Raw genomic sequence first — 72,089 nt, 5'->3', positions numbered from 1 at the left:
CCCTACAACTATCCACCAGGTAGGTACGAGTGTTAGGCACCCACTTACCTTTAAAAATATTAGATTTAGCCAATGGGTAAGTTGTGAGCCAATTAATTGCTTCAGTTAATATTGTTCTATGCTATAACGAGCCATTTTACCTAACAATTGCCTTCAAATTTGACTGGAATTTTCTCATCTTCCATGTTTAACATGAGGCCTTCTCTAGAAGAGTTGCTCTAGTATAGCAAAATAAAAATTATTGAGTTTATTGGTCATCTAATAATAAGAGAGGCATTTGACCATTTTCTTAACTATCCCTATAGAGAAAGCTTCATTTTTACCTGTTAAGCAAAGATCTTATCCCTTAGATTTTTTTTTTTTTTTTTAAGTTTGATGAGTGTTTTCCTGGATCCTGGATGAAAGCAAAAAAACACTGAAATATCAAAATGCAATGTATGAGTCAATTTCCTTTTAAGGAACAGTTTTCCTCAGAAAAGTTTTCCTCAGAAAAGTTTTCCTTAAGAAGACTTTTTCTGCTTATACATAATGTAACATGTTGTTACACACATCTATGAATAATAAAAATTTCTTATATTTTACAAGCTTTTATCAGCAAATACTAATTAATCAGCCAAATGGCAGCTACATATTCTGTTTAGCATGTTATCATGATATTGTAATACACCTGGCAGCTGATTGGAGAGACAGACAGCATATTTAAGTGGGACGTCAATGCCATCTCTTCAGCCTAGTCAGAAAAGATGTTGTGTAAGTACAAGAAGCATTTCCCAGGCTTGAAGCACTAGTCAAATGATGCCAGGCAAGTTTGCTAAATGCTTGTCAGGCAGTAAGTTGTTTATTTAGACTCAATATGACCAAATATCATCACAGTACTAATCCAGAATGACAAAGTTACAGCAAATTGTTCCAGTGAACAATCCAAACTAAAACTTATTCTAGTACATAATTTCTTGGAGAAAGCTTGCTGCACATATGTATTTGCCACTCTACTGGAAGGAGCATAAGGCACAGTGACATCAAATACTTACAAGAAGACTTGCTTTTTTCTGAGTTTCTTGGGCTTCTACTTTCTTCTTTTTTTTTTCTTTTTTTTTCCAGAAACCTCAAAATACAGGTGGAAGAATTCATCAGGCAAATTGGGAAGACAGAATGAGATGGGCAGAGCAGAAGTCTAGAAACAAAGGAGAATGAGAAGAATACAGAAATACATGATTTAAGCTTTACAATGAAAGAGAAGGAAAAAAGTGCAAAATGAAATAAAATGTGCTATAAAAAAAAAAAAAGTAATGTGGTAAATCTTCACTCCCTGTGCCCAGGGATATATTTTTTTTCTCCAAGTCCTTCTTAGCTTGTGGTTTAAATCAATAAGAAATGAGATTCCCATTTCCTTTCATGTTGTCCAGTCGTTATATCCTGCAGAGATGAAAAAGAATAACACTGCTGAGAAAGAGTAAGGAGAATTGGGACTGGCAGCATCTCTCTAAAACTGAACCTGACACAACACGTCCATCCTCTCAAAGTAGTTATTCCTATTCTTAATAGTGAGCATGCATGTACTGCTGCTGACTTCAGGTTAAAGTATTTTACCTCAGTTGCGCGCTTATAGGTGAATTTTTTAAATACATCTTGGTACCTAGTTGCTTCTTTGGCCAGAATGTAAATAACTAAAAAAAAACCAAAAAGTAGTCATCTGAGCAGCAGAAACACTGAAGCTTGATTTCCAGTACATTTCAGAAGGATTTTCTGTTTGACAATAAAAGGACAAGTTTTTAGCCTTTTCCTTTGGAAGAAGAGTTGGGAAAGAGGGGATTACTAACTGGTTCTCCCTATTCTGCCCAGTCACATGTTTTCACGTATCTTAAAGGAACCAATATCTTTGAGGCTTCTCTCTCTCTTGGATTGGATTGACATTGGATGATAATGGCAAAAGTTAATGGGAAGGGGCAAGAGAAGAGGGTGCAGATATACACAGAGGCAGAACGGTTGAATATGTCCAATTTCCCCAGGAAAACCCTCAAAAATAACTATGTGAAGCTTAAGCATTACTTAAAATTTTTCTATCCTTATCTCTGCCCTTGCTCTTCTTTGTAGAGGAAAGTAAAGGCCAAAAGCTATTAAATGGCTATATTTGTCTATAAGGATCACAACCTTCTTTCTTTTCTCCCTCTGTGCATGATGCAAAGATCCTTTCACAGGGAACCAGTGTCCGCTCTGTTTCCATCCTACTGTGGCCCAGGACATCAGAGCACATAAAATGCAAAGCATCAACTTATGGCAAGAATATTTTGTTTGCTTTCTTTCCAATTCCTTACTGACTTACAGAAGTAACTAAATAGGAATTTCCCCTAACAAGAATATCAGCTGAAAAATAGATCAGACATTCTGGCCAAAGTAGCTAGACATATTAGCTGTGTATTCTAGTTTGGTGCTTGTTTTTTTTCCTTCCATAGCCATTGTTTTCTGCGTCTTTGTTATGGTTTGAGAAAGCCATAACAATTTATTGTCCTTCAGACATTCTATCACCTGATGACCCCTCCCCACCCGGCAAAGGGAATCGGGAAAAACAAGGAAACCCAGATTTGATAGAGTAAGATTAGATCATTAACATTAATAGCACTAAAGAATCAATATTGATCCCCATGCCAATACAGAATATGCACAGATTACACTCAGACAATTCTATCAGGAGGAGCTGTGCACTCCCAGCAGTGGACGGTACATGTCAGACACTGCGAGCGTTGCAGCTTCGGGAGGAAGGGAAGGGCTCAGGGGTCTGGCACTGGGGCAAGAAGTTCTCAGGATGGCAGCCATCAAGGGAGGGAGCGACCTTCACAGCAAACATTCTAATTTATAGTGAATGTGACGTTCATGGTATGAAATGAACCTCTTGGCCAGCCTGGGTCAAGTGCCCAGGTCTCACTCCTCCTTGTCCCCACACTGGGCGAGCTTGAAAACACTGAGACCTTGAAACCCACACACCACAGATGGCTGCAAAGTAAGTATTTTCACAAATTCAGACACTAGAGGCTTCTAAAAGTGCAATCTTCCCAAATATTAGAAGAGAAATCAGTCCTGTGTCACTCAAACCAGGACGTCTTATATAAAAAGCTATCATCGTGAGGCTAACTTCGCTCAAAAGTCTATGACACAGCTGTTAACAATATGAAAATAAAGGAGCACTTACTGCTGCTTTTCAGACGGGTTTGAAGTTATTCTGTTCCTGCTGAGTCAGTAGCTCTTTGCCAAGACGTTTTGAAATCCTCCACTTCTTTCCTGCCATTTTTTTAAGCTAGTGCCTTTTTCACAATAGCAAGCAGCACAGACCATCAGCGTGTACACCCCCACAGGGTAGCAGTGTCCTGCCTGCTCCCACATCAGTTTAGATTTATTTTGTTATTCTGCCAATCTTTCTTTATTCTCCCAGTCAACCTTCTTTTCCACAATTCAGATGAGTCATGGGATCATGTAATCTGCTGTAGTGTAAGTAGTTTTCCTACAAACTTATTGAAAATATTTTCCTTAGAGCCCCACCAAATGCAGTGATTTTAAGTACTTTATAAATAGGGCATTGAGAATTACTTCTATGAAGTCTGAAGAATGAAGATGTCTCTTCATTTAGCAGCTGAAGTACCCCAGCCCCGTAATGCATCCTCCAGCACCATTTTTCTCTTTCAGCTTTTACCTAAATCCATAAAATGTGGTATATCCCATTTCAGGACTGCCAAGAAACGCTCTTCAACCATGTGGTCTCTCAGACTGTACAGTGCTTAATTTTGCACAAATCCATTCACAGGTCTGCTGCGTACATCCGTACTGCCCACAGTATGTCACTACAGAGGGTTGTTTCCTCTAGCCCTCTGCTTTTTCTTCATGGCAGGACTATCAACACTTGAAGCTTCTTTATGGCTGCAGGGTTTTACACTGCTAACAGCTTTTGACAGTTTGCTAAAGCTTGTTAAACTCATATGATTTTGATAATGCATTATAGCAACAAGGCAAATCAGTTACCACAGCATAACCCTTCCCTTTTCTTCATCCAAAGTTTTATATTAATTGCTTAGAAAACGATGATGATCTTGTTAAATAAATCTACTCTTATTAAACCAGAAACCAGAAAAAAAAGACATTTTTAGCAGCACAGTAGTGATTCCACAAGGCTCACAAACCTGGTCATCATACAGTTCATGATACCCATGTGGTTTTTTAGGCTCCTAAAACTATTCCCATTTCGTTTAATTGAGGCTTATTAATACCAGAGACAATCATGGTCTTCTGCTGCTTTCCTTCTGCTTTTCCAGTTATTTGAGAATTCTCTGAAGCCATTGAAATTTAAATCTCTTCTTATGCACTGTCCTAAGGAAAGCTGGGGAAGCTTTGGCAAAGTCATTTTCTTAAGCAGGGAGGGGTGCAGGTGGAGCTGTTAGAAGGGTGGAAGGACGAGTGCACAGCAGCATCAGGGTGAATTCTTAATGTAAATGAGTTCAAAACTAGGATTTGGACCACTACAACTCATCATTGCTTGAGGAAGCTTGTTGGCTGTAACTTAGTCAGCCTCAGTGGAAGAAGTATGGGATTGGGAGTCGGGACACCTGGGTTCTGTTTCTGTGTTTTCATTGCCCAAGTAGCTTCAGTTGCTTTTGTTTCTGTCTCATTGTCCTCTCTGCCTGTTTGGATCTGTGTAAACAGAAAGCTCTTTGGAGCAGCTTTGGAAAGCACCACCCTCACAATTAATAGCACTTTTGCTTGTATACACTAAAGATTTTTCCTTGCAAAGCTACACTGGTGGCTACAGCCAGGCATAGTTTCAGAAGAGAGACACCCTGCACAATAATACTCTTGTTAATCATGTTCCAGTTATTACAGCAGCTAAAAAGAAAAACAGCAGCAAAGGACGTTGATCCCAGGAACTGTGATTTTTACCTTATAGCTCTCTCTTAAACTTTGCTCAAAGTCAAATAGTGGAAATTAGGCAGACTTTTCCTCACAAACAAAATTTCAGCTTCTGAAAACTCCTTCTGTCACATGACCATCTGACAGAGATTCGCTGTCCCAATCAAGGAGTTGGTTTCCTTGTGCCTGAGTCTGGCTGAGACTCAGACGCCTGGGCAGTGATGTCTCAGGACGCACCTCTGTGTTCACTTGAGACCCAGAGAGTTCTCCTGGAAAAGGCTTTTGGGGAAATTCTTTCTCTTCTCTATGCAGATATGACCATGGCAGAATTACTCACTATGATTGCACTGCCTTCCTGCTCGAGTTTGCCAAAACACGCAACCTGTAGCAGAGACAACACAGAATTTACTCAAGGAGATCTGGGTGATGTCTGTCTTGAGATTTGCGATACTGTGATCTCATTATGAGGTGCGCAGCTCTCCCCATTAACTGATCACCTACACAGAGACCTGAGCACTAGCTGAGGTCTTCAGTATTTCAACACTCTGACCTCTTTCTTTACTAAGACTTTAGCCTATCATCTGTAAGTAGCTTTCCCGTCTCATTTGGGTGTTGTTAAGAGAAACACTTTTAAAATACTGCATGTTTCTCAACTGCAATAAGATGAATGCCATACACATAATGGATACCAGCAGACATGAACAAAGCATTTTCCCTTTACTAAGCTGGAAAGAAATATGTCCTTTGATTTAGGGGTTTTATTTTACTCCTCTTACTACGTTGTGTCAGTCACCCTCTTTAGCTTCACTACGAATATTTTACAATAGTTACTGAATTAAACTCTTTTTTCAGTTGTCACCTTCTCGGCTGAAGCCTCTTTTATTATTTTGGAAGATGGCAATATAAAGAAGACATATAGAACTCCTCTTTTGCAGGTAACATGCATGGATCTAATTTTTAAATGCTATTTAAAGCTGGATGATGAGCTAGAAGTGTTGCCACACAGACTACATTAGCGAAGAAGCCGCTTATACAAGGAAAAGGAGCTATTCCGCTGCTAGAGCTAAATCACATTGCTGAAGGACATAAGTTGTACCTGTAATGGACTCACATGAAAGAGGGATGTGGGGTTTATTTGGCACAGCATAGCCAGATTTGGCTAGAAACATCAGCAAACCTCAGAATGAAGCATTAAATGCCCATGGACCCATTCACATGCAAAGAGGACCTGCTAGACCAGGGGTCTAACCTTAGCGAAACGGGACTGTGAGCCCACTTAATGGGAGCAGGCAGAGGCACGAACGAGATGATCTGGCCACACTCCTGCTACTCACCATCCACGGCAATGCTGCGTGGGATTGGGCATGTAATAGCTGGAGGATGCTTTAGGCCAGCGGTGAGTACCTGCACGCCTGGAGGGAACGGGGAGGCACCTCTGAGTCACCGTGCCTCCCGGGCCAGTCCCCTGGGGCGCACATTACAATTACCAGGACCTAACTTTTAGTCATCAAAGTCATAGAGAAGTGATGCCTGAGCAGAGCCAAGGAAGGCACCTGAAGTCAAGACGCAGTCAAAGTGGAGCTATGGGTAAGCAAAATCCAGCCAGTGTTCGAATAACTACACTTCATCATAAACCAATGGAAAATTTGTGCCAGTCTTTTTCATTCTTCCCCTTTTAATTATTCATGTGATGGATGTGGAGCTAATCTGATGTGTATGTTAAAAAAATGCTGGAAATGGAAGCATGTAGATGAGCAAGTTCCAGCAGAGCCACATGTGGAGGCAGCTCATACTGTAGCTACCTAGATTAATTTTATAAGCACTTCTATGCAGAGGTGATGTGCTCATGTACTTCATGCACAAAAACTAATTAACTGGTACAGGGGCAGTATTAGGGAGAAGCACACACCTCTAATTTTAGCAGGCCAGTGTAGCTATTAATTGAAATGCTCATCTTCTGTAATTATTTCCTACACAATCTGGGGTTCCTTTTTCTTTCTGGCATCTGGGACTTTGAGGCCATATGCTACAGCTGGGAAGAAAAGCATGACTGCTTAATTGAAGTAAGGATTTTATTTTCTGAAGTAACTTGTGTCAGTAACATGAAATGTCAAGTTTCTGGACTTGACTATCTTATCTTGTAGTAGATTTTATATACCTGATCTCACAGAGTGTGTGTTTCTTTGCATGGAAGCTTTCCAAAATACTACCTCAGTAAATTACCCATAAGCTGAAAATTCTCCTCCTTTCACCCGCAATTGGCAGAGTTGCTCTGTCTGTGGACTATGCAATCTTCACCTCATCAAGGAGCACATCACAGCTTTGAAGCTAATGAGGTCAGCTTCTTGATGGTTCCTCCTTGAAAAAAATATTGCTAGGGAAGGGATTTTCTGGTACTTCTGTGGTGCTAAAATGGTCCCTTGAGGATACTTCCACTTGGTGCAAATGAGGGAGAAGCCAACTGTTCATTTACATTTGAGCAATGTAAGGTGTTACAGTCCCATAGCAGTGTGAATGTAAAGACAGCCACCTTCACTTCAGCTATTGGTAAAAGGTTGCTTGAACTTCCTTTAGGTTAGCACTTTGCTGGTCTTTTGAGAGTTCACAGGCTTTTCTGCTCCACAAGACAGCTGTAGAAACAATACACTCTAGGTAGTGGATCATAATAAACAGCTGAAAATGTAGGTTTTCAAATATTCCTGAACACAATGCTGGGACGCTTCCAGACAGTAGCCTTGAAGTTAATTTATGCTTAAAATTTATTTGTCCTAACACCAAACACGGACATTCATTTTTCTTTGAAGTCACTTGAAATCTTAAATTATTACAAATACTTTCCAGTATACAGGAGAAAACACAAAATTTACATGGAATGTGCAAGAGAAAGCTTGTTTCACAGTAAGAGCATATGGTTAATATGGACTTCCTTTTTTAGTCAAGCTTTGGCTGATGTAGGACACAGAGGATCATCTTTTAACGTGTGCAATAATCCATCACTATTGAAATAAATTTTGTGAATTTTTTAGGACAGAAATTACAAAGTCTACAAGCAGTAGAGCATAATGGGAACTCTTGACACTGAGATGTGCACAAATGATGCAGAAGGTAAACTTGACTTGACTGAGCTTTTATTTTCCCCTCTCTTCAATGCGAATGTTGTTTCTTTGAAGTAACATTAGCAAAAGCAATTCAAAGCTCAGATATGTCTACACAGCACTGTTATTTCTTTAGAGCAACTTTTGTTGTAATAAAAAAATAAGACCTTTTACCTTGATACAGTGCTTTTCATCTTCAAAGCATTTTCACAAATACACTCTAGCTAATATGAACATCCCTTTAATGTAGTTAAGGTTGATTATCATCATGATTATGACTTTACAGGAGGAACAAAGTTTAAATTACTTAAACGCACAAAAGTATTTGATGTCAGAAGAGGGATTAAAACTCAAGGGTCACTATGTGCTAATTATCTGCCCACAAGATAAGACCCTCTTCTCCCAACCTTGATTTGTACTGTGAAGAATTATCTTCTTATACATAGGCTGTTTTCTATATTTAACTAAATAGTATACTACTTATGTAATTAAAGTGCCTCTTACACAAACAAGAATGCTTCAGTTCATTTGGCCAAGATTTCGCAACTCTGTCAGGCATACGGCCAGAACTGTTAGCTAGTTGCAGGAACCTTAAATTGTCAGACCTTGCTATCAGCACTTCTAAGAAGGACAGGGTCTTCAGGTACTGACTGCATGTGGACTTTCACCACAATTCTCTCAAATAATGAAAAATGACACTTCACATTTAAGTTTGAAAGGCTTTAATCTGGTGTGTAAATTACTTACTCTCATCTAAGGTTCTTTCGTATTTTTGAGTGGCGTAAGGTGTAAATGACACTTAGTTGTTAACGCATTATTTTAACTTAAGCCAAGGAAACACGGTCCAGGGGACACAGCCACCTGAAATACTGAGAAATCAAAGCAGAGAGACTCCAAGTCATTGTGCATTTATTTTATTTTCGAAAAAGTTAAATGAAATTACTAATTTTTATTCAGATAAATGGATTTACATTCCATCATTTAGAATATGAACTACAAAGCACACCCTCTTAGAAAACAGGAAGCTATCATTTTATTTCAAAGCTTTTTGTAATGTCATAAGTGGAATTGTGAACTGAAATTGCTACCTCTCTAGTAAACCTATAACCAGGATCTCTTTAATAGTGTATGTTCATCCTGAACACCCATGTTCACAATGTTTTCTTGAATATTATGGTGGTGTTTTCGGTGGGGTGGTGTTTTTGGTGGGGTGGTGTTTGGTTACCTGCTTCCAGTTTCAAGTGGCTGCTGTCAAAAGCTGACTACTCACAATGATAAATGCTGTGTTAAGAATTTCTAGATAACAGTTTACCGACAAACGCTCGCAGAACTGGATTCCAGCTCTCAGTCCTATAACAGGATTTTAATTTTAAGCTATTCAAAACTGAGTTACCAAAAGCATATTGTCTACAGAAATGAAAGCATTTAAAAATGTTTATTTCACAAAGCACTATTTCTTACCTGTTATTGAACACTTAAATCATTTTGAAGACTTAAATGCATGTATGGCTTGACCTAGGTTATAAGCTGGTGTAAGTAATGGGAATTAACTAGCTGTGGATAGTGAGCTCACTTGAAGAAGTGCAAAATTTCATATTGATACAGGTTTTCCTTACTAGTTAATTGATAAATTGAAATTAGCATGGTATTAGTACCCACTACTGATATTTCAGGTAGGTGGTGATGAGGTAGGTACCAGAAGTCTAAGGGCAATGAAGAATGACTTCAGGGCCCTGGGACGGCTGGTTAAGGGATCGGGAGCACAAATAGTGTTCTCCTCTATCCCACCATTTGCAGGGGTTGACCAGGGGATAAATAGGAGGAGTCAGGAAATTAACTCCTGGCTCCGAGACTGGTGTATCCGGCAGAACTTTGGCTTTTTTGATCATGGGCTCATCTACAGGAAACCAGGCATGCTGGCAACAGGTGGGGGAAGCCTAACCCGAAGGGGAAGAAAGATCCTGGGACAAGAGCTAGCAGGGCTCATCTACAGGGCTTTAAACTAGGTTTGAAGGGGGACGGGGATGAGACCAGGATTACAAAAGTGGTGCCTGGGAGAAGCGTACCAGTGCTTCTGGGTAAAAGTGTTAGCAAGGTCTTGCAGCCTGTCCCAGTGGTGGTGGGGGATGGTGAATTGTGTGACAGCCAAGGCACGAGGGGTAGTGATAATTTGGTAGCTACAGTAGTGCCTGAGTATGATCAGATGCGAATTAGGGCTTGTCCCCCCAAGAAAGTGGCAGGGCAATCAGCCCAGCTGAAGTGCATCTATACTAATGCACGCAGCATGGGAAATAAACAGGAGGAGCTGGAGGCCATTGTACAGCAAGGAAACTATGATATAGTCGCCATCACAGAAACGTGGTGGGAGGACACACACAAGTGGAGTGCTGTAATGGATGGCTACCAACTCTTCAAAAAGGATAGGCAAGGAAGAAGAGGTGGTGGGGTGGCCCTCTATGTTAGGGGCAGTTTTGAATGCCAGGAACTTAACAGTGTGGATGACAACACTGAGTGTGTATGGATAAAAATTAAGGGGAAGGCCAATAAGGCAGACATCGTGATGGGAGTTTGTTATAGACCTCCTAATCAGGATGTAGAAGCCGATGAAGTATTCTACAAGCAGCTGGCAGAGGTCTCACAATCATCTGCCCTTGTTCTTGTGGGGGACTTCAACTTCCCAGACATCTGCTGGAAATACAATGCAGCAGAGAGGGAACAGTCATGGAGGTTCCTGGAGTGTGTGGAAGACAACTTCCTAACACAGCTGGTGAAGGAACCAACTAGGGGAAGTGCCCTACTGGACCTACTGTTTGTTAACAGAGTAGGTCTTGTGGGGGATGTAAAGGTTGGAGGTCGCCTTGGGCACAGTGATCACGAAATGATAGAATTTTCAATTCTTGATCACGTAAGGCGGGGAGCCAGCAGAACTGCCACCTTGGATTTCCGAAGGGCAGACTTTAGCCTGTTTAGGAGCATGGTCGAGAGTGTCCCTTGGGAGGCAGTTTTGAAGAGCAAAGGTGCCCAGGAAGGCTGGGCATACTTCAAGCAGGTGCTCTTAAAAGCGCAGGAGAAGGCCATCCCCTTGTCTCGAAAAACGAGCAGACGGGGAAGACGACCAGCCTGGCTAAATAGAGAACTTTGGCTGGACCTCAGGAAAAAAAGAAAAGTTTACATTCTCTGGAAAAGGGGGTTGGCAACTTATGAGGATTATCAAGATATAACAAAGCTATGTAGGGGGAAAATGAGAAGGGCCAAAGCTCAATCAGAACTCAGCTTGGCCACTGCAGTCAAAGACAATAAGAAAAGGTTCTTTGAATATATCAATAGAAAAAGGAAGACTAGGGAAAATGTAGGCCCGCTGGTGAATGAGACAGGTGCCCTAGTGGTGGAGGACGCAGAGAAGGCAGAGTTACTGAATGCCTTCTTTTCTTCGGTCTTCACTGCTAAAGCTGTCCCTCATGAATCCCACCCTCTGAAGGCAAAGGGGGAGGTCTGGAGAGTGGAAGATTTTCCCTCAGTTGAGGAGGACCGGGTCAGAGACCACTTGGCCAAGCTGGACATTCATAAGTCCATGGGCCCTGATGGCATGCATCCGCGAGTGCTGCGAGAGCTGGCGGATGTTATTGCTAGACCACTCTCCATCGTCTTTGAACGGTCATGGAGAACAGGAGAGGTGCCTGAGGACTGGAGGAAGGCCGACATCACTCCAATCTTCAAAAAAGGCAAGAAGGAGGACCCAGGGAACTACAGACCGGTTAGTCTCACCTCTGTCCCTGGGAAGGTATTGGAGCGACTCATTCTGGATGTCATCTCCAATCACGTTGAGGAACAGGAAGTTATTGGAAGTGGTCAACATGGATTTACCAAGGGTAAATCGTGCTTGACCAATCTGATAGCTTTCTATGATGTTATAACTGGTTGGCTGGATGAGGGGAAAGTCGTGGATGTCATCTACCTTGACTTTAGCAAGGCTTTTGACACTGTCTCCCATGACATCCTCATTAGGAAGCTGAGAAAGTATGGGCTAGATGAGGTGACAGTGAGGTGGATTGAGAGTTGGCTGCGGGACAGGACTCAGAGGGTTGTGATCAGCGGCACAGAGTCTAGTTGGAGGCCTGTAACCAGTGGGGTCCCCCAGGGCTCAATACTTGGTCCTATTTTGTTTAATATATTCATTAATGACCTGGATGAGGGGACAGAGTGTATCCTCAGCAAGTTTGCTGATGATACCAAACTGGGTGGGGTGGCTGACACCCCAGAGGGCCGTGCTGCCATCCAGCGTGACCTGGACAGGCTGGAGAGCTGGGCAGAGAAGAACCTAATGAGGTTCAACAAAACCAAGTGCAAGGTCCTGCACCTGGGGAGGAAGAATGCTAGGCACCAGTACAGGTTAGGGGCTGACCTGCTGGGAGATAGCTTGGAGGAGAAGGATCTGGGGGTCCTGGTAGACAGTAAATTATCCATGGCCCAGCAATGTGCCCTTGTTGCCAAAAAGGCCAATGGAATCCTGGGCTGCATAGGGAAGAGTGTGGCCAGTAGGTCGAGGGAGGTCATTCTCCCCCTCTACTCGGCACTGGTGAGGCCACAACTGGAATACTGTGTCCAGTTTTGGGCTCCCCAGTTCAAGAGGGACAGGGAACTGCTGGAGCGAGTCCAGCGAAGGGCAACTAAGATGATTAAGGGCTTGGAGCACCTCCCTTATGAGGAAAGGCTGAGAGAGCTGGGACTCTTTAGCCTGGAGAAGAGAAGGCTGAGGGGAGACCTTATTATGGCATACAAGTATCTAAAGGGTGGGTTGAAGGAGGATGGAGCCAGGCTCTTTTCATTGGTTCCAAGTAACAGGACGAGGGGCAATGGGCACAAGTTAGAACACAGGAAGTTCCGTTCAAATACACGGAAACAGTTCTTTACGGTGAGGGTGACAGAGCACTGGCACAGGCTGCCCAGGGAGGTTGTGGAGTCCCCTTCCCTGGAGATTTTCAAGACCCGCCTGGATGCAGTCCTGAGTAATGTGCTCTAGGCAATCCTGCTTTAGCAGGAGAGTTGGACTAGATGATCTCTAGAGGTCCCTTCCAACTCTGATAATTCTGTGATTCTGTGATTCTGTGATTAAATTAGAAAAGGTACTTAGTTTGTCTGCAGGTATACAGTTTTTCAGCTCCTTTTTCTGATTCTGATTATAAGCTGTCCATCCACTGTCCAAAATGTGCCAAAACAGTGACTCAGACTAGACATCTTTGGAAATCCCAGCTAATGAAGCTTCTTTTGAGCTTCCAGCTCAACATTTCTTGAAGTACCTATGTAATTAACAATTCACCATGAGCAGGCTTTTCTGCTGGCTGTTCTGTGTTCAGATTTAGCCTGGGTATATATAAAGCTTTATATAGAGTAATACTTCTACAAAGTACATATAGTACAGAGAGTCCATAAGCATGAAGTTGGAAAGCTGGTACCTCTCTTGACAGCTACAATACCGAACTCCCACAGAACAGCCTGTGAAGGAACAGCTAGCACAAGTTTTCAATGGGAATAAGAAAGGACTCAACTTATGGTCCCCGAGAGTTCAATTAATGAATATTTTCCCACTGTTTAAACAAAGTGAGTTCTCATATTCAAAAAGAAACAAAAAACAGAACCAGAGAAGCAAAAGGATTGCAAATAGTTGTGGTAAAAGGAGAATACTGCAACACAACTGACACAGCTTTTTATAAGCAATTCAATGGAGGAAAATTGTAGTAAAATTAAACAGAAGTAATTACCAAAAATTATTCTCTAAAAGATTCTAAAAGCATAACATATACCTTCAATAGAAAGGCCAAACTAGAATGAGAAAAAAAAGGGTAAATTTCAGTCTTAATATGGCATTATGGCTATACTGCACCTCACTGAAGAACTTATGTAAATTCACCCATGTCCTTCTTTCTCCCTCTATATTAAACTATGATTTTCCAAAGTCCATTTCTCGTCAGTATAGTCTCACATTTTGAACGGCAGTAAGAGACTTCAGCCTATGACAAACATCTCAGCTGTGTATGAACATACACTGAAAATGAGAGGATAAAGTGTTTAAAGCTGCACAGAGAAAAAATCCAGCTGAAATGCAAGTTCAGCACTAGCTGCTACTGCTTTAAATTATCAGGAATAACCTTTTTGTGGTATACAATGAACTGTCTCACAGATCTCAGCAGATTTCTCAGCTGCGATAAAACGTGGGACATACATTCAGTGATGAATCTGAATCTGCATTTACTAGCAGATAGGTGACTTTTTTAACCAACAGGTAGCACTGAGTGGCACGTGAGAATGCCATATCTGGATGGCTGAGGTCTCTCCGATAGACAAAGTTGCATTAAAGAAAATCTGCTACAAATACTTTTTAAAGTACTTTATTAACAAGATACTGGCTATTTTTGAAAGCTCTACATTTGATATTTATATCTATCTAGAGTAAAAAAATACATAAATATATCAAAACTACTGATGTTTCTCAAAATATAAGACCATGTTATAGTAAAACAAATATTCTGCTTAAATGCATGGACTTGTGGCAGCAAGAAAAATATCACAAACAGGAAAATTGTAACTATTAATATAGTGTTTACCTTTTCGTGTCACTTAAAACTGTATTTAGCTTGCAGAGCTAAATATGTGTACTTTCTATATATGTGTACTTCAGAAAGAAAATAAAACTCCTTTTTGTTTCCAAAACATGCTCCAGTTTGTTCTCAGAATCATTTTTGAATATTGAAAAGACCACCCTTAATTTAAACCACATTAAACCTCTACATGAATTGGGTTTTAATTGAAAACAAACTCTTCTACTTAGTTTCAAATACTATAAATTAGGAATTTTCACATAGGTTAGAGCTGGTATTTTGGTCTCACTTTGCTATTTCTGGTCTAATCACCATTTTTTTGCTTCATGTCACTGTTTTATAGGGTGCTCCAGAGATTTTGTCGTGCTGTTTAGTTCCACACTGCTGAAAAATCGAGGAATTTTGGGGGGAAGTCAAATAAACCACAGTGTCTCCAGGAATATGGTAGGTGGTCCAGCTGAAATATGGACCATCTGAAAGTTTTCAGAGAGACTGAGCCAATGCTTAGCGTTTCCAGCACATGCTTACACATTTGAGTAGATAAATTATTTCTATTACACCACGACATTTGTGGAATACGGTTTTCTGGAACTGCAGCATAACTCAGAAAAGTATTTACATACCACCAGCTGCAGCACCACTCTGTTTACGCGCAGTCAGTGAAGCTCCCCGGAGAGTCACATGTGAACATGCGGATCAGAAGTGTTAAAAAGAAAAGCAGGACAGTTACCCTGGCTGCGATTTCAAGAAGTATTTAAATATAGCAGCATTCTCATTGACTTAATAAAAGTACTTCCAAGATGAAAGCTTTTAAAAAAGTATTAAAACCTTCACTGAGGATACATTTCAAGGATGTAATAACATTTCAGGGCTTATGGACCAGATAGTAGCGATGTGTTCCAAAGCACGCTGCAGACGTTCTGATGAGGCCACTGGTGAAGTGTAGGCACAGCGTATTAACAGAAACACTCAGAGATAATGGCATGGCAATATCCATTGTTGGAGAGGAGATATCCCGGGGGGGGGGGGGGGGGGGGGAGTGAGGAAGCAGTTATGTCGTATGCTGTGACAGAAAATCACGATAAACCAGATTTTGCTCCAAGGAGCTGTTCCACACCGCACGTTCCTAATCGCTCCCTGAAGAACTCCAGCTGTGGGACCAGCGTTAGGCAGAACAGCTCGTACCGGCCTCACGCCGGCAGAACGGTCCCTTCAGGCCCGGGGAGCGGAGCCCTCGGGCGCCCCCGGCCTCTCCCCCTCGGGCCGCAGGACCGCTCCGTGGGGCTGTGGGACCTCCTCTGCTCTCCCCAGGCCGGAGGTGTCGAGGGCGAGGGGGACAGGCCCCTTGGCGGCGCTGGCCGGCGCGGCCTCCCCTCAGCGCGGGCGGCCGCTGCCACCTAGCGAGGAGCGCCGGGCGGGCCGAGGCCCCGGCGGGGAAGCGGGACGGGGGCGCGGCGGGGGCGGGGCCGGGGCCACACGCGGCGCTCGGCCCCGGCGGGCTGGCCGGCCGCCAGCGGCGCCGCCCGGCCCCCGCCCTTCCCGCCAACATGGCCGCTGCCGCTGCGGCCGTGAAGGTAAGCGCGGGTCGGCGCCGCCATAGATTGGGAAGGAGGAGGAGGAGGAGGCGGCGCTCACACCGCCGCCCTCAACCCCTCCCCGCCTGTCGCTCCCCCTTCCCTCCGGGGCCGGCCGCGGGCGTGTGGAGGCGGGAGGGGGGATGCGGGCCACGCCGCTGCCGCCTCTCGCTTGCTGCCTTCTTCCCCGCTCTCCTCCCGCCTCCCTTCCGCCCCGCCCGCCCAGCGGGAGCGGCCGCGGCAGTGTAGCGGCCCTCAGCGGTGCCAGGCGGGAGAAGGGTCGCCATGGCGGGCGCTGCGGGGCCCAGCCCCCCCCCCCCCCCCCCCCCGCCCCCAGGGCTGCCGCATCCGCCGCTCGGGGCCTCTCCGCCGCGGGGCCGGCAAACCCCGCAGGCCTCTCCCCGCCGGCGACCCAGGCCGGCCCCGCTGGCTCTCTCGGAAGAGACGAATTTTCATTTATTTATTTATTTATTTTAAAAAATGAAAGACGGAGGAGGCCTCTGCTGCTCAGGCTTTTTTTCCGAGCCGGTCGCGGCGTGCGGGATTCGTCGGTGGGAGGGTTCGTAAGAGGGTGCGCGGATCCCGGAGCCGCGGCAGACACGAGCCGGGACGAAAGTTTCGCCGGAGACGTGTCCGTTCCCTCTGCTTAAAAACACGTCTGCAGCAGGCGGCGGCCTGCGTTAGGGGTGAGCAGGCCAGGCAGGCTGAGGCTCCGGGTTTGTGTTCTCACCAAAATAGGAATATGTTTTCGGAGGTGAAGTGACTCTCCCCGCTGTTTCGGTTATAAGCTGTCTTTATTATTCCTAGGATTATTCTCTTAATTGTAAATTGTGTGCAGCTTGCTGTTTATCACTTTTTAACTACAAGTCTTTTCAATGACATCCTTTTCTGTTTTGCATTATCCCTGATATAGAAGCAAGGGATTTAGCTGTATTTGTTAGGTTTTAGTTCTCACAAAGACTCATAGCTGATCGTGACAGCGCTTAACATCTACTTAACATCTACTGGTGTTTAAGACCCTCAGATGGACAACTGTGGACTGTTACTGCACTGATACTTCTGTGTCTTGTGCTTGAAACTATTCGAGGAATTTCACCAAACAGCAGGTGAAGAAAGGCATACACTTCAGTGTGATCATTATGTGGAATCCCACAGAGAGGTTTTGTAGTTACTGATGTCCTAATTTTTTGTTAAGTTTCACTTTTGTTGGTCTCCATCCCAATGTTTGAGATGGACAATACCATAGTGAAATACTTCATGTTTAATTCCACTGCAATGCCATTTTGCTTTATATTAATTCCACATAGCCTTAGCCTCAGCCTCCAGTAATTTTTACAGGTTACGTCCTTCATGTCCCTTCGTAGGATGCAAAATTTGGGTTGGAACATACTTTTGCATCTTTCCATTCTTGAGGTCACTCCTAGATGTGATGGTCTCTGCCTTTTGAGGAAAGGTGAGACTTTTCTCCCTGAGTCAACTCCTGCTATCCCCTGCCTTCAGTGCCTGGGGTGGTAGGGGGAAGTAGACCTCAGCTCCCTTGGCACTGAGTCTAGAGCAGCTGCATTGCTTTTGATAACTCACAAGAAGTTCTGTAAAGCATAAAATATAGAGTCAGGAATATCAGACGTGGCTGATGTTCCTAGAGATTATGTAGATTGGAGGGAAAATAATTCTCTTGCAGGGAGGTAAAATAATTTTAGGGTTGCAACTGCCAGCTCCAAGTTGGTATTGCGTGGTTGGAGAAACAGCCACAAAACAAATCTCTGCTGGTTGAACTTTCCTTCCACTGTAGCGGCTCTCCTGTGAATTGTGGTGAGCCCAGCATTTCTCTAGCGTGTTGCCTAAGGTGGCTTGAAGGTTGACCAAACTGGTGCTAAGGTGTTTTGCAGGGAGGAAGAAGGCAAAAGTAAATTCAAGGTAGTCTAGCTCTTCTTCTTTGCTGTAGGTTCTCCACCATGGGTGATGTGAACATTTTGACAGCTGGTTGCACTGCTGTCGTTTCCGACTGCACAGCTGTTGGTGTAAAAGCCTGCTCTGGAACTGAGCTGTGCAGCACCAGCACGCATTGGTGCTACTGCAGGAGTAGGAAGCACAAGAGCAAATCTGAAAGCAACCTCACCAAGCCTATGCTGCCATGAGCAGACCAAGCTCTGTGCTTGGTCAGGTGCACTGCTTTCTGGTAAAGGAATGGTCTGTTACAGTGCTGTATCTATGTGTTCATAAGGACCTTAAAGCACTGCAGTTCCAAAATAACTTTTATGTCATGTAGCTGTTACCTCCAGCATTGCACCATTTTCCTCGGTCCTAACAGTGGTCTTTTCACTTCACCAGGCATAAAAATCGGGGCAGATAAGCATTCCCTTTTGAATATTCTCAATCTTAAGTTTTAGGGCATTAATAAAACAAGCATTATACCAAGCTAAAAGTAGTTAAGTTACTGAAGTGTCCTGGTTTGAGGTAAAACAGGACTGATTTTGTTCAGTAACTTTACTTTTTAGCTAGGCCTCTTCTAACTACTGAAATTAACAGCATATTGTGCAGAAATTGTTTGCTCTCAGAGTGATAAGACCTATGCTTATAGCTGATGCCCAGGCATGGTATGCAGAGAGGCTCTTGCTTATTGCTATAACCCCCAAAGGCAGCTAACTTGGTTATTTGCCCTGTTGGAGGGTTGGGAGTGGAAAAAAATAGATGGGTGAGTGGAAAAAAATAGATGGGTCCCACCTGCAGGGAGGAACGGACAGGACAGGTGGCCCAAAACTGACCCACAGGGTATTCCATCCCATCTGCCTCATGCTCAGTAGAAAAGCTGAGGGATCAAAGGGTCAGCCCTCTTTATTCTGTGGCCAGTGTCCAAGGAGGACTCTGTCCATTCATCTGCCTTTGATCCCAATCCTGAATCCAGATCTGGAATCCAGTTCTTGTCCATCCCTGAGTCCAGTCTGGGACTTTCCCAGTGCCCGCTGGTGACATGATTGTCATCCTGGGAGCTTGATACGGTTCTGTATTTTTCATTATTTCCTTTTTATTTTATTATTAATATTTCATTAAAGTAGTTTAGTTCCTTCTAAACTCATAAGTCATTCCTGCCTCTCTTTGAAGAGGTAGGTAGGGGAGAGCATCTGTTCTTCACCCAGTGACCGGTTCAGCCCAAATCAGGACACGAAGGAACCTTTTATTTTTCCTAGATTAAAAAAAGAAGGTGCCATTTTGATCCTGGCTTCTGTTAATGTAGTAATCTTCTGTGTTTATTGAATGCATGTATGACCAATGTTAAAGGTGGTCTTTTGTTGATTTTGAGTTTTATGATTGCTCTTGTTGCACACTTCTTACACAATTCTCAAGGCAAAAAAAATTCATCCTAAAATTTATATAATTTTCGCGATTTTCATGAACAACCTAACAGTCTGAACCTTTATCATAATTAAGCAACGAGTAGCATGGGAACAGACCCATCAATACTGCTGCAAACAATGATCTAGCTATTCCGTAATGCTTGAGTATATTCAGGGTTGGAGTTTGGGGATATTTGCTGTTTTTTTTCTTTGCACTACTCCTCGTGCTCCACAAGGGGGTAGCAAAAGGAAACAGGAGATCTGTTAAGGCTTTTTCAGGTATCCGTGTTTACACCATCTGGTGTGGGAAGCTTTCTCAGAGAGGTATTTCATGTGTAACGAAGACCACAAAGCCTTTGCTGTTGAAACGAAATGCTTGATGAGCCAACTAATATAATGGTTGAACAAATGAGGTCTCTATGAATGTGAAATTTAAGAAAAAGCTAGAGTGAGAGACGGGTGGGTGTTGTGGAAGCGGGGTGTTGTACATTGAAGTCTGGAGGTTTTACTTGAGAAATTTTCTGTCTTCAAAAATAATAAAAAATGGTGGAACCGTGCAGTAATAACTCATGCCAGAATGGTTCCACACTTTTTCTGTCCATGATAAGCAACTCAGCCATTATATGAATTCTTCAACTTAAACGTGAGACAAACTGTGCGACAACTGGTCGCATTGGAGGGGATGGGGGGGGAGAAGCAGTAGCATTTTCTGTGTGTGATAAATGGAGACATTATTTTTAAATACCATTACGAAGTTTGAGGTTGTGAAGGGCCTGGCACACAGATGCATTTTTCTGTAGCTGGAATATGAAATCACAGTTGAGTTTAGTCTCAGATTATATGTTTCAAATTACCTTGTTTTTCTTTCCCCTTTTTTAAAAAGAACTGCAACATGAGCAATGAGCAAGAACAAGAAATTGGTGATTACTAAAGCATGACAGATAGGTGGTAGTTGTGAGTCACTTCATGCTTCTTCACTACAAGTTATATCAAAACACAACATAGGGCTTTTAGCCTGATTTCTTAAGGAAATAGAATATGTTTTATTTAAGTGGCCCTTTGCTTTGCCCTCTCTTTTCCCTTTCCATTATGCTTTCAAACTGTTAGTCAGTTTCATAAAAAATTGGGGGAAAAGTACTTGAAAAGACTTCATTAAAAAAGCAAGAGTCTGTTAAGTTTCTACTTAGGGAAAGGCTGTAAGTTGAATAAAACTTGATATGAGTGTGTCTACACAGGAGACAATTAGTGACCCAGCTGCTGGCAAAGTTTGAATGAGCACTTATACCTTCTTAGGTACCAGAGGACCTAATTGTAAATATGCGAAGAAACCCAGCAGTGCTCGCAGCAGGTGAAATTGTCAGCAGATTCTTTTTATTTCACCTGTGAAGATGCTGTTGAGCTGCCCCCCTTTTCAGAAGCTGTACAGAGACTACTTATAGAAATGGTGTTCTTAGGTCTTGGCAAGTCAACACAAAAACTTAATATTTTGAAAAAGGTTTTCATTATTTTGTATGTATAATACTATATAGTAATGCCTGGTATTCAGTATGGTGGTTATGTATAGCACTGTTTTTTCAATAGCACTGTATAGCACTATTTAGGCCGATTTGGCCTAAACCACGACACCCATGTAAACAAGAAGTCTTTGTTATAATATGATTTATATAGGTATTTCTCATTCATTAGAAGCATTCCCAAATAACACCCTTCATTTTTGTGCTGGGAATAAATGATGAATTGGCACATCTTTGTGCATTTTCCATAGCTTTTTTAATTTGGTATCTTTAAAGAGGAGAATAAAAGTTAAATACAGTTGTTTAAAGTCAGTCATTTGAAATTTCCTTTGTGGGGAAACTCTGCTGGGCATATTACGTTTTCTTGATCTGTAGTTTAGCCCCCTCTCAAGTTGAAAGTACATTTTGTAGCTGCCTAGTTAGTTTTTCAGACATGCTGTTAAATGGAGTGTAATCTCAAGACTAATATGTACTTTTCTGTTTAAGATTGGAATTATTGGTGGAACTGGCCTGGATGATCCAGATATCTTAGAAGGAAGAACAGAAAAATATGTTGATACTCCTTATGGCAAGGTCTGTATAACCTGTTTGTTTGGGTTTTTTTACTGAGACTTTTTGCTGTTTTTAAATATGTTTGTATGCTTTAAGAGTTTTCAGACTGTTATATGAATGCATAAACAAGATACTGTCACAAGACTGTTTTCTTTTAGTTGCTATGTATTGTGTGATTCGTAGTTTGTAGAAACAAAGTGTTACGAAGATGATCTGCAAAGGAGACTATACCTCTTCTCATTTGTAGATTGGATGAATTTGCAAACTCTGTTCTGAATTTGCAGTCCAGAGGAATAAATCCTTTCTTTCAAATTTGTCCTGTTGCGTGCTCTGTATTATATGTCAGATTACTCCAGGAACCTTTCTGAATTGCAGAAAACTGTCCTTTGAGGTATGTGGGCCACCATTTTCCCCTGTAACCACTGAATTATGCTTTACATACCAATGCTGTCATTACAGTCATGCTTATAACCAGATAATTTGAAAATGAAGCACCGAAACTGTTTTTATGGCACAGGTATTCTTGACCAACTTGCCTTCACGTTGCTTCAGCTCTCAGCAAAAGGCAATGGGGGCTAGTGGTGTTCCTCTATACACAGTGCCAAGTGCATTGTGAGGGACAATTCCTGCCCCAAAGCATTTATAGTAGCAACAGGCAAGACAAAGGATGAGAGAGAGTTTTATAGGCAGAAAATCAAGGGGGAGAGGGGTTCTAGTGTCATAAGACCAGCGGAGTCTGGATGCTTTGCAATTGCCATCAGAATTATATCTTATGAAATCTACCACTGTAAGCTAGTATACATACAGTAAAACATCTGGCATGTGATAGCGAGAACCATTTTATGGGTAGAAGCTTGCCAGAAAGCTCAGCGCTGTGGTGTGTGATTGAAAATCTGAATCCATGCTTCCATTAAAAATGGTTTAAGAGTGAAGTAAGAGTGTAAAGAGCAAGTAGAGTTTCTGTGCGCACCAGTCAAGAAGTGAAAGGAGATAAAGACTGAGGGAGGGGACAACATAACCAGAAAAATACATTTGACTTTTCCATCGTCATTCAAAATCTGTTAACAAACTGCAAGAGAATGAAGGGAACTCGCCTCCTCCATTTTCTGTACCCTACTCTCCAAAGAGTGGCCAGCATTGGTCTGAAGTAAAATCCACTGGCTAAGCCAAACCAGTTGTCATTGCATTCCCTGTTTTTTGAGAGTCATGGACAATTGCAGCATGTCTGTGTCTGGAGACTGCTCACAAAGCAAAAATAGCACTATGCTCTAGTAGGTACTAACTGAAACATTCATATGCAGGAAGGATGAAACACGCTTCTCCTCCCTCACAGGGGTCTGTTCAGATCAGAGTTAAGGGCACAGTGGTGGCACAGCATTTGGAGGGTTATTCTGTCACAGTGCTGGGATGCAACAGAATTTGGGTGGCCCAAATTCTGCAGTCCAGTAGGTGGCCTACAGCAGGGTTTAGTTTTTACTGAGAAGGGTAGTTGTACCTGCAGGATGGCTTTGCACAAAGGCATGGAAAAAGCTTCCTCAGTCCTGCACTTTTGGTCAGTATGGAAGGCTTTTTAAATTTCATTTAGGAAGCAGCTTAGCTACTCTCTTTTTTTCTGTATTCTTCACAGAATGCAACATAGGGGAATATAAAATAGGGGAAAATAAATCTTGGTTGCTGGTTGTGATTTGTGAGAAACCATGATCAACGGTCTGGGTGTGTCTGAGCTTGTGTATTATGCATTTAGTGTAGGCTCAATTTAAAGAAAAAACTTCTGAATATTCTGTCTTTGTGTATGGGATGGTGGTATAACTGAGCTGTCACAGTAGGAACCTAAGCATGGATTCTAGATACTGTGGTGACCTGAACTGGGACTATTAAGCTGATCTGGATGGAAAACTGCAACTTTGTGGGACTTCTGTATCTGTGAAAGGGAGCACAGCCCAACTGAGCTTTTGTCCTTGCCCTTGCTGGCCTGTCTCTCTTCTCTCTGCTGTAGATCTGCACTCCTAAGAACGCATACTATTGGTCTGATAGCTGTATGTAGATTCACTCCTCCATAGAATCATGTTAACTTCAGTGTTTGAATGCAGTTTTTATCCTCATGGAGCAACTGGTAGCTCAGCCTTAGTGTAAGATGTGCAGGGCTTAGACCACAAGTCACAGTGGCATAAAGTGCACAGAGTGGGTCAAGTTGGTGGACTTCAAATGAAGCAGAAACAAACCTCACAAAGTTAATTGGTATAATTAAGTGGATCAACATTTGCTTATTTTGCCACTGAGACCTTTTAGCATTCACAAAGCCTGCCTCTATTGTTTTAGAACAACAGAGGTGAGAGAAGCAGGTATTGCTGAATGTGAAAGGGCAAATGAGAACTCTTTTTTTTTTTAAGTGTGCTTGGAAAAGTTTAGAAGGTTTTGGTTTATATTAGTGTATTTTTTCTAAAGGCATGTCTTGTTCTTGAATGTTACTGAAATAAAACAAAATTCGGATTTTTCTGCCATAAAGATGCTTCTACATAGACCTGTGACATTAATGGAGGCAGAATCTGCCTGAAATTTTAAAAGGTAAAGGGCTTAATCTAAATAAACTATTCAGAACTCTGTAATCTTTTAATTGTTGAGAGACTTAGAGATGCAACATCAAGCTTATTTAGTTCAAGAAAAACTAGGAAGAATGAAAATGCGTGTCTGAATGCTAAAAGGAAAATGCCAGGCATAGTTTTAAAAAAACTATGTCCATTTCATTCTGTCCTATGAAAATGCAAAGTATACAATTCTACTTTCCTTAAATTTTTGGGTTTAATTCTTAAGTTTCTTGGTAAGGACATAGCCAAAGGCTTTTAGCTGAAAACCTTTCTGGTCATTCCTCGGCACCTTTGACATTCAACAACAGCAAAATAGACATTTCTTTAATGCTGTTTCTTCACTTTTAAAAACAGAATAATAGCTTACACTTAGTTTATAGAGAGTCTTTGAATTGTCTCTGCTTTGGCTTTCGTTAATCATAAGAATCATTTAATAACAAAACTTACATCATTAGGAAATGTGAGGAGTTTGTTTTTTTCAAGTGAAATGTGGAAAAATTTAAAGGAAACTAGTAGGCTAATTTTTGCAACTCTCTATATTGGCATTGGTCCTCCCATGATCTTTCAAGTTGCATTAGTAATACTAGTGAAAAAGCAGTACATTAGGGTTTTTTTTTTAGATAAATATGCTTACAGCTGTTAATATTCCAGCCTTCTTTTCTCCCTTGTCCACTGCCGCCATTTTCATGGATCAAAAATTTGTTTTTCCATGGAAAATACCTGAAAACCTTTTGGCATTCCATCTCCAGATATAGAAAATACTGTTCTGTTATAGGATGCAACATATAATGCTTTGCAACAGCATTTATCTTCATCACTGAGTTTTGAAGCTACTAATAAAACTTCGTTCAGAACATACTTTCAGTTAGATTGTTTTACTTTCTAGGTAACAGAACTTGGTTCTGAGTGATCTTTTCCTGAATCAGAAAAATATCTTCCTGTTCTGGGAATTTATTTTAGTTGCCCCTCTCTTTTTTGGTGATAGGTATATCTGGCAAAAAAGGTGAGGGGGAGTATTCCACCTTGCAAATGAGCTTTGCATACTTTCATCGGGAAAATCAAACCAGGTGATGTAACACTTAAGCTCCTCTTCTGCCTCCCCAAAATGATATACATGATTTGGTTCCTAAACTAGATCACAGATTAAATGAAGGCTTGGGGAACCTATGAGATACTTTTCCATCTCAAGTTTTCCCTATGCTTTTATTTTGCTGGTTCTTTCTATTTTCTGCTCCGACTTGTTTCAGAGGTGAGACCAAGGAAAAAAAAGAATAAGCACCACGTTAACAATACTTTATGCTTATTCATGTTGTAGACAAAGAGGACTTAATTCAATTTTTTGTTACTGCCGTAATTTAGGCTTAACTGCTCAGGTTTCTTTGCTTCCTTTTCTGTTTTGCAACACTGAGTAATATATATCTGACTTGAATTTTATGTAAGGGGGAAGTAGTTAAATACATACACGAATTATTATGTTTGAGATCTTTTTATTTGGCCTTCTATTAAACCCTGCTTTAAAAATACTGTATTAAAGCTGTAAATCCAGATTGTTCCATTGGAAGTTTTCATTATTTTATCAGCATTTCAAAGCTCCTGACTACAGCTGAGATAATAGTAGAGAGGTACAGCACTGTAAAGAATTTGTGGAAGACAGAGAACAGAACGGAAGCGTACACTACCTCTGTTACATGGTTAATACATAGTTTGAAATTTCTGTATCTTTCACTTCCTTGTAACTCTACACATGCCAATTTATTCTTATTTCCTCTCTTTTAATGACCCATCATTCAGTATCTGCAAATTCTTTTCTTAAATGGTCAGTTCATCATTTAGCAGTGCATTCTTTCTTCCAAATCTTTCTTTTTCTCTGCCACGTTTCTAGCAATCATGTGCAAGAAAGCATTTAGGCAGTCACCTGGAAGATGCCCTGAATGTGCTCTCTGGAAATCTGTGTAAAGATGACAACTGATCCTGTTACACAGCCACCCTGAAGCCTTTTGAAGTTACTAGGATGGCGGCTGATAGGGAAGGAAACCCTGGCTGCTGCGACTAGATTTTAAAGCCTGTTGAATTTCAAAGCTGTTGCATTCTTGCTGTGTCAGCAGTGTAAGCCAAAATTCAGTGAAATTCTGTGGTGGGGATGAATATCAAATAGCAGTTAGATTGTACCTTTCTACCCCAAATCTTTCAGAAATTGATATAAACTTGGATCTGTCACTTGTAGAGCAGAGTCCAGTCTTCAACTTACTAATCTTTACTCTTGATTTTGATAGTCCTCTTTAGTCCTCTCTAGTTTTTAAGAATATTTTTGCATCCTGCTGTGAGCTAAGTTCCATGCTTATTACTTCACACAGAAAATGTGTGCTCTCTAAATAAAACAAGCCTAAAAACCAAAACCCCAAATGGTAATTATTGTGAACCTTCATTGTTAAACATTTAAGTGTCAATAGGTTAATATTAAATGGAGACTTTTTAAAAGAAGCCAGAATACAGTACAGTTCTAAAAATTAAATTTCTGGAATATTCCCTTAAAAAAAAAAAGTGGTAAATCTGAGCCTGGCAGTATTTAAATCTAGGTGATTGAGTATATTATGGTGCTTAGAAGAGATTTCACATTAAAAATGATGAAAAAGCTGTGCATTAGGGAGTAGAAAGTTGTGATTTTGTTAGAAATCAGTATCTCTAAAATGTAGCTATGTGGGACTTTCATATTACTGTATTCTAGATCTCTGCAAATTTTCAGGTGTGTCATAGAATTAACAGCTCTAAAACTAAATGCTAATTGAAATCTTGCAGCTAGCATTAAAATACAAATAAAATTATATCAAGTAGCAGGCAACAGAATGTTTCTAAATGTAAATGTGTGAGTTCTTCCAGACGCTTGCAAACTTGTGATCAGTAAATAAATAGTAATTTTATTAATAGCTATTTCAGCTTTAAATCCCAGGGCACGGAAGGAGAGATTGGCAGAGTGACTTCCAGTTTCTTCTGCACTGCAATAGGAAATGAAATGCACGCAGTTCTGAAATGGGCAGGAGAAACAGCGCATCCAACTGCGCTGCTGTTCAGCACAAGTGCAGCTCAGTGTTTAATTAAACAGAGGCTTTGCGTTTTTTTAACAACAAGGGAAGCTAGAAGCATTGTGTAGTTCAGATCCCTGATGCATATAGCCTGGGAGCAGAACACCGCGCACAGAGCAGTTAATTTGTTGTAGGAGCAGTTGATGACTTAAGGAGCTGCCCTGTGTGGGCAATATGACCATCTCTAAGGCAGAGCATGTGTCCCAGCTGGGGCAGCTAAAACCAAAATGCTCTGGCTTCCTGGCTGGTTGGTTAGTCAGGAGGAATGCACGTTCTCATTGCGTAGCTGTGAGAGGAGAGTGCATGTTGCCTCGTTGTCCCTGGGCTGACCAAATACAGCACTACTTCTGCTGCTAGTGTACCAGAAGTTCTCTGTCATGTCACAGTTCACTTTCCAAAAGTGGGACTTCCAGCAGCGGGGAAGAAGGAGTTTATCAGGAAGCTGACTGGGGAGTAAAGGGTGAGCTGGAGGAGTCTCAGACGTGAGTGTGAGCTAGGGGGCCATGGTAGAAAGGGGACAGAGAAGTGAATGGGGAGTGTTATGGAGAGGGACAGATTAAATGTTATTTCTGTTGGGAGGGGGCTTCTAGTAGGGAATGGCACCTGCTTATCAAAAAGCAACCAAAGTTTACAGGAAAGAGTGAGACCTGCTAGCCAATTTAAAGGCGACATGTACATGTTTGTGTAGCACTGTTTGTAATACGGTTTCAAAGTTTTAAAAGTATTACTGTTTCAAACCCTAAAGTAAGGAATTGCAGTATTAATGTTGTTATGAACACAGAAAATTTGGGATAATCCATCTTCCTGTTCCAGACTGGTTTATTAATCTGCCATATCAAATTACGGAGCTGAAATGAAAAAAATGTGAGACTACAGTGGTAACCAGTATTTCCTTTTATAACTATCCTCCTTATTTTTAAGTAGCTGTTAAGGTTTCTAATGTGATTGTCAGACTGTAACTCATTCTTATTTGCTTGTTTTGCAGCCGTCAGATGCTTTGATATTGGGAAAGATAAAAAATGTGGACTGTGTGCTGTTGGCAAGGTAAATGAGCATTTTAAAGGGTTTTACATTATGCGTCTTAAAGTTTTCTCAGAAGCCTTTTTATTTTTACATTAGGTGAACTGAATTTTTACCCTGACTTCATCTTGCTCTGTGTGGTTGCTAGCAAAGTCCAGAAAAAGTCTGGGGTTTTTCCTGAACAAATTTGATGCTGAGAGTATTAAATATGCCATCTAGGTTAGGAAAGCGAAATCCAGTGTGGGGTGCTGCCCTAGTAAGAATGGCAGCCTGCAGGGCTGCTTGCTCAGGTGATAGGTACGTAGTGCCTGATAACCTCAGTAATCTGTCTGCTCCCTGTGTTTGCAAATTTCCTTTGTGAAACAGAAGTTGCCTGTTTCCAGATGAACTTTATTTCTAGTACCACTGTACTCTTCCAAATCATCCGCTTTGATTATTGAGTCCCCTGGCTCTTACCTTTATTGCTTAGGAGGCTGCATCTCCTGTAGTTTTCCTTCCTTGGTTCATTTGCATTCGGACATCTCTTACCATATTCAGAGAGACTCTGGAAGCAGGATCTGCGGATGAGTGCATGGAGATTTCATACTAATGTAAGTGTGGATATCTAGGACAAATGTGCTACTAGATTAAACGTAAGAATATTAACCCAGTTCTGAGCATCTGGACAGCATGGGCAGAACCAGGTGCTCATAACAGGGCTCATGAGCAGTCACAGACAAGTTGAGGTGGTGAATGAAGTTCAGGATCCATCCAGGGAGTTCAGGCAGGAGCAGTAGGAGATGGGGCCAGAGACAGGGTTGGAAACAAGGCTGCAGTGTGTATCTGAAGTTCACTAGAAAACAACAGGTCTGAAGACAAACTGCAGCATAGGTCTGAAGGTCATCCAGGAGACAGGGCTGGGGACAGGCACACCTGTGACATGGCTCAGGCCAGGAGTGAAGGCAGGGGCCTGAGCTTGGAGGAGGGAGCACCTCAGCTCACAGGCACCAGGGTTTTGGGTGGAAGCCCAGGGTGAGGCTGACCAGGGCAATTAAGACCCAGTGGTGCATGCCAGTATTTTTCTGTTAAGTTGCTGACTGTTACCATCTCTGCAACTACATTTCTGTCTGTGGTTTTACTTTTCTTATCTTGCGTGGACTTTGCTCATGTATTTCATTACACCTGGACAACATTTTTCTAATTTTCTCAAATGAAATGCTAAGCTAAGATCTCATATCAGAGGTGCTGTATCAAAGTAGGCCTTGGGCTACAGGTGGCTGAACAACTCAGCTGTAGTTTGCATCTTCACTGGGATTTATGACTGTTCCCATACAACCCTTGTGAGTTTACCTTTGGGAATAAGGTACCTGCAACTTCACTTTATGTTTTGGGAAAAATAAGAGTTGCTTGTGAAAGTTGAGTGTGGCCAGCAAGTCGAGGGAGGTCATCCTCCCCCTCTACTCTGCCCTGGTGAGGCCGCACCTGGAGTACTGTGTCCAGTTCTGGGCTCCCCAGTTCAAGAAAGACAGGGATCTGCTGGAGAGGGCCCAGCAAAGGGCTACGAAGATGATTAGGGGATTAGAACATCTTTCATATGAGGAAAGGCTGAGGAACTTGGGTCTCTTTAGTCTAGAGAAAAGAAGACTGAGGGGGAATCTTGTTAATGCTTTCAAATACTTAAAGGGAGGATGCCAGAGGGATGGGAGGAGTCTTTTTTCAGTGGTGCCCATTGATAGGACGAGGGGTAATAGGCACAAGCTTGAACATAGGAAGTTCCATCTTAACATGGGGAAGAACTTCTTCACTTTGAGGGTAGTGGAGCACTGGAACAGGCTGCCCAGAGAGGTTGTGGAGTCTCCCACTCTGGAGACGTTCAAAACCCGCCTGGACGCTGTCCTGTGCAACCTGTTGTAGGTGACCCTGCTCTGGCAGGGGGGTTGGACTAGATGATCTCCAGACGTCCCTTCCAACCCTGACTATTCTGTGATTCTGTGATTCTCTGTGAATGCCAGATTTAAAAAAAAAAAAAAAAAAAGCATATATATTATAGAAGAGGATTATGACAGCTGAAGCGTTAAACAATGAATCTACAAATGTAGTAGCTTATCAGAATAGCTAATGACAACATGGGAATCCTGCCTGACAGTTCTTAGTCGTGTTGTGTGCAACTCCCAGTTCCCAGTTGATCAAGTTCTTAAGACCTTTTGGTCTCTGTGAAAGAATCAGTTAGGAAATTAAGTTCCTCCTTTCCTCTTACATGGTTGAAAATAATTTTCAAATGTGTTTAATCATTACATGAGTGATGTACCTCTGGAGTGATGACAGAGATAACATCATCCCTTGGCTTGTCACAGGCAAGCCTGATAATACCCCCTTCTCCCATCAACTCTAGTCTAAAGCCCTGTCAATGACCCCTGCTGACTCTTGGGCAAAGACCCTTCTCCCCCTTTGAGTGATATAAACCGCATCTGACACCAGCAGGCCTGGTGCCATATAGGCCGTTCCATTGTCAAAAAAAAACAAATTGTGGCAGTGATACCAGCAGTGGTGATGTGCCGCTCTTTTCTGGGTGGGAGAACACAAACAGCACTTCAGCAGAAAATTTGTAGAGGTGTATATAAATCTTATGAATCTGTTGCAGTGTATGAAAGATATAATTTGCTACACTTGGGTTTTCAAAATCTATGGAACTGACTTAGAAAATTCAGAGAAAAATGCTTTTTGTACTCTTGAAGCTGCTAAAGTATATTTGGATTCTAATTTCAAGATACTTTTCATTACAATCTTCAACTTAAAAATTTTGTGCTTAAAAAGAAAACTATACTGCTACTTCTTAAATCAAATACTGAGAACCTTAATACAGTTAGGAAAACAAGCTACACTGACAGTGGCTGAAATGATCAGTTCCACTTCCAGTGTTGTTAGGGAAATAACATTTCCCGGAATTCTCTTCGTCTGGGAGAAGGAAGGCAATTTCAATCTGATTTATTTTACTGTCTTGCAACATGTATCTTTGCAGACATGGAAGGCATCATACAGTTATGCCATCGAATGTCAATTACCGTGCCAATATCTGGGCATTAAAAGAAGAAAATTGTTCACATGTATTAGTGACTACTGCCTGTGGTTCATTACGAGAAGAAATACAACCTGGTGATCTTATCATAATCGATCAGTTCATTGACAGGTGAGTAAAATCTGTCTTTGTGTTCGTAGTTTTGGGGGAGAAAAAAGGGGACAAGTGTTAAGTTTTTGTGGAATGAGGTGATAGCCTCAGTTCTTCTGGCAAAAAGTGAGATTCATACAAGAAGACATGATAAGGAAACAGGAATTAGATTACAAGTTCAACTCTAACAGACAGAAGAAATACCAGGCTTTGAAGAATGGCTTCAAATGAACTAAGTTATAGCTCCTTGGGAAGAGTCTTCTGAAGAGATCTCCTATTCTCAGATGTGAGGGAGGAACATGGAAAAGAGCACAGGCTGTCCCAAGTTTTAAGAAGGGTGAAATGAGATGGAGAGGTGCAAGAAAGCATAGTAGGAGCCAGGTAGGAAAATATAGGCAGTCATAATGAGGCCCCACAGCAAAGGGATCAAATGCAACACAGTGGGAGAAGAGGATGTTGTTTTAAAACAGGGATTGATGCTAACATTTTTTATTTGCGAAGGAAGTAAATTTTTTATAAAGTATGTGTACTCCAGTCAGTCCTCCCCTCCTTGATTATCTGAAGTTTAGAAAAACTCCGGCAAATGGGGGGAGAAAAGGCTCTGTTTAAAGATCACCAACTACAGCAAGCATTTCAAAAATATTGCACATTTTAAGAGGTAAATTTATTAGTAGTACTTATAGGTGTACTATATCTGGAAGTCTTATTTGAGTATTCCACTCAGTTTTAAGTGTTTGGAATGGTTTATGCAGCTTCTTTGTGCTTTAGGGGGGCTGCTGGCAATATTTCATTGCCAACTGAATCTGTATACTTGGATTTGTTCTCTGCAGTGCTATTCAAGTTTTGTCTTACTGACATTTTTTGTGTGTGTAACTGAAATGCTCTTTCTTGTAAGAGAGTCCGTTTTAAGTACAGTGTATCTAAATGACTAAATATCCTGCAGGAGCAAGCCCCATATAAACTGCTTCCTGTTACATTAGAGTTGATTTATGGATGGAGAGCAGCTGTATTGCTGACATTTTTTTTTTCAAGTCTAAAAGTATTTAGGCTGATCACTTTGTTTCTACAGATTAAATCATCCTTATTCTGCCAGTAGTACTTGGAAATGAGTAATTTGAGTATCGATATTGATTTATCTAGGAAAGATATTAAACATACTTGGGTACACAGTTTGGATGGTTGTGAGTAATGCACCAGTTATTTTGACAGCGTTATCATCTAGTAGGCTCCTAGGTAGGTGAGGGGAGCCTACACGTGCAAAGCTGTGAATTGCATGCATGGTAAGAAGTAGCCTCTGGCCCAGAGAGCCTGCAGTTCTAAACAAGAAGCAGTTGAAATGATGGCAGAGTATTATCTGCTGTGGATGAGGAGTGGAAATATGGAGAAACTAAGTCTTGCAGAGGTCAGGCAGAAAGACGTTAACAGAGCCAGGAAATGAACCCAGCTATGAAATCTGAGACCATCCTTCACCCAAAATGTCATTATCGAAATTAACAATTCATTTTGAAGCTACATCATCTCCTTCCACAGCTTTAAACTTCCTAGCACTTGCCAGTCTGCATCGTAACTTCTGGGCTGGAAGGGAAATAATCAGCTTGGTTAAGTTTGGGTTTTAAGAATATGTCCCTTTGAAGAAGAAAAAAAACAAAAGGTTATAGAACAAATCAGTATATTTATCTGATGTGAAGACAAGTGAAAGGATGAGCATCGTTTACATTGCAGAAGACAGCAAGTCATATCTTGGGCTGCCTTAGTAGGGGTGTTGCCAGCAGGTTGTGGAAGGTGATCCTTCTTCCCCTCTGCTCAGCACCTCTAGGTGAGGCTGCACCTAGAATACTGTGTTGAGTGCTGGGCTCCCCCATGCAAGAGGGGCATGGGCATACTGGAGGGAGTCCAGCAATGGACCACAGGGAGGACTGGAGCATCTCTCTTATGAGGAAAAGCTGAGAGATCTGGGACCGTTCAGCCTAGAGAACAGAAGGCTCAGGGGGAATCTCATCAATATATATAAACACCTGAAGGGAGGACCCAAAGAAGACAGAGCCAGGCTCTTTGCAGTAGTGCCCAGTGACAGGACAAGAGCCAGTGGGCACAAACTGAAACACAGGAGGTTCCTTCTGAACATCAGGAAACTGTGAGGGTGACCGAGCACTGGCACAGGTTGCCCAGAGAGGTGATGGAGTCTCCCTGCTTAGAGATATTCAAAAGCTGCCTGGACATGGTCCTGGGCAACCGGTTCTAGGTGGTCCCGCTTGAGCAGGGGAGTTAGACCAGATGACCTCAAGAGGTCCCTTCTAACCTCAGCCATTCTGTGATTCTATGTCTTCATTTAGAGTTTATTCAGATGGTCACCAGCAGCAAAGTCATAGCCCATATATGAGCAGTGTTTCATTTGGGCAAGTTTTCATTTTGATGTAGAAGAGTGGGAACTTGCGGGGACTTGTTTCATGGCTTCAGGAAATCAAGAAGCTTCTCAGAAAAGTGCATGAGAATGTTTCAGTGTGGAAAACAATACGTAATATGAATTTAAACATCGTCTAGGTTGCCCTTTAATTCAGAAAACTGATAAGTTATAATAGACTGGTTTATTTCACAATTTGATTCCTGTGATGTCTTTTTCCCTGATGATCTTTGCCAGTGGGTGTTAGACTGCTGGTTCTTTGGAGGTAGGGTCTGCATTTTTGCCTTTCACAGGGGTGTATCATCTGTAAAAAAGATTGCATTATATATCATAAATCATTACGAAAGCAATGCTGCTGACGGGAAGATATTTGCATGGGACAAAACGGATTAATTGTCCACCAAAGTCTGAAAAGATGCAAATTTTCTGAAATACCTTCTAATGAAAGATCAGGTCCTGCAAAATAACTGTGTCAGCAGTCTTGGAAAGAAGGTACTGGTTAAAGCTGCAAACACAGTCAGTTATTTTTCTTGAAAGGTACCCTGGCTTTTATATAGTGATTAACCCGTGCCAGGCACTACATAGGAAAGAGGCTTGGGTCTAGGTCGGAAGGATTTACTTAAGCTGCCATTAAAATCAGTGCCTTCTAGGTGTCCAGGTACCTTTTGGTATCTGGGCTCTAGTTCTCAGTAGGGAGCACATCATTATTCTCCTTTCAGGTATGACGCAAGAAGGAAGGAATAGTGAATGGGAGTGGGAGAAGAGCTAGAAGTGAGCAGAAAGCTGTAGGCAGCAATTGTCATTTGCTCCCCGTGGGGTCATGCACACTATGGCATTAATGACAGGATCTAAGTATATGAAGCTGTGTAGGACTTCTGCCTAGTTTAGGGCATAGGGTGGACTTAAAGTGGAGAACACCAAATAGGTATAATTGGAAATACGTAGCATTTCCAAACTTTTCTAATTCTATGGATCAGTAGCACTGTTAGTAAGTGTTTGATTTCATATATAGAGTCTCTGCTTTCTTCACGCTGATCTATTAGTGTGTGTATTTAAACAGTAAAAGATACATTTCGTTTAATAAATACCAAAATATTTACATGGTGTTCTCCCTACTTCCAAATCCAAAAGTAACCACAGGTGCTATTATGGGCTAAAACAGTTGTTCTCTTCTTTGAACAAGTGTGTTAAAAAGAAAAAAATCTGGAATAATTTTTATTTTCTTTGTCTCCTGTTGGTTTATTATAGCGTTGTTAGTCAGTTGGCTAGATCAGACTGATTAGGGACTTTTTAATACTTTCTATTTAGTTTGCTGCTGATGTTTGCTAGGAAAAGAAGAGTGAGAATGTAACTACTTACTTAGATGACTCAGCTGAGTCAGGAAGATGCAGAAAATAGCTTCATAAAAGAAATCCTGTAACAGCTGCCAACTTTGTTTGAATTCTTTGTGTCACATAGACCACTACAATTATTACAGTAGTGTTACAATCTGTAAAATTCTTCATGGGAGAATTTCTTTCAGTGTCCCTGAAGAGCCCGAGCATCTGCATTCACATAGCAGATGCCAGTGTGAATTTTCATTTTGTTCTTTAATTACTAATAGCTTGTTGATAATTGAACACTACTGGAAGAAAGGGGAAGGTGATGACGCAAGTGGTAGAGGACTGTTTGTCACAGATGGAAATGATTGGTTCGTTCACTTATTTGAGTTGGATTTTACTTCCTAGCATCAGTCATAGTCAGCATAGTCAGAAAATCTTGTGTTACTGTGATAAAATCAAAATGGAGCAAACGCCACCTTATTGTCTGTTTAACAGTGTGGCTATTACTGTAGGGTGAGCAATACAAACGCTGGGGACATACTCAAAATTGAAGCATGGGCAGCTTTGAATTTGAAAAAGCAATAAAGAGCAAGGCAGGAATGGCAAAACTGTGCAGCGGTGCAAAGGTTTGCTTGTGCTATGAGTACCAGTCTCCTTGAGCTAGATACGCAAGTGGTTATGCATAAAAAAATACATAGAATCACAGACTCATCTCGGTTGGAAGGGTATTTTAAGATCAAGTCCAACCATCGACACTGCCAAAATCACCACTAAACCACGTCCCCTAAGCACCATGTATACCTGTCTTTTAAATACATTCAGGGATGGTGATTCAACCACTTCCCTGGGCTGCCTGTTCCAATGTTTGATAACCCTTTCTGTGAAGAAATTTTTCATAACATCCAATCTAAACCTCCCTGGCATAGCTTGAGGCCATTTCCTCTTGTCCTGTTGCTTGTTACTTGGGAGAAGAAATTGACTCCTACCTCTCTACAACCTCCTTTCAGGTAGTTGTAGAGAGTGATAAGGTCTCCCCTCTGCCTCCTTTTCTCCAGGCTAAACAACCCCAGTTCACTCAGCCGCTCCTCATAAGACTTGTCCTCCAGACCCCTCGCCAGCTTCATCGCCCTTCTCTGGACACGCTCCAGCACCTCAATGTCTTTCTTGTAGTGAGGGGCCCAAAACTGAACACAGTACTCAAGGTGGGGTCTCACTAGTGCCGAGTACAGGGGGACGATCTCTTCCCTAGTCCTGCTGGCCACGCTATTCCTGATACAGGCCAGGATGCTGTTGGCCTTCTTGGCCACCTGGGCACACTGCCGGCTCATATTCAGCCGGCTGTCAACCAACACCCCCAGGTCCTTCTGTGCCAGGCAGCTTTCCAGCCACTCTTCCCCAAGTCTGTAGCGCCGCATGGCATTGTTGTGACCCAAGTGCAGGACCCGACACTTAGCCTTGTTGAACCTCATACCATTGTCCTCAACCCATCGATCCAGCCTGTCCAGATCCTTCTGTAGGGCCATCCTACCCTCAAGCAGGTTGACGCTCCCACCCAACTTGGTGTCGTCTGCAAACTTCCCCAGGGTGCACTCAATCCCCTTTGTCCAGGTCATTGATAAAGGTATTAAAGAGAACCGGCCCCAGTACCGAGCCCTGGGGAACACCACTTGTGACTGGCCACCAACTGGATTTAACTCTGTTCATCACTACGCCCTGCGCCCGGCCATCCAGGCAGTTTTTCACCCAGTCAAGAGTACACCCATCCAAGCCACGAGCAGCCATTTTCTCCAGGAGAATGCTGTGGGAAATGGTGCCAAAGGCTTTACTAAAGTCCAGGTAAATAACATCCACAGCCTTTCCCTCATCCACTAAGCGGGTCACCTTTTCATAGAAGGAGATCAGGTTTGTCAAGCAGGACCTGCCTTTCCTGATACATTTTTGTAAATTACCCACTTGGCATGTAAGCATGGCAGAAAGTAAATGTTGAGCATTGGACAAAACTTCTGTTGAGTGTTTTGGCCATGGTGGTAGAGGGGTGGTTAGGAAGGAGGGTCAATAAGCTGATGCATAACCTCCATCAGGGGAGGGAGACCACATTTTTCCTCGGGGAACAACTGGTCTAACTATTAAGGACTGAGGCAAAGAAGGTGTTAAGTACCTCAGCTTTTTCCTCATCCTGTGTCACTATGTTTCTGCCCCTGTCTGCTAAAGGATGGAGATTATCCTTAGTCCTCCTTTTATTGCTAATGTATTTATAGAAATGTTTTTTATTGTCCTTAACATCAGAAGCCAGGTTAAGTTCTAGTTGGGCTTTGGCCCTTCTAATTCTATCCCTGCATAACTTCACAATATCTTTGCAGTCCTGAGTGGCCTGCTCCTTCTTCCAAAAGCCGTAAATTCTTCTTTTTTCCTTGAGTTGCAACCATACGTCTCTGTTCAGCCAGGCCGGTCTTTTTCCCTGATGGCTCATTTTTCAGCACATGGGGACAGCCTGCTTCTGCACCTTTAAGACTTCCTTCTTGAAAAACATCCAGCCTTCCTGGACTCCTTTGCCCTTCAGGACTGCTTCCCAAGGGACTCTGTAAACCAGGCTCCTGAAAAACCCAAAGTCCGCCCTCCGGAAGTCCAGGGTGGCATTTCTGCTGACCCCCTTCTTTGCTTCTCCAAGAATTGAAAACTATCATTTCACAATCACCAAGCCCAAGACGGGCTCCAACCATTACATCCCCTGCAAGTCCTTCTCTGTTTACAAACAATACGTCCAGGAGGGTGCCTTCCCTAGTCAGCTTCCTCACCAGCTGTGTCAGGAAGTTATCATCAACACACTCCGGGAGCCTCCTAGACTGTTCATTCTGCTGTATTGTATTTCTAGCAGACATCTGGTAAGTTGAAGTCCCCTACGAAGACAGGGGCTAGTGGTCTTGAGAGTTCTGCCAGCTGTGTATAGAATATTTCATCTGCCTCTTCATCCTGGGTGGGCAGTTTGTAACAGACTCCCACCATGATGTCTGCCTTGTTGGCCCTCCCTGTGAATCTTACCCATAAACGCTCAACCCTGTTGTCACTGTCATTTAGTTTCAGACATTCATAATGCTCCCTAACATACAGGGCCACCCCACCACCTCTCCTTCCTTGCCTATCCCTTCTGAAGAGTTTATGGCCATCCATTGCAGCACTCCAGTTGTGTGAGTCATCCCACCACATTTCTGTGATGGCGACTACATCATCATTTTCCTACTGCGCAGTGGCTTCCAGGTCCTCCTGTTTGTTGCCCATGCTGTGTGCATTAATGTAGAAGCATTTCAGTTGGGCTATTGATCCCTCTATCGCTCCCCTCCTAAGCAGGAGGGACAGGTGGAGAAAATAAGATGGACAAAAACTTGTGGGTCAAGATAAAGGCAGTTGATTAAGCAGAAGCAATGGCTCTGTGTGGAAGCAAAGAAAAACAAGATTTATTCTCTACTTCCCATCAGCAAGTGATGTCCAGCCACTTCCCAGGAAGCAGGACTTCAGTACGCTAGTGGTTGCTCTGGAAGACAAATGTCATAATAACAACCCCACCCCTCACCCCCTTTCTCTTAGCTTTTATTGCTGAACAGAGGTCATATGGTATGGAATATCCATTTGGTCAGTTTGGGTCAGCTGTCCTGGCTACGTCCCCTCCCAAGATGTTGCCCACCCCCAGCCTACTAGTGAGGGGCAATATGGGAGAGACAGCCTTCATGCTGTGTCAGCACTGCTCAGCAGCAGCCAAAATGCTGGTAACACACCTTTCTAGCTACCGATACAAATCACAGCACTATCAGGGCTGTTACGGGGCAAGTTAACTCCACCTCAGCCAGCCCCAGTACAGATAGCCAGCAGAGCTGTGCAGCCCCAGCTCTTGGCTGCTTGATTGTAGTTACCAGTCCAGTGCTTTCAGATGCTGCTTCAGATCTCCCCCACTGGTAGCATCTCTGTACTTTCCCTTTATGCTATGCTTGATCATTCTGGATCGTGCGCTTCTATTATGAGTAGTGTGGCTAGTTTCTAGGCAGGCACTTGGCGACTTCTTCCTGTTTTAATGTAAACAGTCAGGCAATTGTATAACATTCAGTTGTTCTCTGTTGTTAAGCAGGCTCTCCTGATGGAGGGCATGCGAACTTTTCCTTATTTCTTGTTTCCTACTGGCTCCATAAGGAGTCACTCAGGGTACGTGGGGAAGGTCTTGAAACTCCTGTAATGTGAGAGGAACCTCAGGCAGATACTGTCCTGTGCTGTCGGGCTCTTGGTCTCTTTGAGAGTAATACAAGGAAAAGCATCTGTGATTCTGTTGCCTTCATTCTTTCTACAAGGGATACAGAGAAACGGTATCGCAGTGGTGAAAATCAGGTGCTGCTGCACTATACAGACAGGTGAGTGGGACAGATCAGGATGGCCAACTCCTGACTTGAGTAGCAGGGCTACAGAAAGGAGGAGAGCCTAAAAAGCATTCTTCTGTACCAGCCATCACTTCATAGACACAAAAATTAAAGATTGGTTCAAATCTGCTTTTATTCTCACCCAAAGCCTAGCAACTTACAGACACATCAGGTGGCCGCATATCAAATAGCTGTAGCTGTTGCAGAGTTGCAGCCTTCCATGCAGAAGAGAAATTGGTGCTCTCTGAGTGCAAATACATGCGGTCCATTGCTCAGAGCAGTTTTAGGTCTTACCATTGTTACTTACTCCTATGCAGTTTGTATGTATGGTGCTAAACATTGTGGGATTTCTTTATTAGACCATGTAGTGATGTAGCCGTTCTTTCCAAAGGACATAGGGTATCGGAAAGTCAGAGATTAATATTTGTACATATGTGATCTTTCGTCTTGGCTTTTCTGAGTTAAAGGGCCTTACTAACAACATCTGAAATGCTATAATGCAGGAAAGGGATTATGACTTTTCCCATTTCCTGCAATTCTGAATAATTCATTAGCAGACACTGAAAAAAAGTGTGTAAAGTCAGATACATTCTATTTGCAGCTCTTCAGTATCCCATAAAGGAAAAATTAATATTAGTGTTTCAACCGATTTTAACAGCTGTATCCCATTTTGTGTATGTTTTTAACTTGCTGATCTCTTTTCATATTTTATAATCTCATCCTTAAGGGTACACTATTGATTCTCTATTTTTTTTTTTTTTCCAAATCTACTTTTAACATGTAACTTGTATTTAAAACCTTCTTTTAAATATTCAGTGGTGGTTTGTTGTGAGCAGTATAACCAGCAGAAATTTTGCATTTTAACTATGGATTGAATTTGGCTGGTTTTGTGCTTTTCTCCTATAAAGTACAATATGTGACATACTGGGAGGAAAAAGGGAGTATCTCAAAGAATTTTATTTCAGAGGGTTGTTGCCATCTGGCTGGCTGAATTAGCTTGAGGCAGTGCATCTGAAGGTGAAGTGATAGTGGGTAGCAGTTCCAGAAGTTGTGAAAATGGCATGCTGGATGGTAATTTCTGTAGCACGTTTGACCATTTCCATGAAAGGTAAGTTTCTCAATTGAAAGAAGGGAAAAAGGGATACTTTACTTGGAAGCTATCAATGCATGTGTGTAATCTTTCTGAGAATATGAAGACATTCTGTTCCAGGATTTTTCTGGTTGAATTCACACCTCTCTTGTTCAGGAAACTGTTCCTACAAGTTCCTATCCTTTCAATGTAAGAATGCAATGATATAATCAAGCTCTGTTTTGACTAGCTTTGTGGTAATTCACACTTGATCCCTTCTCTTCCTGAAAGCTTACTGTGCTGTTTCTTTCAGAGATTACTTGCCTGACTATTAAAATTAGCTGTTTTCTTTTGAGTACAATTGCAGCATAATGTGGCTGTTTGTGTCATTTAGGAACAAATCAGAATTTCAGCATCTTGTTAAAAATAGATTTTCTCTAATGAATTGACAATGCTCTACTGAGGTAACAGTTTTATACTCTTGAGCTCAATTCTGACAGGTTTGTACACCGGGATTATAGGTGGTCATTAATATCATACTGATATTCCCTCCCAGGGGTGCTATGGTTTTGGATTTGTGTCAATTTCTTGCTTTCACTTCTGTTTTCACCCTGTTCTTGTCTCTGAGCATGTTTTCTCCTTTTCTAGGACAACTAGAAGACATTGTACTTTATACGATGGACAACATTCCAGTCTTTCAGGAGTATGTCATATTCCAATGGCAGAGCCATTCTGCACCAAAACCAGAGAGGTTAGTGACTTTTGTAATAGTATTTCAAACTGCTATTTTCATGGCACTTATTCATTATATAGTAGTCTAATTATGCATTCTTAGAATACAGAGGCAATCTGCACCTCTTTATTCCTGTTTCTCAGATATGTCATGGTTTCAAGGAAAAGTGTAGCATTTGGAAGGCATGGGAAGTAAAAGATATGGTGTCTGCAGGAGCTGTCTTCCTAAGGGAGGTACACAGAAGATGTTGTTGGAAACCTAGATTCCCCCAGGGTCTTAATAACAGGACAAAAGATCTTTATTTATCAGGTAACAAGCCAGGAAAGCAACAAAGTGGACACAGCATGAAGACAGAATTAGGAATTAGTTCCTTTTTGTTCTGAATGAAACTGTAGCTATGGTAGAGGCACTCTACATACTTCATACAAATACTTAAATAAGTAAATAGTACTTTAGCATTCACAGAAATTACAATATTGCACTTGTGCTTTTGTGTGTTGTAGCAGTGGGTGGTGGTGGAGAGTCAAGGCTTAGTTTACAGGATGTTAAACATATAAACAAGCCAAATTACAGTAGCCTTTTATTCTTCATTGTTGCTCTTAGTTTTGTCACTTCAAGATTTGTAGGCTTCAAAACCACTTAGACTAAGCAGTGTGAAACACTGCTCTGTTTTTCAACATCTTTATAAGCTTCTGGGAGGAGTGTACCTGTGATTAAATATGTGACCTTAGCATATTCTTAGACCTGAGGAAAAGGGAAGGGGTGAAGCACATTTTGTGCTGTTGTGGAGTGCTCTGATCAGAAGCTGCAGGGAGGTACATTTTGCAGGAGCACAAGAATGCTTACAAAATCAGTCATATCCATCCAAGAGGCTTGCTCTCTGTTAATTACTGTAGTTAGTTGCCACACTGAGCAGGACAAAGTTAAATTGTGAAGCAGGTGGCCCAAACTATATCCTGAGCATGTATAAATATTTATACTACTGACCTATTCTGCTCTATTCACCAGTTCACTTCAATGTCATTATAGGCTATTTTTGTTAATTGGCCAGATACCATGTGGTTTTAAGTTATCAACCAGCAGGCCTACAGCACTGTTAGTGGAACAATGCTTCAGTGCACTGACAATTGAGGTGTTTAGCAATGCAGTAAGGACATTTTAAATCTCATGAGGAAGCAAACCACTACATATTGTATATGTGCATGCTTTTGTCCTTCTTCCATTGAGCAGCAAATTATGCAAAATACTTTGCATTTTTCATGCAACAAGAGCCTGGCCATGTGCTCTTACCAAAGATTAGTTGGCATATAGTTGATTACTGACTTTGAGCATGATGTCATGTCACAACAGATACAAGAGGTTTATTGAGAGCTAACTGTACACTTTCTGAAGTGGATTAAAAACAGTGTTATTACTGAAGTGATTGGCAGCTCTTCACACTGTCTCTCTCATTTTTTTGTAAAAGGTAAGTAGATATGCATAAGCCATTTCCTGAGGTTGCAGGAAACATATGCCAAGGCTAGTTTTCATTTGATTGTTAAGTAGCTAGAGACAACGTTCTTTGAGTATTGCATTCTTTGAAAAGCCAACAGAGAAATGCTCCTTTTCAAACACAGGAAAAACATTTAGGTACTTCCCAGTCTCACATGTGATCATTATCTCATTAGCCTATGCATTTTAATCAGCCTAACAGATGTTTTAAAGAACATGTGGGTTTGAGCTCTTAGCAAGGCTGAGAAGGGATACTTTCACTTCATTTGAAAATACCAAATAAAAACAACTTGAACTTTTTTCCTGGAACTATCCCTGAAAATTGTTGGGATCATTTCAGCCCAGCTTATCCTAATTCAGGGGAATTTCATAGATAAATGCAGTAATAATAAAGCCAAAACTATTCATGTAATCACAGTATCACAGTATGCTAGGGATTGGAAGGGACCTCAAAAGATCATCTAGTCCAATCCCCCTGTCGGAGCAGGAACACCTAGATGAGGTTGCACAGGAAGGCGTCCAGGCGAGTTTTGAATGTCTCCAGAGAAGGAGACTCCACAACCTCCCTGGGCAGCCTGTTCCAGTGCTCTGTCACCCTCACTGAGAAGAAGTTTCTTCTCAGATTTAAGTGGAACCTCTTGTGTTCCAGCTTGAATCCATTACCCCTTGTCCTATCATTGGTTGCTACTGAGAAGAGCCTGGCTCCATCCTCATGACATTCCCCCTTTATATATTTATAAACGCTAATAAGATCACCCCTCAGTCTCCTCTTCTCCAAACTAAAGAGACCCAGCTCCCTCAGACTAATTAAGGAAGTTTGCATGAATACATCTGAAAACTTTATATTAAATTGTACTTGTGTAAATACGTGAAAATACTCTGGTTTATTTGGTTTATGCACTGTAAAGTAAATGAGAATCTGAAAGGAATATATCTTTTCTCTAACTGCAAATTCTTGAATAACATGGTGCACCTTGGTTATTACTGCTGTCAGAAACTGGGGCTTACTGCAACGTCTTAGACTAAAATTGGAACTTTGTAAAGAGTTTCAGGGAAGTACTGCTCAACTGTGGTTTAAGTCAAATAACAATTAAAGTTGTCTCTTGGTTTATTAACAACGTGTAATTAACTGACAATCAGTGAATCATACATCCAGAATGAATACCAGCAATAAATCACAATATTAAGTGGGATTAATATTAGATTAATTTACAGCATGTTAATAAACACCTACAAATTTCTAAGTGTCCTTCTGTGGCTAATCCCCAGCAGCTCTGTTTTACCCTTACATGCCTATTCACATAGTTGCATGCACAAATACCCTTCTCCAGCCCATGAGGGTTACCTGCACACTTACCCTCTTCTGGGAGTGTGGGTTTACCTGTTTACACACATCTGCAGTGGGAGATGTGGGTACACCAGCTTCATGTGTGCTTGTGCTGCTCCATGCAATCCACTGATCCCACACGCCAGCGAGGAGCCATCCCACAAGGTCACATAGCACACTCAAGGTATTGCTGCTTTTTGCACTCATGTATGGCAGGTGGACCAACCAGCAGGAGGTCAGGCTTCTCACAGTGTTTTGCAGGGAGGCTCTCCACCTGGCCTGCGTGAAGGTAATGATGCTGGGAAGGCAGCTTCTAGTGGTGTCAGACTAGGTTTTCATTGCCTCTGTGTTATGGTCTCTCCTGTTCATGCCACTTTTATACATCTTTTCAAGCTTCTCTTTTCTGCTGATGGTCATTTTAAACAGGTATCAACATAGTTACTTTCCCCTTCTTATTCAGGACAGTTGCAGGTGTCCTAGTCCCGTTTACTCATGCTGGTACACTCTTATTCCTACTATATCAACTGCTGTTAGCCAGGCCATTTAGCAAGAAAGTCATGATGATTCTGCCATATACAATGTCCTAATTGGAACTGTAAAGACTAATGTGAAGTACATGGTAAAGTGTACAGCTCAATCACCGGTAATGTGGTAGTCATTTCTCTGCAGATTCCTAGGGTGCTCTTTGAAGTATATGCTTGTAAACTTTTACTTTCAAAAAGGGAATTTCCTATTACTGTTCTCACTAGCTCAACTCCCCCATGTGGTAATGTAGTGCTCAGTGGAGCATTTTCACCATTCTGTTCGTAATGGAAGCACAGCCTAAATATCATGCAAATATTTTCTGTTTTCCAGTCTTCTTGGTCTGCATTGAAAAAAGTAATCCAACTGATACTAACAAAATCATATGAGTTCAGGATCATTCTTGTTAATAGGACTATTTAATTTCTCTTGCTGGATGAGGAAACTGAAACTGATCTGTGGTTTTGGACAGCTGTAGCCATACAAAGCTTGATTGCTTTGTACAAAGATAGTTTCTTTTGTATGTAAGCTTTTTGATGGGATGCAAAAGCAGTGCACCAGTGGAATTATTTCCTTTTCCTGATATTGGCATGCTTTGCAGGTTCTGATTGAGACTGCCAAGAAGCTTGGGCTCCAGTGTCATTCCAAGGGGACAATGATCACAATCGAAGGCCCACGTTTCAGTTCTCGAGCAGAAAGCTTGATGTTTCGCAGCTGGGGAGCTGATGTTATCAACATGACCACAGTGCCTGAAGTGATTCTTGCAAAAGAAGCTGGAATGAGTTATGCTAGTATTGCCATGGCAACAGATTATGACTGCTGGAAGGAACATGAAGAAGCGGTGAGTGAAACTTTTTTTCCTCTGGGTCTTGTCCTGAGGGATCTGGGTGAGAACCTGTAGGTTTTGCTAAAAGATCACATACTGAAATACATCTGTTCTTGCTTACATAAGTATCAGTGATTTATCCTGGATGAACCATTGCAAAAGTAAGAACACAATCAATTGTTGTTACCTAATTCATTTTCATAAACTTGCCTCACTACTAGCAAACCTTTTGTCTCCTCTTGTCTGAATCAAAGAGTCTGTGTGTATGAAGCTCATCAGCTCTGTGTATGAGCTTGTCTTTCCATAATTGGTCTGTTTTTGTTTTTTTTTTCTTTTGCAGCTCTGTGCAAAATGATGTATCTGCTTTGGTTCTCCTATTTGTGTAAAATATAATCAGACGTAGAGCCACAGAGGAAAGCATTTTTTACTGGCTAAAATGATTGTTGCATTTTAAAGTGTCACCTTTTCACTTAGAGATGTATGAGTTAAATGAATGTATTTGAGTATTGAAAATGCATGCCACCAAAATTGAGAGATACCTCTCAGTTTTATTGTATTTCTAGGTTTCAGTGGATAAAGTTTTAAAGACGCTGAAAGGCAACGCAAATAAGGCTACTAGCATACTCCTTACTGCTATACCTCAGATAGGTTCCATGGAATGGACCGACACCCTGCACACCCTGAAAGTAAGTACACACATGAGACTGATGAGTACAAGGGGCAGTGTATGCATATATACACATAATATAGGTGTACGTTCCAAGGTGTTTCTGCTTAAATCATAACTTCTTAGAGCAGATGCTTCAACAAACCAGAGCCATTCAAGATGGGCAAACAAATTCATTAAGATTCTTGCAAGCTTTATGGCAAAAATCTAGTTTCAGTTTTACAAGAAGTGTTACAAAAGGTAAAAAATTAAGGACATCTGTATATGGTTGATGAAGTGTTAACCTTCATAGCACAAGTAAGATACAAATCTATGTGAGTATCCACATGAAAAACCTGTACCTCTACTCAGCTTTAGCTTAGGTCTTAGAACAATGGAGAGCCAAGCAGAGAAACTGAACCAAACCAAAACCATTGTGCTCTTTAATATGTAGAAGGAGAGGAGTCTGTTACAAGATAAGGGTAATACCCGGTTGAAATTATTAGAACTGAATTGTCCCACAGGTTTCAGATCCACAGTGCATGAAAAAACAAACATGGAAAAGAAAAACATTTCAAAATATATTGGTGAGGGAATTTTTAGGCAGAATTTTTCTTAGACAAGAGTTTATTTACATATTTTACATCACCTCTGTTTCACAAGCATGTTTGAGATTCATTTCTGGCTGTAGCATAGACAGAAAGAACAATGTTAAAATAGTTTGGATGTCTATCCAACTTCTCAACAAGCTTTATGTGACAAATAGGCATTTCCAAGAATACAAGGGCACGAAGTGTGAGAGGAGCTGAGGATTACATTGAGATGATGTGGGGGACAGGGAAGGAGAATTGGAATGTGAAAGACAGAAAGCAAACAGAAGTGGACCACAAGGGTCTCTGTTAGTGGAAGCAGCAGCAGTCTGAAAAGGAAGAAGCCTGTTGAGGAAACTTTTGAGAGAGCCCAGTCTCTGATAACTCTCCTCTCTTAGGTTCGTTCTTTATTTTTTCTGAAAATCACTGTGTTGACTGAAATATGAACGGGTAGGAAACACAGACATAAGTCAGATCTTCATATACCTGAAATATTGCCCCTGAAATTCAGCTATCAGCAGAACTGTATGTGATGTAAAAACCTTCTGGGATCAAATTTTCCATTTTGTTTCCAGTATGGTTCTCTTGTCAGTGACTCTTAACTCTACCTTAGTCAGTGTCCTAAAGGAAAGACATATAAAGGAAAATTCACCTGAGACACTTCTAAGCATACTTCACCACATCAGGTTTGTGGAGGTCCAACCCAAATCCTTGAAATTAGTCTTTTGCTGATTCTTCACTAGAAAACCTACTTTTTATTAGGAGGCCTTGAATTATGTTTGTGACACTTCCTTGCCTGGTTATCTGAAACAGCTGTATTAATGTCCCCTCTGTACATTTGTGAGAGGTAACTCACTTTTCCCTTTACCCTTTGCAGTCTTTAGGAAGTCATGTCATGGATGGATAAGGGAGACAACAGAATCAGTATTCCTTTTCCCCTCTAATACACAGAAAACATTTTCAGAGGACTGGGCCACACATTTTATTTAATACAGATGCCTGGCTATACGAAAGAAAAACAGAGTTCGAACAAATAATCTAAAAAATGTGCTAGATGTTTCTCAGCTACTTTGGTCATGCTGGCATACAAAGAAATTTCCTAAATATGTACACTGCTTAGGTACTGAGGGATCTGCCTCCAGTTCTGGCAGGTGTCATTCAGTAAGCGGTGTCTTGTTGCTTTCCCTTGTATGATTGCCTTGAGCCTTCATCAGGAGTGAAAGAGCAGGTTACTGGAAAGAGCTGGCACTGAGTTTGCAAGGTTCCCCTTTAATGAACGCTAACCCTTCTTTCAGTTCATTGTCAGCTGTTTAGAACACCAATTCAAGTGCTTCCTCCAGCTCAGTCCCAGGACTAGGGTTTGCTGAAAGAAGAAAATACAATGTACCACAGGAAGGGTCACTCCATTCTAATGTAGCTTCTTGCACTCTTTTCCCTTAAACATCTGCTGCTACCTGGTATCCGTGATGAATACTATGATAGTTTCACTTTGACTTGGCAATTCTTATGTCTTTATGCTCTTTGCTGATAGTGGCTTGGTTTGAGTGATAATATACTGAGAAAAGGAGTTGATCTGAAGGTGTTGGAAGAACTGGAAACAGAAACTAGTTATTGGCAGTGGAGCTTGAGATTTTTTATCAGGAGAGTACGAGTCACAATTGTTTCTGATTTAATGCAACCAAGTATATTAGAAAAGTGACAGGAAAGTCTGAGGCTTTGGAGGCTTTTACTTAGGAAGGGCAGGAAAGGATGAAAATCTTTCTGTTTGAGGCATTAAATGGTGGTAAAGTAGATGAAAGATTGGTCCTAGGCTTCTGTGTTAGTGAATAAGGAGAAAGGCAATTGTGCAATACAGCAAAGAGATACATATATGTATGTGCCTCTGTACTAGTGTGTAGTTGAACCATAAAGATTTTTAAAAGACTGTTCTCTTTGTAGATGTGAAGTGTTCTTCTATGTATTTTAATCTGGAATTTTGAAAGTCAGATGGGTTTTTTTAAAATGGTCTTTTTCGGAGGCACCTTTTCCTAGAACTCGAAGACAGCGCCTTTTGCATGTCCTGTAGTAATGTGGTAAGGAATGTGGACGAGGCAGCTGAACAAGACTGCAGCTGGCCTTCTGCCAATCAGTGCCAATGTAAAGCCGTGCCAGCCTACATCCAGGCTGCAGCTGGGCATCTCAAATGGGCATTAGCTGGCATTTGTCTGTAGTGTTTGGGGAACCATGTGAAACCATTCAGCTCTACATGGACACAACTTTTCCTTTCTGAGATCTGTAATCTGGCTGCTCTGACTGGAGGAACTTCACCAGGCAGGAGAAAATAAGCTGCCAGTCTGTTTACCCAGCTGCATTTATCTGTCTCCTCCCATGGAGATATGCATCCCACCCACACACGTGTTGTGGTGTCACCTCTGAATCTCACAAGAGTCTTTAGGAAACCCTGGAGTGTTGAAGCAAAAATGTCAAAGGGCTGGTTTTCTGCTAAAGGATAGGATAGGCTGCCTGCCATCCATTCCTTTTCATGTATCTTTTCATCTGAGATATGCCAGTGAGTTTAAGTGTAGTTTGATGTTAGTATTTTTTAACTGCCTAAGATGTCTTTAGGCAAGTGTTTCCTGGCTTCGTTGTTGTAAAAAGAGATCAATCTCCAGGTCAGGTTACATGAGCTTCAAAAAAAAAGTTTGGGGCAAACTCTTCTACATGCATGGCATCATCCAACAGCCTGTCATTTTGAGGCATGCTCAGGGTACAAAGCCCTTACTCCTTCAGACCAGGGTATGACCACATTGTATTTATGTCAGGGATCAGGGAACATGGGTGATGCTATTGATCACAGTGGTCCAAGTGATTTCTGGCTGGTGTCAGGGAAATTGCTGGATAGAATGGGTCAACCATGGGTAACGTACAGCTAGATCTTCTGTTCTCTGAGAAGAGTTGTTTAGTGAAGTGGTAATCACTGGCGGTTGTTGCTGTAATGCTCATGAAATCATGACATTCAGCATCCTGTGGGGAGTGAGGAAGGCAAGTAGCAGAGTACAGATGCTGGAGCATCTTGGGTTTAACCAGTGGACTAGTAGGTATTGTCTCATGGGAGGCAGGTCTGAAGGGGCAAGAAGCTCCAGAAACCTGGCTGGTCTTTAAGGGCAGCATTCTCCAAGCACAGGAGTGATCCACAGAAAGACCAATCAGGAGACTGACTTGACTAAACAGGAAACAGCTCCAGTGCAAAAATGCAGCATTCAAGGGTTGGAAACAGGGACAAGCTACAAAGAAGGCATCCAGAAGAAGTAGGAACAGGCATGTAGGAATGGTCTCAGGAAAACAGAAGCTTTTTCTATAGTCGACACTAGAACATCAAAAGCAACAAGAACTTCAGACACTGCATTGGTGTCAAAAGCTGATCGAGTAAAGCATGGGCTCATTGCTGAATGAAGTGAACGAATCAGGGACAGCAGACAATTTCAAAAGGGAACTAGTATAGTAGATTCTTTTTTGTCTTTGTTAGGAAAAGTATTGGTGATAAGAAAAACTGTCTTTTTGAAAAGAATTTGAACCCATAACAACTGTGAATTGAGCTCTGTACCTTTATTACAGTGAGGTTCAACCCCATGAGGATCAGGCAAGAATCTGTACTGGGATGGTAAAAGAATGTTGTGTTAGAACTGATGTTTTCTTACAGAATGGGTGTAAGAAAATCAGCTTCTGGTAAGGTGTCAGAGCTTCTGTGAATGCTCTTCAGATACACTTCTGGACTCTACGAGGAGACCTACCAATATTAACTGCCTTTTTTGAACTTCTGTACTAGCCTATGTGAAATGATATTTGTCAGACCTCTGATACAAGAAATAATGTTGTACTTTGATAAACAAGCTGTGGTAAGTGAATACTGTGGGATAGTTTAGGTTGGGCGAGGTATCTGTAGATATGTTTCAGCACACTTCTTCATTGGCATACTTGGACTTTAATATGTTTGATAACTAACAAGTTGAAGAGCATAAAGGTTAACATTTTTCAGTCATTTTTTTTCTTGTCTATCACAAACTGAAACTGACGTTTATAATTTGTGTGTGTAGAGCTCTGGTCTTGTAAATATTCTTGAGTAATTTTCTTCCTCAAAAATATCTCATTGAAATCAGTGAATGTACTTATGTCACTGGAGTGAACTGGCTCACATGAATAAGGTGGAGGGGGAAATTTCATTTAGTTGCATTGGTCTGCATACTGTGGTCCTTGCAGGCTAATAACCACCTCTTAAGAAAGCTGAATTTTAAGTGTTTCTCAGGCCCTAACCTTGAATATGGCTGATGTCAGTTGCCCGTCTCTCCATAACATGAGTATTTCATTCACTCCCAATCAGTGCACCTTTAGAGAAAGGTTTCTGTTCTTGATAGCTGTTCTTCAACAGTGATGAAGAAACATGTAGAAATCACTTTTTTTAAGGAACTTCGTTTTCAGACTATTCTGATTATATTTGTGAATGCGATGCATGTAAGCCCGTATGCTAGCCTTAAAAATGAAGAGCAAGCTGCGCAATTTTTCATTTGTAGCCAGTGAGCCTAGTTTTTCTGCAATATGGTTGTGTGGTGGGTTGACCCTGGCTAGACACAAGGTGCCCATCAAGCCGCTCTATCACACACCCTTCCCAGCTGGGCAGGGGGAGAAAAGTATGACAAAAGGCTCATGAGTCAAGATGAGGACAGGAAGATCCTCAGCGATTACCGTCACAGGCAAAACAGACTTGACTCAGGGAAATTAATTTATTTTATTGTGAAGCAAATCAGAGTAGGATAATGAGAAAGAAAACCAAATCTTAAAAAACACCTTCCCCCACCCCTCTCTTCTTCCCAGGCTCAACTTCACTCCTGATTTTCCTCTACCTCCTCCCCCCAAGTGGCAGAGGTGGCTGGGGAATGGGGGTTGTGGTCAGTTAATCACATGTTGTTTCTGCTGCTCCTTCCTCCTTGTTCTCTTCCCCTGCTTCAGCGTGGGGTCCCTGCCACTGGAGACAGTCCTCCACAAACTTCTCCAGTGTGAGTCCTTGTCATGGGCTGCAGTTCTTCATTAACTGCTCCAGCATGGTTCCCTTACGGGGTCACAGGTCCTGCCAGCAAGCCTGCTCCAGCATGGGCTCCTCTCCCCACGGGTCCACAGTTTCTGCCAGGAGCTTGCTCCAGTGAGGACTCTCTACAGGATCACAGCCTCCTTTGGGGCATCCACCTGCTCCATTGTGGGGTCCTCCGCAGGCTGCAGGTGGATATCTGCTCCACCATGGACCTCCGTGGGCTGCAGGGTGACAGCTAGCCTCATCATTATCTTCACCACGGGCTGCAGGGGAATCTCTGCTCTGGTGCCTGGAGCACCTCCTCACCCTCCTTCACTGACTTTAGTGTCTGCAGAGCTATTGCTCTCACATATTCTCATTCTTCTCTCCAACTGCAGTTGCCACTGTGCAGGGTTTTTTTCCCCATTCTTAAATGTATTCTCACAGAGGCGCTACGACCATCACTGATGGGCTTAGCTTTGGCCGGTGGTGGGTCTGTCTTGGCACAGGCTGGCATTGGCTCTATTGGACATGGGGGAGGCTCCTAGCAGCTTCTCCGCCCCTGTAGGCCTGCTGCTACCAAAACGTTTCCACGCAAACCCAATACAGATTGTTGTTCTTAATACCAGTAAGCTTTTTACATAGTTTTAAAACATTGTAATGACGAGTCGTTGAACTGTTGTAGGGTATGCCCTGCTGTGATTCTTTTGACACTTGTGGTGTTAGAGGAAGTTGGAGATATTATGCACATGGAAAGAATTACACCTGTTTGTAATCCACATGGAAGTTATGTAGTCTGCCTTTACGTTAAAAAGTAATTCTGCTTTGTGATGGCAGAGGAAGCATTCATCTACTTTGACTTTGTATTTCAGACAACAGTGCAGTGTTCGGTCATCCTGCCAAAGCAGTAACAACCTGGATGGGCCTTGAAGTTTGGGTGCTCACAAGGAAGAGGGGATCACTTTCGAACTTCCAGAGGTTATAACATCTTCAACAAGCATAAAAGAATGGAGTATATGTTGACCAATGATAATCTATAAGACAGCTTATATAATTTTGTCATCCTTGATGATGTATAAGATGGCTAAAGTTTGATTTTCAGTATGTTTTAAACTTGGAATAGGTTTACTGTCAGCTGGATCAGACAGCGGCTGAAAAAGAAAGTCAGTAGTGAGTTGTCATCCTTTATGCAGTGCTACTGTTTAGTTGATTAAAGAAAGGAAAAGCTAGGTAATACTCTGTTGCAGTTTCATAAAATAAGATCTAAGAAAGCAGATTCACAGGCGTGCTATTTGCTTTGCTATTTCTGCCTCCTGTCTTTTCCTTCAACAAGGCAAATGGTTACATTTCACTTCAGAAACATACCAGAAAAACTGCAGACAGTTTCAAAATAAAGTTACACTATTTTTGTACATCATCCATATTTTTTATTTCAGTGTTTTTTTAAAAAAGCTGTTTGTGTGCTAGAAGACATAGTTTAATGATTGTGGTGGTTCTTTCACAGCAGCAGTTGTGTAATGAATGTTCTCATTAACAAAATTTAGATAACGCCTAAGCCAAATTTGTGCCTGAAGATGTACTTTTGTGACTTACAGAACTGTACAGAAAAGGACTTTGCTGCCAGTGTTCTGAACACTGTACTGGCCTTTTGCTGCTTCACTGATCTGAACAACTGTGGGTTTAGTTGCTGTTTTAAGTGATGAATGTGCTCGAGTGCTTTGAACGTGTGCATTTCTTTTTTTAATACAATTTTACTTCAATAAAATAATCTGCTTCCTGTCTAGTAAATAAAACAAATTAAACCTATGCTTCTCCAAACTGTGTGGAAATATATTTTTTTTTATTTACTTCTAGTCATTAGTGAGTGAATTCTATTTATCTGACAATGACTTTTGCCATTCGTGGAACAGGTTGGTAGTAATACCTTGTAAATACCACTTTTAGAAAATACTGTGCTGTTTAGAACTTAAGCTTCTAAGTCCCTGAAAAAACAGGGGCTGCTGAGACAGAAGTTAATCAGAACGGCATCCAAGCCAAGCAAGGGAAAAATAAGATACACGAATGCTACATATTCTTAAAGTAATGTAAAAAAAAAGAAGAAAAAAAAAAAAGAAAAGAAAAAGAAAGCAGGTGTGTAAGCTTTTTAGCTTGCTAGTCTTATTCTGTTAGACATCCTGCTGTGAACACCTTTAGATTTGGACGTATCCTCCATTCCTCCATAGCAAAACCAGTACAGGTGGTTTTCAAATACTGGGGAAAGTAGGTAAACCAACTTTCCGTATTTCAGGTGTTTTTTTAAAGAACTTCTTAGATTGCAGGAGCCAGAGCTTGAAGCTTGACAGGAAGAAAGCTACAGATTTAACATGCCTTTTACTACCTTTAATATCTAGCCAAATCAGATGTCTGGCTTTAAAAATGGTTTTCATTGTTGTTGTCTTTGACCCCGGACAGTTTTAGTGAAATGGATTGGAGCCATAAGGTTCATATTTGAATATTCTAAGACGAAGTTGTTTCTGGGTTTCCATTTTCAATCCCCCTTGGGTTTTTTTGTTGTTTTGGTTTTGGGGTTTTTTTTACGTTCTGTAGTGACATATAATTGTGTTGATTTACTTGTTTTATATACTGAGTACTTACATTGTCACAGGACACTATGGCACAGAGCAGGTCCATAGTTAGTGTTTTTTCATATACATTTCTGTTATAAATTCTTCATTTTCATATGCAAGGCTAGATGGTGATGCTAGCTAAGGATAGAGAATTGTCTGGATGGCCGTGTCCAAAGATTGCAGTTAGTAGCTCAATGTCCAAATGGAAACCAGTAACAAGTGGTGTCCCTTAAGGGTCTGTACTGGGACCAATACTATGTAGTAACTTCATCAATGATATAAGGTAGCGGGATTGAGTTTGCAGATGACACCAAGCCAAGTAGTATGGTTGACACACTGGAGGAATGGGATGCCATACAGTGGGACCTGGACAAACTCCAGAACTCATGAGGTTCAACAAGCCCAAGTGCAGGGTCTTGCACCTGGGTCTGGGCAACCCCTGGTATCAACAACAGGCTGGAGGACAAAGAGAATGAGAGCAGCCCTGCCAAGAAGGACTTGGGGTACTGGTGGATGAAAGGCTGGACATGAGCTGGCAATGTGCCCTCACAGCCCAGAAGGCCAACCGTATCCTGGGCTGCATCAAAAGAAGTGTGGCCAGCAGGTCCAGCGAGGTGATTCTCCCTCTCTACTCCACTCTGGTGAGACCCCGCCTGGAGTACTGTGTCCCGCTCTGGAGCCCTCAGCACAGGAAAGACATGGACCTGTTGGAGCGAGTCCAGAGGAGGGCCACAAAGATGACCAGAGGGCTGGAGCAGCTCTCCAATGAGGACAGACTGAGAGAGTTGAGGTTGTTCAGCCTGGAGAACAGAAGGCTCCAGGGAGACCTTATTATAGCCTTTCAGTACTTAAGGGAGGGCTTACAAGAAAAATGGAGGGAGACTTTTCACCAGGGTCTGTAGTGGCAGGTTAAGGAGCAATGGTTTTAAACTGAAAGAGGGTAGATACAGGTTGGAGGTAAGGAAATTTTCACAATGAGGGTTGTGAGACACAAGCAGGTTGCCCGGAGAGGTTGTGCATGCACCATTAATGGAAGTGTTCCAAGTCAGGTTGGACGGGGCTTCAATCAACCTGATCTAGTGAAAGATGTGCCTGTCCATGGCAGGGGGGTTGGACTAGATGAGCTTCGAAGGTGCCTTCCAACCCAAACCATTCTATGATTCTATGATACCTATTTGCTCTGTCAACATGGGCTTGGTATCAGAAGGTGTCTCATGCAGAATTAATACGAAGCCAGTAACACAGTGGTAGTGTGTAGTGTGGGTTTGCAAAGTTTAGCATACATCTTGCAGGCTACATGATGAAGATGGTTACTGGCAAGAAAAGCGTAGGTGATGTTTAATTATATAAAGATAGGCCAAATAACTGGTTTTAATTGTCTTTCTAAACAGTCCTAAGAAAGGTACTAAATTTATTGTAGAAAGTACTGCAGGTATGATAGAGAACAAGAAGATACAAATTTAATGTACTGCATTACCAAAACCAAGTAAATATTCTAGCAGAGACTAGGGGCCATTCTTAAAATCAACGTCTCTGGTTCTGACAAGAGCAAAACAATGACACTTCATTGTGATGAGGAAATTACCTCCGTTCTGTTTAACTGTCTCCCCGTGGCAATCTTATTTTTTACAACTGTTATTCAGTCCATTTTCTGTGCTTGATTTGATGTGCCGCCTTCTGGTGCGTAGTATTGACACTGCCCCTAACATCAGAACCCGTGTTAGCAAATACCAGCTTGAGGTTCTTGGAAAATCACATCTTGGCCTGGTAAACAAGATGTTATATTATATTATATTATATTATATTATATTATATTATATTATATTATATTATATTATATTATATTATATTATATTATATTATATTACCAAACTATAGGGTGCTAAATTGTTGCTGATGCATAGTTTTCAAACATCTCAGCCTCCAAAATGAACACCTCTCAAGGTTGTCATTGCTCCTCTTACAGAAACTTTGTTTTCCATGTGTTAAACATAACCTGTTATACACTTACCGCTGCAGTTTTACACTGACACCTCTTATACCAAATATTGTCTCTTACAAAAGTTAAAAAAGCTTTCAGCAAGACCTTTCAGGACCTGACTGATTTCTCTGTGTATGTTTCCCAAACTTGCATTTTAAAGCCTCGTTCAAACAGTGACTGCTTCAACACAGGTACTTAAATAGTGAGCACTGAAGCAAAAGTCTTCTCTGTGAGTAAATTGGAAGTCTCATGCAAAATAAGTTAGAACCATGGAAAGCCTAGTAAAGTATTAGCTAATGAAATTTAACTGTACGTTTTTCAAGCCTATGTCTCTTTCCCCAGTGGAATTGTCCCAAACTAACTCACTGATTCGTATGGCTTGAATGCTTTCAAGGCTTTTGGGGCAAGGAGATCACCCCTGGAGCTAGCAGGAGCTGCTGAAGAACAGGTCAGTCTCTCATGCTGCTGCGCAGGATTTGCCTTTGGGGAATAGAGAAATGCAGCTGGGAAACAGTGGGTATATTAGAAATAAATGCTGAAAGACTGATTTTCTTCCCCACGTATACAGAGAGGAGACTTAATGGAAGTGAGTGACCGTGAGTAGCACGTGCGCAAAGCAAGAGGCATGCCAGTGTTTGAACCAAGGACTGGAAAATACAGAATCGGTAGCCAACTGATTCCTTGTAAAATCTTCCACGAGGTTCCAAAGGAAATGCCAGAGCTTTGGACTGCACGAAATGTCAAGATCCACAGAGACCACAAGCAGAAGTGTCACTGCAGAGTAAGTTCAACATGAAAATAACAAGTGCAAGAGGAAGACATACACCCACTCACAGGAGCTTTTGTGCAACTGTCCCTCCAGTGGCATTCGTTAGGAGTTCTGCTTCATCTTGGCACATGTGTCACAGGCGACAGATCTCCTTCCGCTTTCACTGAATGAAGAGACTTGTGGACCTGGACTCAGTAGGATTCAGACCCAAACAATCCTTGTCTATATTCCAAGCCAGCAACCCACCCTTATTTGTATCGTGAGCATTTACTCTCTCTGACTGTGGAGGTGCTGTTGTGTCCTGCCCTGCTCCTCACTGGGTGAACGGATGTTGCGCTTTGCTTACCCCAGCTTTTAAAGTCCTTTTCTCTTGGAGATCTTGATTCATTTTGCTCAGAGCATCCTCCAGTGTGAATGTTAATGCTGTAATATACTGATGCCAATACAATATTGCAGGTTCAACTATGGCACAAACTAGACCATGAGGCAGGCCATTAGATTTACCCTTCTTCATTTTCTATTTCCTCTAAATCATTCTGTGCAGCCTAACATTGATCTATCTTGAGAACGTGGGATTGCCTACTCATATCTCATTTTCACTTAGCTAACGCTTCATTCTATTTCATACTAACAACATCCAAAGCATCTCTCAGCATCAGCACAGGTGGCGTGTGACATCAGAAATTAGTTTTTATATTAGTATTCAAAACAGACCCAAGTTTTGAAGCAGTTGGGGTTCCCAGAACTGTAACCAGTAAAAGAGTATTTTGTTTATTGAAGCCAGCTGAGTATCAGTAAGGGGAGAAATTAATTCAGGAGGTGCTCAGCACTGGGTGGGATCAGCCCTCTAAGACGGAAACTCTGGCTTAACTGTTTTAACGACTGCTTCCTCTTCCCACTGTCATTGCGGTACTGACTGAAGTAGGACAGTGAAAGACAATTGAAATTAACAATTAGTCGCTCTTTTGCAAAAGTTTGTAATCGTTTATTTAGGTGATTTTCAAGTTCTCTACCACCTTTGCTGTGAATCGGCTCGGGCAATTTGTGGTGCAAAGGCATGCATGTCCAGGCACATTTGGAAATGCGTTTTCTGCCTGAACATCAGGGTGTCATAGAGGAGGCCCAGCTGCATGAATTTAGGAGATTACAAATATTCCCATCTGGAATTATTCACAGGTGTTGCTGGGATTTTTCAACTCCCTACAGTGCCTCTTGTGCACTGATGGGGCTGTTGGTCCCCATCTCTCCTACTCCTCCCTGCTGCTGATTTTGGTTCTGTCTCCAGTCCATGTCAAACTCCTCTTTAGGTTTCACCAGTTCACAGAATCAGCAGAAAGAACTGTGTAGTCCTTTCCACAAAATGGAACAGCTTCCACCATATTGGCAAGTTAAAGCAGGTCATGAAAAAGTGCAATGTGGCGTCAGTTGGGGTTGCAGTGGGGCTGCATGGCCAAGTGGCAGGGGGAAAGGGCTTTTCCTTACAGCACCTGTGAAAAATGAAGTCTGCCAGCTGCCCCAGAACTGCACTCGAAAGAAAAGCAATTTAGTTTTCAGCAGTCTTGAACTCATTCTGGAATTGACCCTGTTTCTATGGGGAAAATGTTAGGCGGAAAAAAAATCAAACTTTGGATTGTCTGTTTTCTACTAATTCTTGTAAATGAACAATAAAGTCATTGTTCAGTAGCCCAATTCCTAACATACAACTGGCCATCTGGATCTCTTGATCTTTGTTAAACTGTATGGAAGAAAATAACACCAGTTTGGTGTTTTACTGAAAGAGAGTGAAAAGATTCTCTGTAGGTAAGAAAGTGCATGCTTAAATCTGTATCTGTATTTTCTATTGCCTTTCAATTTTATTCTCATGAAACCGAGCAGTAAGAAATAACATTATTGCTTTTGTGATTACCACTGAATACATAACCTGCTTCCAGAAAACTTAGGCAGGGATGAATGACATGATGAATCTTCTGACTCAGTCTTCTACTCAGGGCAGAGCAAGATAAATGCCTTATGGTCTCAGTAGCAATACCGGAAAACAATGTTTTAAATTCATGTGGAATTAATCTGAGTGGAATCCAGAATTTTCTCCATTTTTTTTTTAATTAACATAATGTATTCTTTCCATGGCTATGTAGACTGTGATTTCCTAGAAATTGTTGTTGACTGACATGGAATGTGGAAGTAACTTATGCATATAATTTTTGTGATCCAGCTTGCTGGACTAGTCTGTTTGCGGGATGTTCTTTTTGGATGCATGCACCTCTCAGTATTTTCCAATGTCCTGCCTTAGGGCAGGCATTCCTTATGGAATCAGGTTTCTTCTGCACACTATTTAGCATGAAATTATTTAGCTTGACATTTGGTGAAACAGTCTGCCTTGTTACCTGTAAACAGAACTGCATGAATATTTACTGAAAACAAACACAGAAGGAGCACATATGCAAATTAAGTACATTCATAAATTGTGATAGCTTGTGTGCTTCTATACAGCTGTAGAAAATAAATGGATGATACAAATCTGTAGAATATTTTGATGCCCACAGTGTTGAATAGTATTGCTTAAGGGAACAATATGCCTTAAAAAAACAGTGGTTTCTGTGTACACCTTAAAAAGAGAAAAAAAAAAAGAAGTTTGCGCATAATGTTTGATCCCCAGATTTAGCAGCATATGGAACCAAGAATAATGCCTGTAGTAAGTGAAACGTATCTTAGAGGACACATGAAGTCTGTCCAGTTGTTTGGTTTCCTACTATAGCATGGTTCCTCTCGCACAAGGAGGAAGACATTTGATCTCATGGAAATCTTTTAATTTGGTCTTAGAATCTGTGTTTTATTGATTAGTGCTTTATAGGAAGTAGGTTTTGTATGGGCTTTTATCTGCTGTGTAGGAAGGTTCTGAAATACATTTTATTTGTTTTCATACCATGGTCAAACAGTTAAAATCATTCTTTCATATCTATCTGAAAATAAGTCAGCAAGATAAGCCAATAGGAGGAAGGTGATGGTAGGAGTTGCTTTCCCCTTAAAGTGCATGTGAGGAAGACAGCAGAATCAGTTCTGTCCCTGGACCTGATCCCTACTTGATACAAATTGTCCACTCTGTGGTGTTATTAGTAACTTGGCTTGACTCTCAATTCCTTCTCTGACCCTTAGGCTGCTCGGGGCTGAAGGTGAAAACAGATGTAAAAAAACCTTTACCAGTGTTCAAATGCTTGATCTCTGAAGGCAAGCAACGCCATTCTCCAATGATTTCCACCAAACAGAGTCCACTCTCTAATTGTAAGTGCCACTGCTCATCAGCTATGTGCATTGGATGTCCGCAGGAATGAGCTTCGTTTTAGAAGCCACACAAAACCATTGACCCAGGTTGGCATGGGGTGGAGTAGAGGTAAATGTCCATTGTGCATCCGTTCAGGCTTTGGCAGACTCTGCCGTGTTTGTTTCCCCATTCTCCAGTCATGTCTTCTTTGAGCTGGACCGGTCTCTTTTCCCCAGTTCCTGTGCCTCTGCCCCTACCTCCCAGCTCTCACCATGCCTGCTTTCTTTTTTCTTTTTACTCAGTCAGCGCTGTCAACCACTGGCACCATGTAGAAAATAAGATGCTTATCTTGGGACTTTCCCCATTTGGCAGATCAAACTCTGATGTTCTAAATTACCAATTTCACCTCCTTGTGTAGCAATGTCTTTGTTCAGAAATCACATGTAGGAGGCTTCTTCCTGAGAAAAGTGATTACATCAATGGCAGCAAGAGCTACCTAGTGCAGTAGTAGGAAGTAGAGTATTTCTAATACCATGACCTCTGCTGATGATGTGAGCTGAACTCTAAATGTCTTGTCCTCTTGGTCTTTCATGGAAACCCTCTCCCCAGTTGCACAGCCCCTGGCTGGAACAGTAGGTGCAAACAGGGCTTCTCACAGCCTGTCCTCGGTCCTGCGCTTACGCTCACTACCAAAAGCAATGCTGGGTCTAGTGGCAAAAACCTGGTTACCTTTCTGTGGGGCAACCTGAAGCCTCTAGTTGCAAGGTTCTTGGTTTTCAACTCCTAAGGACTACCCCTTATTTCAATTCCCCTTCTTAGGCTTTCTCCAGCACAGAAACGCTTCCTTAGTACCAAAAGCATGCAGTACTTTTGAGTACATGGTAACAAAGAGAGAGAAATTTTGAGAAATTTGTCCTCTGATCTCTTTTCCACATGGAAAGAGTGTTCTGTCATAACATCTTTTCATGCAGTATCTTAAAGTATTCCTACCTCTTTTTCCTGTAAGTTTGGGGGGGAGAAAAAGAAAAGGAAAAAAGAAAAAGAAAAAGAAAAAAAAGAAAAAGAAAAAGAAAAAGAAAAAGAAAATTTTAAATTTTAGAAAAAATTTAAATTTTAGAAAAATTTAGAAAAGGAAAAGGAAAAGGAAAAGGAAAAAGAAAAGGAAAAAGAAAAAGAAAAAGAAAAAGAAAAGAAAAGGAAAAAGAAAAGGAAAAAGAAAAAGAAAAAGAAAAAGAAAAAGAAAAAGAAAAAGAAAAAGAAAAAGAAAAAGAAAAAGAAAAAGAAAAAGAAAAGGAAAAAGAAAAAGAAAAAGAAAAAGAAAAGAAAAGGAAAAAGAAAAGGAAAAAGAAAAAGAAAAAGAAAAAGAAAAAGAAAAAGAAAAAGAAAAAGAAAAAGAAAAAGAAAAAGAAAAAGAAAAAGAAAAGAAAAGGAAAAAGAAAAGGAAAGGAAAAAGAAAAGGAAAAAGAAAAAGAAAAAGAAAAAGAAAAAGAAAAAGAAAAAGAAAAAGAAAAAGAAAAAGAAAAAGAAAAGGAAAAAGAAAAGGAAAAAGAAAAAGAAAAAGAAAAAGAAAAAGAAAAAGAAAAAGAAAAAGAAAAAGAAAAAGAAAAAGAAAAAGAAAAAGAAAAGGAAAAAGAAAAAGAAAAAGAAAAAGAAAAAGAAAAAGAAAAAGAAAAAGAAAAGGAAAAAGAAAAAGAAAAAGAAAAAGAAAAAGAAAAAGAAAAGGAAAAAGAAAAGGAAAAAGAAAAAGAAAAAGAAAAAGAAAAAGAAAAAGAAAAAGAAAAAGAAAAAGAAAAAGAAAAGGAAAAAGAAAAGGAAAAAGAAAAAGAAAAAGAAAAAGAAAAAGAAAAAGAAAAAGAAAAAGAAAAAGAAAAAGAAAAAGAAAAGGAAAAAGAAAAGGAAAAAGAAAAAGAAAAAGAAAAAGAAAAGGAAAAGAAAGAAATGGTGAATTACTTCAGTGAGTGTCAGATTAGGATTGACTGAGACCTGGTTAAAAAAAAATTTAGAACCAGTAGATATATCATCCTTCATCTCTACTGCTGGGAGTGATTGCCCCACCAGAGCTCTTATAAGATATTAATGTCTTCAGAGGTCTTTTCTCCAGCACCAGGTCCTGTGGCTTACCTGTCCCATCCTCAAATTCCTCACTTTCTTCTATGAGGGCTCTGAGCATATCCATTTTCCTCCTGAGACTGACAGTGCTTGAGGCTTATTTTCTGTGTAAATAGGCAGTGAGGTCAACGTATTTCTACAGCTTTGGCCCAACATTGTGGGTGGAAATATTTGACATGGTTATGACTTAGTAGCAATTCAAAATTTATTAACTATTTGAGGTATAACAAGAGGTTAAGTTTTAGCAGCACTTAATCATTTACCAATTTAAGGATTTACAAGATAATTTAACAAAATAATTGAACAGTGACTTAATTACAATTTTGAGAACGGCAAGATTCACACTAACTTACAAGGTATCCCAGATCAATACATACACATATGAGCAGAAACAGACAAATACACACCACTTGGGGGTCACACACCCTCACCCAAGTGTTTAACTGCTAGAACCAAAGGTCCCTTCACAACAGGCGACTCCAGGACATCAACAGGTGCCACTTTTACACATCCACAAATATTCAGATCCAGTAAAGTGTAAGAACATCCATACTCATAAGAGCTAATGTGTATATAGAGAGGTGGATGAAAGAGAGAGGCCAGCTTACAGTTGAAATTCCCTCTTTGAGTTTGGAGTAAATACAATGCATCGGCATTCTTCAGTGGGCGACAACTGAAACTAGAGGGCCTTTTAATCCTTGAGGTGTTTGCCTGAGCAGCGTCCCAGCTCAGGGGAGATGCTGGTCTTGGCCTGTCGCAATCCAGAAGAGTTCAAAGTGTCTCACTCGAATCGCTGCTTGTAGGGTCTGAGGTAATTGACTTTCATCAGGTATTTTTCCACTCCAGCCCAGCTCAGACAATGGGATATTCTGGTACTTTCCACCATTTGTGCAAGCCCAGAACTTGCTAGATGTTGGAGTTCTGGTATCATCCCCCCCACTTTGGGCCGTGATCCAGGTGGAGATGTACTTGGCTGTCAGGGGGAGATTGATTGCCATTACCGCTTCCAAGAGACAGGGGAAGCAGGAGCTAGGCGCGTTAAGGGAGTGCCTTAATGCTTTCGCAATTCTTTTGCATGACTTCTCCCAGGAGGGGGGAATCGCACCAAGCACCAAGTGGCCAAAATGATGGGAGGGGGGACCTGTGGGGTGTGTGTTGCACCACCATACCAGGCAAGGTCAGTTGCTTACTTTCTTTCCTGAAATGCTTTTTGTTTTTCACTTCTGTAAAGCTTTCAAAGACTGTGAACACGATATTCAAAACCTATGGACCCTTAGACATTATAAACTTTGGTAAATGTAGGTGAATTTAAAGGGGATGATGCCTGTTATAAAGTTTGGGAGTCATGTTTTTAAAGAGTAAATTTCCAGAATGTGTTACCAGAAAAGACTTTGTTTTTCTAAGTGCCATTACATCTGCAGGTATTTTTATTAAGAAAAAACAACAGCTTGACAGAGGACACCGCAATGGGAAATAACTAGTAAAATTATTTAGGTGCTGGCATTCATGCACAACTGAAGGGTGCTTTGTAACACATAGTGCTGCTGACTCCTCGTCCAAAGAGTGAACATTTATGACAGAAAGGAAAGCAGCATAAAGCTGCTACTTCAATGTGATGAACCTATCTTTTTAATGGAGGCAAAAAAAAAAGAGAATATTTTTTCACAGAGGTTGGGCTGGACGCTTGGAGGGAAAACCTTTTTCTATACTTTCCTAAGCAGTGCGAATTCTTCTTTTCCTTCCCCATTCATGGAGGCAGCAGTACAAGGAGAGTTGTTCAGTGCTGTGAATGCCTTGTCCCTTCCGTCTCATACCACACTGACACCACCTCTGAAATCACCGCGCGCAACTCCGTCCCAAAAACTCGTCATCCTCTTCTCTTCAGATGACTTCCCAAGGACGTTTTGGGCTTCGGCAGCTCCGAGGCAAAAGCCCCTGGGAAAGTCACGCTTTTTAGGCACGGCTTGCCCGGGTGGGGAGAGGCTGCGTGGAAACCCCGTGGACATCCCGGTGCGAACGCCGCTCCCGCCTGCCGTGTTTCTGAAGGGGTTCCCGGGTCTCTGGGTCTCCTTCCCGTGGGAAAGGGGGCTCCTTCGGTGGGCAGCCTGCAGGCAGGGCGGCGGGGGCCGTAGAAGGTAGGGATGGATGCTCCGCGCCCCGCGGCGCCGTGCGGGCTCCGCCGGCAGCGGGGACGGGTGCGACCGTCACCTGCCCTCGGGCCCGACCATCGCAAGGCTGAGCTGGGCTGCCTGCAAGCCGGGGGGTCGGGGGAGAAAAAGAAAAACACATTCGTCCCACCCATCCTGCCCCCGCCCCAGACCGATCTGCTGACCCCGCTCCCGCCGAACGTCCTTTGGGAAGGGGCTCGCTCTCCCGTTGCCCGCCAAAGAGCTAGGGAATAACCTTTTTTCTTTGAGAGGAGAGTGATTTTTTTTCCCCTCCCGCTCTCCTTTCTGTTTTAAAGAAATGAGAAGCAGAAAGCCGTTCCTTGGTAAACCAGAGGTGAAACGAAGCCTTGGAGCGCTTCTTCTGCCCTCGTGATCCGTGCCCTAAGCAAACCACAGGCAATAAAAACAACAAAGTATCTGCGGGGATCGGGAAAAAAAATAGCCTTCAGGCACACTATGCGCCCGCGATGCCTTATTCTACAATGTGCGCTTGCCATCGTTTTTTTTAGCAGGAAAAGAAAAAAAAAAATCTCCCCCTTTTAAAAATATCGTAAAGTCGTGCCAAGGTACGAAGTGCAGACGAACTTTCCTGTTGCTCTGTAAGCGTGGTTTTAAATAAGGAAATTAAAGAGTGTCATGGATGTTTTTAACTCGAGTGTGTATGTGCGTGAACACACACCCGCGTATAAGCCCTGTGTATTCGACATGCGTGAATGTGTTGTGTGTACGTACACGTATTTATGCACAGACACAAAAAGTGTAAGCGACGAACAAAGTCGAAATAAATAACACCGCCCGACACTGAGTAGTGCTGCTTACGGGACCGTTTAATAGTTGAACACAAGGATTGTGGGTTTTTTAAGCCAACCTCTTTGATACTCCGCTTTTGAATAATAACAGGTATTTCAACACAAAATGGTACGAACATTGGGTAGAAGATGGAAATCGCGTAGGAAAAACGGAGGCAATGTGTGTGAAGAGATTCAGATTTACAACCAAACTCGGTCATTTGTTTTTGTTCCAAATATCTGGTTTAGAGACGCGGAAGGCTGTCTTAAAAATACCGAGCTCATTTCCCAGATCTTCTGAATCGACGGGGTATCTCCAAATGTTAAAACTACGCAGTAACTAGACGACTACCAATTTCTTTTTCATATGGATAGCCTTCCCTGAACACATTTATATAAAATATTTGTAGTAGTTCCAAATTGTAATCTCGATTAGTGTTAAATATTTTAAGATTTTTTAAGTTGAGCGGGGTGATGAGGGGAGGAAAATGAAGATTAATTAAATATTTAAACAGGATGGCTCACGTGTTCACTATTTCCTAGCGCTATATAAAAGAATCTAATGCTATCACTAAAATGCGAAGCTCTCCAGGATTGTGCGATAATGAATAAAATCAGTACCGCCGTGAATAAGACAAGTATCTGATGGAGATCAACTCAGTGTCTTGTAGGGCAGTGAGCAAGCCGCTAAGGGCAACGGAGCCTTCTCACTTCTCTAAACCGTATCAATTAAAAAAAAAAAAAAATGGCGGGGGCGCGGGGGGGAACACGACGAAATTTCCCCCCCCGGAGCGCTGTAGAACCGTTTGCTGCTTGTCCTCCGCCCACCTGAGAGCCTGGGGTGAGGCGGGGGAAGGACCAGGAGCGCTCCCCGCGGCCGCGTTTCGGTTCTTTCCGCTTTTTGCTTTTCCTGGGAAAATTCAGCAGCATGCGGCGCCTGGCAGAAGCAGGACACGGAGTGCCCGGGACGTGCGGAAGGGGCTCTGGGACAGAAGAATAGAGGAAGACCCTCCCCAGCAGCCGGGCTCCCGGGAGGAGAGGCGACCTATCTAAGGGGAGGGGGTCTCGGCGGGGAAGACGGGGTACGGCGAACAGCGAGCGGATCAGGGCGGGGGGGGGGGGGGGAGGGGGAGGGGAGAGTCAGCGCGCATCGCCCTCCGCGGCTGGTCCGGCTCCCGCCGCGGCGGCGGGGAGAGGCGGCGGGTGGCGCAGGTACCGACCCACCGCTCCGTGCGGGCCCCCCGCCGCCACGTCGAGGGGGAGGCGGCCGCGGCCGTCGGGCAGGTCGAGGCGGGCCCCGGCGCGGTGCAGGGCCGCCAGCGTCTCCAGGAAGCCGGAGCGGGCCGCGTCGTGCGCCGGGAGGCAGCCGGTGCGCGGGTCGGGGCGGTTGGGGTCGGCTCCGCGCTGCAGCAGCAGCTCGGCCACCCGCGGGCTGCCCAGCATCATCACCTGCGGGGAGAGACAGCGTCAGCGCCGCCCAGCACCGCGGCTGCGGAGGGCTAGCCGAAGGGGCGAGGAGGGGTGGAGGGGGCTGGAGGAGTTGCGGGGCTCTGGGGTGGGGGGTCTTTCGGGCGTGATTTTCTTCTATCAGCTATTTGTAGCTGTGACCTGCACAAACGCAGGGGGCTGTGCTCGATGATGCTTATGGGTCCTTCCCAACTTGAGGTATTCTGTGATTTCACGGTAAATTAACATATTGGATACAACGCGTGTGATTTCCAGACTAGGTACCACGTATGTGTATGTTCTGTTCCACATTTCATACCATTTATATATACCGTGATATATATGCTGCTTGTGGGGTGTGTATATATACACACACATATATATCTGTACACATATATACACAGGTGTGTACATATATATACACAATATACGTGTATATATACCATTTATATATACCATTTATACGTACCATTATTTATATGTACTATTAATTATACCATAAATAGTCTGGTATAAATATATGTACACAGTATGTACATAAATACTTGTGCACATTGTGCACTCTGTGGCAACCCTGAGGAGCCTTGCATCAAGCTTCCTGCCACTTAGGATGCATTACTGCATACATAAATATATGTGTGTACATAAACACCCATACACATTAGGTACATAAATATATGTACATACTATGTACATAAATATACGTACACATTGTGCATTCTGTGGCAGCCCTGAGGAGCCTTGCATCAAGCTTCCTGCCACTTCAGATGCATTATTCTGTACACAAATATATGTGTGTATATAAATATCTGTACACACTCTGTACATAAATATACGTACACACTATGCATTCTGTGGCAGCCTTGAGGAGCCTTGCACCAAGTCTCCTGCCGCAGAGGATGTGTTACTGATTTACCAACGAACGACATGGCTGGCAAAGGCAGCTGGGTGTAACCGCCCCGGCTCTTTTCGGTGCCCGGTGTTGATTTACCCCCCTCCTGAGCTCTGGATCGAGCCCCTTTTCCCTCTCTCAGCTCTGGCTAAACCTGTGCTGCTTCTCACAGGAGCAAGGAAAGCAGCTGAGCACCCCATGGGTAGTGCACAAAACTTTCCTGCTGAGCCCTGATGCCACTCTGCAGCTGAAGCGAAAGCAGGAACTTTCTGGCAAGGTCTGATCATGCACGATTGAACAGAAGCAGAACAAACAAACAAACAAAAACAACAAGCAAACAAACAAAAGAAAATTACACTTGGGGTTTAACTTCCCGCATTCTCCTGGTCATTTTCAATGGAATTTTAACCTCCATAAATTGAGTCTTAACACTGCAGAAAATATCTTGAGACAACAGGTTTTCTCATTATTTTCTTTTTTGAGAGAATTTTGTTGTGGACTACAAATATTTGGTTTTGTTTATTACAGAAGTGCGAAAATGCTCATAAATTTCACAATATATAAATTTCTGTAGAGGTTAAGTTTTTGAGAAAGACAAAAAGAGTCCACATGTCACAGTGGCAGCCATTTTGCCAGACAGAACTTAGTCTCACACTGAAATTAGGGGAAGAAAGAAAATTTACAACAGTTTGGAGACCCTTTTCAACTGGAATTTGAACCTACAGCAGAAACAAAACGAATAACTTTCTCAGTTCCTTTCTCAGTAACTTACTTTAGAAAAATATTTCCTTTTCCATATAAAGTGCAAGGACCAAAATGGCTGTTCAGCTCAGCTAGTGAATCATTAAACATATCACTTCAAACGACAACTCGAGAAAACCTTTTCATACACAACTCCAGTTTAAATCACGGTGCATTAATCGTTCAGTGAGTATTTAAAAACTTTCAGCTTAAGTATGTCAATTAATATAACACAATTCTAGCTCTCAAAAATGCCCAGAAAGCAACTCAGCTACTTATTATATCTGGTACTTATTATATCTGGTACTTATTATATCTATTAATGAATACTACCGCTATTGATGAATAGTGAATATTAAAAATACTACTTATAGTAATGACGACTACTAATACTAGTTTCAAGTTACAATTTCTACGCAGTGACCATTTCTACGCCGTCATCTATGCCGTTCTTTCACACTAATGTACTAGTAAGGAACCCCACTTCGATTTCCTTGGGGAAAAAGACCCATTAAGGCTACATTTAAAACGAATAAACAAACAAGAAAACTTGATCGAAGCGCAGTCAACTCCCTGAACCCATCTGGGAACAGATTTTGCAGTCCCACTTCTCTTTTTGTGTACCCTCTACCATAATTCGTTTGCTGCCAGCGGTGCCCCTCTAAACTCCATCTAGTATTTACAGGAGAAGCGAGGGTTCAGAAAAGAGCCCGCTCGTATTCAGGCAGCCGCGGCTGGGGTCCGGTTCCGGTAATAGCAATAAAAATTGATTCAAAATTCGAAATCCCTCCCCGCCGCCCCGCCAGCGTGGCAGAGGACAGCTCCCCCCATCGCCCCCCCGCCCCCCGCTGCTCCCTACCTGGAGCGGGGTCCTCCCGAAGGAGTTGGTCCCGTTGGGATCCGCGCCCGCGTCAAGCAGCTTCCGCACCTCCTCGCAGTCCCCGCGGGCGGCGGCGCTGCACAGCCGATCACCGGAGACCTCGCCCCGGGGGGACGCCTCCATCTCCCCCCGACGGCCCGACCCGCACGGCTGCCCCCGACTTTCCCTCTCCCCTAGCCGGGACCTCACCCGCCGCCGCGCCGCGGCTCCTCCTCCCAGAGGGCAGCGGCCGCCCCCCCCTTCCCCCCCCAACGGGGGAAGGGGGCCCCCAGCCCCGGACACGGCCCCTGCCAACCCCCCCAGGGCGCTGCAGCATAACCCCCGCCCCCAGCTCCGAGCGCCGTGTTGGCGGCTGCGGTAAAATCCGCGCACCCTCCCCGTGGGGTACCGGGAGGGGGTTGTTGAGGGGGCCCGGCGGAGGACGGAGAGGCGCCGGCAGCCTGCTTCGCAAGCTGAAGGCCGGGGGGAGCGCGATTTCACACACACTGACTACCCCACCACCACCCCTCCCCGAGAGGGGCTACATCCCTCCGGGGGCGCCGTCGGTGTAGGAAAAGGAAGGGGATGGGGCCTGCGTTGCTGCGCCCCCACCCCTCCCCACAGTGTGCGGGGGGGGGGGGGGTGGTGAAAGCAGAGAAGGGGGGCGCCAGCCCCACCGTCAAACGGCTTCTCCGGGCAGGTGGGACGCGCCCCGCGGTTATCTTGCGTGGGGCGGGCGCGGGAGGGACAACGAAGCCTTCCCGGAGACGCTTGTGCGAGGGATGGATTTGGCTTCTGCCCCCGGAGGGGGGGCTCTGCCCTGCCCTACCCTGCCCCGAACCCCTCCGAGCCGTGGGTGTAGGGTCCGTCCCGCCGCCGGCCGGCAGCGGGCGGCCCGGAGGAGGAAGAGAGCCGTGCCCGCAGGAAGCCTGCCATCCACCCCACGGCACCCGGCGGGAGAGCACCGCTTCACCCCGGCACTGCGACAGCCTCCGGCGAGCAGGAAAACCGCGGCGTGAGCCAGCCGGGGTAAGGTATGGCTCTGGGCAGGGCCTCGCCTTGCTGCTGTGGAGGCCCCCCCAAAAAACAAGCACCCGACTCCTCCCCCAGCTTTCCGCCCTCCCACTCATCCCTCCTGGACAAGGCGGCTCCCCTCTGCGTGGCCCGTGACGCCCCCCCACACCCCCTTCCCTCACCCAAGCGACCCCTCCGTCGAGGGGAGCGGGGTACCGGCCCCGGTACCCGCGGTGCTGCCCAGCACCGGCGGCTGAAGGCTTCATTCCGGCAGCTCGGAGCTACAGGCAGAGCTGGGTAAGAGGCAAAGCGGAGGAGGGTGGGTTTAAGGCTCCGGCATTCCCGCAGGGCGATGCGGAGAGCGGGGCGTTTTGGAGCCACAGCCGAGGTCGGACAGTGAAGTGAGCAAATACAGAAAAGAGATTAAGGAAGTTGGGGTTCCTCCCCCCCACCCCCTTCCAATGTCAGTTCCATAATCTCCTCTTTTTAATTGCAGAAAACCGGTGCGATTGCCACAGCAGCAGTATCTGCCGTACAGATGATGATCCCTTCGGCGTTAATCCCTCCCCCCCCCCCCGCCGCCGCCCGGGCGCACGAACAGCCCTGCGTGGCAAAAGGGGAAAAATGGGGATTTTATGTCTGCGTGTGCCGACGCCCGACAGGGCAGAGGCACCCTTGGATGAGGAGAAAGAAACACAAATTCATCCCTGTGAAGGGAAGTCAGGCGTTCACTGAAATTTCCTCACTTGGTGGCTTTCTGAGACCCTCTCGAGAAGTTTTTCGGGGAAAGTGGAGTTGCACGAACACGGTGTGACATTTGAAGGGGGCTCGGGTGGGGTGAGGGACCTGCGGCGGCCTCCCACGTACCGTGGTTTTCCTGCAGTGCACAGTGCAGAGCGGGCCCCGGGGCTGGCGGGCAACAAAATAAATAACGGAAAAAATAAATCAACAAATAAAGTTTAAAAGTTTTAAAAATCCATGAAGTGTGAGAAATTAAGAGGAAAGGATCCCCCACCCAACAGGCAAAGTGCCCTTCATTGTGTGCTCTCTGCCGTTAATGGTAGCCACGTAGAGATAAAACCAAGGAGAAAAACTCCTTGGTTACGTGTGTCAGGTGTCTTAAAATTTCCAATCAATATTGAGGAGTGGCAGGGTTGCATATTGTCGCTGGCTAATCTTGCTTTTTGTGAAACAGTATTTATAGTGCATTTTATGTATCCGTGTGCGTGTATATATATACGCATATGTGTCTTTTTGTGAATATGTAAGTATATAAAAAAAAATATACACTCACACGTCAACGTATTTGTAAGTGAAGACGTTACTAGAGGAGCCAGATGGCCTGTCTGCATCTCCAACCCTGCTAAAATCCGTTAAAGGCTGTGAAATCGCAGAATGGCATAAAACAGCAAACATGGTCCCGTGCAATCGTTAGCCTCCAAATCACTTATCAAGCTACTGAAACATTAAACCCACACAATTTTAAGTTGCATTATTGAAGTCATACTAATTTTTCTTCCATAAATGCAAATCCTATTTTGCACGATTCTGGTACCAACAAACGACCTCAAATTAATCGAAACATCACAACACACAGTCATATTTGAAGTTAGGGAAATAATAGACGAGCCCGTTCTAATGTGTTTTGAAAACGACCCTTGTCCTACATTTGCATCTTGGGGGGAGGGAGGAGAAACCAC

The 72,089-nt window shown here is 42.7% G+C and overlaps 2 protein-coding genes across 2 annotated transcripts; one reads left to right on the top strand and one right to left on the bottom strand.

The window, feature by feature from the left end:
* Positions 1-16,120: 16,120 nt before the first annotated feature.
* On the top strand, positions 16,121-53,566 carry MTAP (methylthioadenosine phosphorylase). Its single transcript, XM_082497693.1, has 8 exons — positions 16,121-16,158; positions 21,494-21,580; positions 28,210-28,268; positions 31,243-31,410; positions 41,230-41,332; positions 45,256-45,495; positions 46,044-46,166; positions 52,630-53,566. Exons 1-8 carry the CDS (start codon positions 16,132-16,134, stop codon positions 52,666-52,668), a joined length of 846 nt encoding a protein of 281 aa, XP_082353819.1. The 5' UTR covers positions 16,121-16,131; the 3' UTR covers positions 52,669-53,566.
* Positions 53,567-66,577: 13,011 nt separating this feature from the next.
* On the bottom strand, positions 66,578-69,519 carry LOC309683504 (cyclin-dependent kinase 4 inhibitor B-like; the record flags this gene model as incomplete). The annotated part of the gene is made up of 2 exons (XM_082497799.1): positions 66,578-66,886; positions 69,376-69,519. 2 exons carry the CDS (start codon positions 69,517-69,519, stop codon positions 66,578-66,580), a joined length of 453 nt encoding a protein of 150 aa, XP_082353925.1.
* Positions 69,520-72,089: the final 2,570 nt, after the last annotated feature.

This window comes from Vanellus vanellus (assembly GCF_965231255.1).
Source record: "Vanellus vanellus genome assembly, chromosome: Z".
NCBI lineage: Eukaryota > Metazoa > Chordata > Aves > Charadriiformes > Charadriidae > Vanellus > Vanellus vanellus.
Note: the sequence above shows the minus strand (reverse complement) of the source record. Positions and strands in the feature narration are given on the sequence as shown.

Coding starts and splice junctions, on each gene's coding strand:
- MTAP (XM_082497693.1), top strand. CDS start 16,132: ATGGCCGCTGCCGCTGCGGCCGTGAAG. Junction 21,581..28,209: donor TTGATACTCCTTATGGCAAG/GTCTGTATAACC, acceptor CTTGTTTTGCAG/CCGTCAGATGCTTTGATATT. Junction 45,496..46,043: donor GGAAGGAACATGAAGAAGCG/GTGAGTGAAACT, acceptor TTGTATTTCTAG/GTTTCAGTGGATAAAGTTTT.